This window comes from Nicotiana attenuata, chromosome 9, assembly GCF_001879085.1.
Source record: "Nicotiana attenuata strain UT chromosome 9, NIATTr2, whole genome shotgun sequence".
NCBI lineage: Eukaryota > Viridiplantae > Streptophyta > Magnoliopsida > Solanales > Solanaceae > Nicotiana > Nicotiana attenuata.
In genome coordinates this window covers 13462749-13534837 of record NC_031997.1, presented here as the reverse complement: position 1 = coordinate 13534837, position 72089 = coordinate 13462749, and the positions used below count along the sequence as shown (strand labels likewise).

Sequence of the window (72089 nt, the reverse complement as noted above, 5' to 3'; positions counted from 1 at the left end):
CGAGACAAACATTGTTCATGAATACAACTCTCAGGATTGTTGCACTTACCAGTATTTGCTATCCACGCACGCCGGTGATATTCCCTATATCACAATGTCCCCAGCAGTCACAATATCGCAACCTGCTATCAGCTAAAAAAACTCTATTACTATTTGCCATTTTATTTTATTTCTGCATTGCATAAGGCTACCATTCTGCCTTCCGAGACTAAATATTGTCTCCATCTGCATTTTCTGCATTGCATAAGGCTACCATTCTGCCTTCCAAGACTAAATACTGTCTCCATCTGCATCTGCATGGCTGAAAGAACGTCACCTTATTTACATTCTGCATGGTTGAAAGATCGCCACCTTTATATTTTGCATGGCTGAAAGATCGCCACCTTTACATTTTGCATGGCTGAAAGATCGCCACCTCTACATTTTGCATGGCTGAAAGATCGCCACCTATTTACATTTGCATGGCTGAAAGATCACCACCTATTTACATTTGCATGGCTGAAAGAACGCCACCTTTACATTTTGCATGGCTGAAAGATCGCCACCTTTTTACATTTGCATGGCTGAAAGATCGCCACCTTTACATTTTGCATGGCTGAAATATCGCCACCTATTTACATTTGCATGGCTGAAAGATCGCCACCTATTTACATATGCATGGCTGAAAGATCGCCGCCTTTACATTTTGCATGGCTGAAAGATCGCCACCTATCATTTGTATGGCTGAAAAATCGCCACCTTTACATTTTACATGGCTGAAAGATCGCCACCTATTTACATTTGCGTGGCTGAAAGATCGCCACCTTGTTTACATTCTGCATGGCTGAAAGATCGCCACCTTATTTACATTCTGCATGGCTGAAAGATCGCCACTTTACTTACATTTGCATGGCTGAAAGATCGCCACCTATTGCATCTCATGGGCTGAAAGATCGCCAAACGCTGCATCTCATAGGCTGAAAGATCGCCAAATTATCCGAGGGCGTCATTGTTCAGAGGCACCATTTGCATAGCCCGAGAACACCATGCCATGGCCTGAGGATCCCTTTAATCTTTTGCATATCATTATTCAAAGGCATCATAGTTCGGAGGCATCATTCTTAGAGCCCGAGAGCATCAATTCATGGCCTTCGAATCCTTTATTATTATACGATTCATGGCCCAGGACATCATGGTCTAAGGACGTCATCCTAACCATCCAAAGACAACATTCATGGTTCGACGAGAATTTGCATCACGTTTAAATTCACACACAATATATGATTGTATTGCTTATTTGCAGGTAAACCGGCGAGCAATGACCATCTCGGCAGGAGCGATCCCGCTCCAGTTCCCGCATCCCTATCAGACCTTAACCACTCACCCCGTCCTGAATATCGCGTCCGTTCTTGAGAAGTCTCCGTCGGCATATTCCGCCGACGGATCCTGAACTACATATGGCCTGATTCCTGTAAGACCAGGGATATGTAGGCAGCTCAGAAGCCAGAGCACGGCCAAACCTCTTCAAACCGTTTTGCCAGGTCAAAATTGGCCATCATATCTTTACCCGACAACTCTTTCATCCTTCCCGGGTAAAGAGGGGCAGCTGTTGATACCCAATTTTTCCCTGTATATTTTAATATGCAAAATACCTTCAAGATAGCATGTATATGCATATATAAGTATGTCCCAATGTTTTATTATTTTTTCTTAATTTTTAAAAGAATTTTAAATCAATTTATTGCCCTATTTTATCAAGAAAACCCAATAATTATTCCCAAAAATTATCATTTTGGTAATTCATTTATTGGATTCTCATACCTATACTAAAATATAGCTAACATAATTTTTGCACATTTTTATAAATTTATTTAGTATTTTTAAAGTTAAATTGCATATAATTGCAATATTAGCCTCTTTTAAGGTTTAATTGTGTTTATAATTATAAAATTAACTCCTATATTTTTAATTTAACAATTACGTATTATTAATCATTTTAGTACCTTTAATTTATTTTCAGAGATTATTCTACTATTTTTGTAAACTAAATAAGGGAAAATGGCTATTTAAATGCTAGTCCCATTTATTTCAATTTTAGCCTTATTTGAACCCCCAATTTGAACCCAATTTTTTAAACCTAATTACCCTGACCCAAACCTCGTTCAAGCCAACCCATACCCGTTTCCCACCTACCCTCTCTAATCTCAATCGTTGATCTCCCAGATCAACCGTCCCTATTTCCCTTACCATTTTTAATTCCCAATTACCCCAAAGCCCTAATCATTTTTCATCTTAGCCGCCTTTGAATTCCCCCTTCTCCCAATTCGCTCTCAAGCTCCTCTCAAACCCTAGCCGCCTCCCTCAGCTTCCACCCTAAAATCGTCCAAATCAATGGCTTCCAAAGCCATTGGAGGCCTGTATCTACCTCCCTTGACTTCTATGTGGTCGAGTATTATGGTTTCAAGGCCAGACCTTGAAGAAGCTTGGTCCAGACCTCGGATGCTTTCAGTTCTAGGGCTGTTTCCGGTCATCGTTGACCTTGCTCTGGCCAGCCATGGCTATTCAAGCCTGACTCTTGGCTTCTCCTGCTTAGACCGATGTCTTTCCAAGCCTTTCTCACCATCTGGGTTTCTTCTGAAACCCTAACCTTTGAGGTTCTTCCGATTCTTTTAGATCTGTTTTAGATCTGTGCTCACTCTAAACTCCTAAACGTTTTCTCAAGGTTTCTTTCAAAACTTTACCTTCAGAACCTTTATCTTTTCCGATTTAGGGTTTTGTTAAATTATTTCGAAGCTTTTCTGATTTCTAACATGTTCTACTGTGTTTCTTTATGTTATTCTTCTACTGTGTTTCTTTATGTTATTCTTCTACTGGAATGTGCATGATAAAGGTCTTAGTTCCTTTTGAGATTTTCCGAATTTATTTTTGTTAGTATTCTGTCTGATTTACTTGTTTTCATCTCTATACTCGATTGATGGTGAAAACCCTAAAATTTGGGGTTCATTCGAGTTCTGAGATTATTTGCTATGTGGTTCACTTGTTCGTCATGCTCTGAATTCGATTGGTTTCAAAACCCTAATTTGCTTTGGACCTATTCGAGTTTCTGAAGTTGCTTCATCTGTTGCTCGACGGAATTTCGAAATCTTTTGCTTCTTTATGTGATTTTGACTTCCCACTAAACTCTACTATGAGGTCTTCCCACTTGACTTCTTTGCATGCTATCTGATACTCTCTCTTTTCTCTATTACTAAGTTACTGAAATCGACCTATGTGACTACCATGTTCATTAGCTACTGACTTTGTGTTTGCTATTGCATGATGTTTTCTCTTTGTCATGAGTTCAGCCTCACATACCTAATGTTTATGCACTCTTTTATATGTTAAATTTCCCTCTAAAATGACCTTCAATTTTGGACTGATTTCAAACCTCTTTGTGTAATTCTGATTGCACTCGTGTAATTGATTCTTTCCTTGTTTTATTGATTCCCTGTTTCTTGGATTAATTTGAAAACTTCCCTTTTAGACTTTCGAGTCTCTTGTCTTTAACTTGGTTTATTCGTGGGAACCCATGTTACTCTCTTTAAGTCAGTGATTTTGAAATCCTTGACTACTTGATTTGCTATGTACTGATTTTTGATTCTGCAACTTTACTTTGTTTTCTTACCTTATTTGCTTAACCGAGTATTTCAAAGATTCTTCCCTTTATTAAACCCCTATGTACTTACCCCTAATGGTCTATTCTATACATGGTGTTCTACTTGATTTCTTTCCTTAAATGATTTCTGCCCATTACCGTTTGGATTTAACTCCTTAATTAAAGGAAGTCTTATACTGATTTGATTTTAATTGGTACATAGTTCCAAAATTATTTTCTTGCCTTATTTTCTACCTGTTTTCAAAACTATAAATACCATGCTCTTTCATTAACACAAACAGACACGAACACTCTGAGTTCTAAAATCACTTACACTCAAAATATTCTCTCCTACTTTACTACTTCTGTTGTGGCCTGCCTTCAAAGTCCTATCACCTGCTTTTACTGTATTTTTGCTTCTTTGAACTGGTATGTTCTGATTAAGATTCCAGCATCACAACAATGTGTTTACTTAATGCTTTTACCTTCTTGCCTGCCTACCGCTTGTGTTTAGTTCAGTACTTATTCTAGCATACTATAGTTTCTTTATGCCTGTTCTGAATTTATTATGCATCCTAAACCCCCACCCCAATGTGTTCAATGCTTAGGGTTTGTTTGAGGCATGACAGTATTGCATATTACTTCCCATGACTCAAGCTGGATCCCTGGATCCTAACCTCTATGTTTCTCTGCTATTGTGTGCTCTGGTGAGCTTATAGGCATGCCAGCATCTTCTATTGTTGTGCATGCCCAAAGCTTACCCTTGCCTAAGCATAGGCTCTATGAAATTTCCCAACCCCCCGGAATCCCTTTGTATGAAATTATCAACTTGTTTGTGGTTGTTTCCCTCTCCTTTATTCTCTCAGAACTCTGTTTCTTCACTTGCACTCTCTCTTAGAGTTAAGTTCTGCCCCCCTCTTGTGAGCCTTGACTTGGGGCCCTTTGAGCTCCCTCTGAACTTGGACACTTGAGGGCTGGCACTTCCACACTGCACTTATCCCTATTCTGGTAATACAATTTGGGTGTGAGCACTTCCCGGAGTCCCATTGAGGCTCTTAGGGAACTCTGACACACTCAAGTTGGAGAAAGGCTTTGGATCGGTGGTCTTTGAGTTGGTCTATCTCATAATTCAGACAGGAAGTCAAGAATCAGGCCTTCTATGGTTGTAATTATTTTCTTTGTATTTTCTAATGTATTTGTTACTCTAGTTTGTAATAATTTGTAAAGAATACTTGGGGTTGGCTAGTAAAATAGGGTTGGGGTAACTATGCATGCAAAGGGTACAAATCATGCCTATAGGACTGTTCCAATTCTGCATATTCAACTACACGTAGAAATCATGCCTATAGGACTGTTCTAATTCTGCATATTCAACTACATGTAGAAATCATGCCTATAGGACTGTTCTAATTCTGCATATCCAACTATATATAGAAATCATGCCCATAGGACTGTTATAATTCTGCATATTCAACTTCACCTAGAAATCATGCCTATAGGATTGTTCTAACGTCATTCTGCATAATTCAAACTGCATTTAGATACCATGTTTATAAGGTTTAAAACAAATTTTTGCATACCACGCCTATAAGTGTCTAAAATCAGCAACGTGTAGAAAACATGCCTATAGGAGTTTCTCAATGAATCTGATTCGCTTCATCCAATGCTAGACGTAAAATCAGTAACAATATATACTATCACCCAAAACCTGTAATCAATTTGTTTAATTCTACATCTCTTTTGATAATCTAACTCCCTCGCCTTACAATGTTAACAAGCATGGATTTTATGATTTCAAACAATTCATTTTGAGCTTTACTGTCTCACTACCTTCTGAGTTCAGTAGATACCATGCCTATAGGATCCCGTCTGAGCACTTAGGCAAGCCTTAGAGTAATAATTGAAAACTGAATCTGCTTCTGTTAATTGTTACAACCAGCAGGCAGGCCTGATTCGGGCTTCTTATCTGAATTATGTAATAAACCAATCTGCCCCAATTTTTAAACTCCCTCACATTTAATTCTAATCAGACCTAAGCAGTACGTGCAAGACATGCTATTATGTGCTTTTCTGTTCAAGGAGGTATAAATGAGCCTTATATGTTTATATGTCTCCCAAAATATGCAGTATGTGTTTTTGTCTGTCACCTTAGAATTTTACCTTTGAAACCCCAAATAAGCCTAATATCCCTCCCTTTAGGATTAGTAGTCCTAAGTGCCTCCGGGACTGATAGGAGTGGGACGGGTAATAGCATGCAATAGATAATCGATACCAATCCGCGCTTTAAATACCTTAACGGGGTAGGATGTGTAGATATGGATATGATGACCACGCGATAATGTCACGTGTAGCACCTCATTGAGGAGTGATTACCGGACATTGTGTGGGGTGATCCATATTATTAATAAACCTAGGACCCTCCCCCCCCCCCCCGACCCTTTATTCTTTATTTCTTTTATTTAGCATTTTAACTCTTTATTTAAAAATTAGCTTTTCTAATTGTCCTTTCTAACTCTGTTTACTTTCAAACCGTTATGTGTTGAAATCCCCTCTTATTTGAGCCTTATCTGCCTATATGTTGATTGCACCTCAATTCACAATAATTGTCTGGCGGGGAACCACACTAGTGGATTCTGAGGGGTGTCTAACACCTTCCCTTTAGAATAATTTCAAGCCCTTACCCTATCTCTGGTTATTCAAATCAAACTATTTTGGTGTCCTAATGCACCCTGATCATTAGGTGGCGACTCTTCAATTGCAAACCCAGTTCCCAAAAGGAATGAGTATTCCCTCCAAATGTCATAAACCCGATTTCGCGAGAAAAAGGGGGCGCGACAGGCGTGCAACCCGATCCATTTATATCATTGTCACGGCGTGCAACCCGACCCAAGCATAATATTGTTGCGGCGTGCAACCCGATCCAAATAATATCGTTGCGGCGCGCAAAACGATCCACATATAGTTCTACACCAATCACAACAAGAGTCCCTGCAAGGGACCAATAAAGAAACAACACTATCCCGGCAAGGGAATCGACAGTATAAGTAATTTCGTCCCGGCAAGGGAACTGTCAGCTATAACCAAACTTGTTCCAACATCTAACTACCTCAACTAGAACCAATACTCAATCATATGTAATCTCCACGAAAATAAACATAATCCTTGCTCAACACAGAGAAATTAACAACTTAGGCATTCGTAGTAGTTATTAAGAACACAACAATTTCACTTTAAGACTCACGGTCATGCTTGACACCAACGTATAGATACTCGTCACCATGCCTATACGTCGTACTCAACAAGTAACACGTAGCAAATAGGACACAACTCCTAATCCCTCAAGATAAGGTTAGACCAAACACTTACCTCGAACTTTCGCGGCCAACTCAAGCCTCAAACACTGCTTTTCCTTTTGATTTTGGCTCCAAATCAATTGTATCTAGACATAATCGACTTAATAACATTAATAAACGCTAAACAATTCAATTCCGACTTAATAACATTAATAAACGCTAAACAATTCAATTCCAATGCTTAATTATACATTTCCTATCATTCTTCCCAAAAAGTCAAAAATTGACCCCGGGCCCGCTTGGTCAAAATACGAGGTTCGGACCAAAACCCAATCACCCATACACCCACGAGCCCGAATATGTAATTAGTTTCAAAATCCGACCCCAAAACGAGGTCTAAATCCCAATTATGCAAAAAGCCCTAACTCTACTCAAATCCCTAATTTTCTACTCTTAAGAACATGATTTAAGCCTAGAAATCTAATGGGTGTTAATAGAAATTGAAGAAAATGAGTCTAAGATTACATACCTATGGATTTGTGGTAAAGTTATCTTTCAAAAATCGCCCAATTTGGAGTTTGGAAGAAGAAGTTATGAAATTTTTGTTTAATCCCGAGTGTTCTGTTACTGTTTAAAATTTGCTGGGCAGACCTTCATCGCGTTCGCGATGGGTCTACCGCGTTCGCGAAGAGCAGCCTTCCTCAGGCTTACACGATCGCGAGTCCTCTTACGCGTTCGCGAAGGGTTGGCCCCCCTGACCTTCGTGTTCGCGGGCCTGTGCACGCGTTCGCGTAGAGGAACGATTACTTCCCAGACCAGTCCCCCATTTTCGCTACGCGTTCGCGGGACATGGGTCGCGTTCGCGTAGAGCAACCCCCCAGTGCTCCGCGTTCGCATCACGTACCTCGCGTTCGCATTGAACAAAAACCACCCTTGCCCATTTTCCCTTTCGCGATCACGTGAAGGGTTTCGCGATCGCGAAGCACAGGAGGCCTGTGCATTAGAACAGCAGTTTCTGCAATTTTTCATAAGTTCAAAACCTTCCGAGACCTATCCGAAACTCACCCGAGCCCTCGGGGCTCCAAACCAAACATGCATACTAACTCAAAAACATCATATGAACTTATCCGTGCGATCAAATCGCCAAAATAACCTCTTAAACAACGAATTTAGCATAGAAATCTAAGAAAAATCTCAAAACACTCAAAGTATCAATTTTCACAACTACGGGTTCGAATCACCTCAAACGACTTCCGTTTCTTACCAAATTTCACAGACTCATCTTAAATCACATATAAGACCTGTACCGGGCTCCGAAACCAAAATATGGGCCCGATACCATCTAGTTTTCAACACATTTCATTTCCAAAAACTCATAAATATTCCAAAAAACAATTTTCTTTAAAAATTCATTTCTCAGGCTTGGGACCTCGGAATTCGATTTCGGGCATACGCCCAAGACCCATATTTTTCTACGGACCCTCCGGGATCGTCAAATCACGGGTCCGGGTCCGGGTCCATTTACCCAAAATATTGACCGAAGTCAACTTAAACTCATCTTAAAGTCAAATTTCATCATTTTTCACAGATTTCACATAATAGCTTTCCGGCTACGCGCCCAGACTGCGCACGCAAATCGAGGTGATGTTGAAAGAGTTTTTTAAGGCCTCGGAACACAAAATTTGTTTTTAAAACAAGTGATGACCTTTTGGGTCATCACATTCTCCACCTCTAAAATAACCGCTCGTCCTCAAACGGACAGAAGAAGGAAGTACCTGAGTCGAGGAAAAGATGGGGATAACGGCTTCGCATATCGGACTCAGACTCCCAGGTCGATGCCTCAGCAGGATGACCTCTCCACTGAACACGAACAGAAGGAAAACTCTTTGATCTCAACTGACGAACCTGCCGGTCTAGAATGGCTACCAGCTCCTCCTCATAAGACAAGTCCTTGTCCAACTGGACAGTGTTGAAATCTAACACGTGGGATGGATCGCCGTGATACTTCTGAAGCATGGACACATGAAACACTGGATGCACGGCTAATAAGCTCGGCGGCAACGCAAGTCTGTAAGCCACCTCTCCCACTCGATCAAGAATCTCAAACGGGCCAATGAACCTAGGGCTAAGCTTGCCCTTCTTTCCAAACCTCATCACGCCCTTCATAGGCGACACCCAAAGCAATACCCGCTCACCGACCATGAATGCCAAATCTCGAACCTTACGGTCGGCATAACTCTTTTGCCTAAACTTAGTTGTACGAAGCCTATCCTGAATAATCCTGACCTTGTCCAAGGCATCCTGAACCAGATCTGTACCCAACAATCGAGCCTCCTCCGGCTCAAACCATCCAACCGGTGATCGACACCGCCTACCATACAAAGCCTCATAAGGACATCTGGATACTCTACTGGTAGCTGTTGTTGTAGGCAAACTCTGCTAAAGGCAAAAACTGATCCCACGAGCCTCCAAAGTCAATGACACAAGCTCGGAGCATATCCTCCAAAATCTGAATAGTCCGCTCGAACGGCCCATCCGTCTAAGGACGAAACGATGTGCTCAACTCAACCCGTGTGCCCAACTCTCGCTGAACTGCTCTCCAGAAATGTGAGGTAAACTGTGTACCTCGATCCGAAATGATAGACACAGGCACACCATGAAGACGAACAATCTCCCGGATATAGATCTCAGCTAACATCTCGGAAGAATAGGAGACTGCCATAGGAATGAAATGTGCTGACTTGGTCAGCCTATCAACAATAACCCACACTGCGTCGAACTTCCTCTGAGTCCAAATACGAAGTCCATAGTAATAGGCTCCCACTTCCACTCAGGAATCTCATTCTTCTGGAACAACCCACCGGGCCTCTAATGCTCGTACTTAACTTGCTGACAGTTCAAACACCGAGCCACATGTGTAACAATGTCCTTCTTCATTCTCCGCCACTAATAATGTTGCCGCAAATCCTGATACATCTTAGCGGCGCCCGGATGAATAGAGTATCGGGAACTATGGGCCTCCTCTAAAATCAACTCTCGGAGTCCATCCACATTAGGCACACAAACTCGACCCTGCAATCTCAAAACTCCATCATCACCTAAGGTAACCTGCTTGGCACCTCCGTGTTGCACCGTGTCTCTAAGGATACACAAATGGGGATCATCATACTGTCGATCTCGAATACGCTCCAATTAAGAAGAACGAGCGACTGTGCAAGCTAACACACGGCTGGGCTCAGAGACATCCAACCTCACGAACTGATTGGCCAAAGCCTGAACATCCAAAGCAAGCGGCCTCTCACCGACCGGAATATAAGCAAGACTGCCCATACTGGCTGACTACCTACTCAAAGCATCGACCACCACATTGGCCTTTCCCGGATGATATAAGATGGTGATATCATAGTCTTTCAACAGCTCCAACCACCTTCTCTGCCTCAAATTTAGCTCCTTCTGCTTGAACAAGTACTGTAGACTCTTGTGATCCGTGAACACCTCACATGCCACGCCATACAAATAATGCCTCCAAATCTTCAACGCGTGAACAATGGCTGCTAGCTCCAAATCATGAACCGGATAGTTCTTCTCATGAATCTTCAACTACCGCGAAGCATAGGCAATGACCTTGCCATCCTGCATCAACACCGACCAAGTCCAATACGAGATGCACCACAATAAATGGTATACGTCCCTGAACCTGTGGGCAAAACCAACACCGATGTCGTAGTCAAAGCTGTTTTGAGCTTCTGAAAGCTCGCCTCACACTCGTCCGACCACCTGAACTGGGCACCCTTCTGGGTCAACCTGGTCCTCGGGGCTGCAATAGACAAAAACCCCTCCACAAACCGACGATAATAGCCTGCCAACACCAAGAAACTCCAGATCTCTGTAGTTGATGCTGGTCTAGTCCAGTTCTTGACTGCCTCAATCTTCTTCGGATCAACCTGAATACCCTCTGCCGATACCACATGACCCAAGAATGCAACTGAACTCAACCAGAACTCACACTTCAAAAACTTGGCATACAACTGACTATCCCTCAGAGTCTGAAGAACCACTCTAAGATGCTACTTGTGCTTCTCCCGACTGCGGGAATAGATCAAAATATCATCAATGAAGACTATCACGAACGAATCCAAGTAAGGCCTGAACACTCGGTTCATCAAATCCATAAAACTGCTGGGGCATTTGTCAACCCGAATGACATTACCAAGAACTCATAATGCCCGTACCGAGTGCGGAAAGCTGTCTTAGGGACATCGGATGCCCTAATCCTCAACTGATGGTAGCCAGATCTCAAGTCAATCTTCGAAAATACCTTGCACCCTGAAGCTGATCAAACAAATCATCAATCCTCGACAATTGATACTTATTCTTGATTGTAACCTTGTTCAACTGCCGGTAATCAATACATATCCTCATCGATCCGTCTTTCTTCTTAACAAATAACACCGGCGCACCCCAAGGCGAAACACTAGGTCTGATGAAACCTTTTTCAAGAAAGTCTTGCAACTGCTCCTTCAATTCTTTCAACTCAGGCGGGGCCATACGATACGGCGGGATAGATATGGGCTGAGTGCCCGGAGCCAAGTCAATATCCTTGTCGGGTGGCATACCTGGCAGGTTTGAAAGAAATACCTCAGGGAACTCATGAACAACAGGCACAGAATCAATAGAAGGAACCTCGGCACTCAAATCACGAACATATGCCAAATAGGTCAAACACTCCTTCTCGACCATACGCCGAGCCTTCATATAAGAGATAACACTACGGGTAGAATGACCAAGAGTCCCTCTCCACTCTAAACGAGGTAAATCCGGCAAGGCTAAGGTCACAGTCTTGGCATGAAAGTCCAAGATAGCATGGTAAGGTGATAACCAATCCATCCCCAATATGACATCAAAGTCAACTATGTCCAGAAGTAATAAATCCACACGAGTCTCAAGACCCCCAATCACAACTATACACGAACGATGGACTCGATCTACCACAATAGAATCACCCACCGGTGTAGACACATATACAAGGGCACTCAAAGAATCACTAGGCATGACCATATACGGTGCAAAATAAGATGACACATAGGAGTATGTAGACCCCGGATCAAATAAAACTGAAGAATCTCTGCTACAAACTAGAACAATACCTGTGATAACTGCATCGGAAGCCTCATCCTCAGGCCTGGCTGGTAGAGCATAACATCGGGGCTGGGCCCCACCATCCTGAACTACATCTCTAGGACGGCCTGCTGCTGGCTGGCCTCAACCTCTAGCTGCCTGACCTCCACCTCTAATACCTTTACCTCCACCTCTAGCACATCTACCCCCACCCATAGCTAGCGGAGCAGGCGGTGGAACACCTGGTGCCTGAACCATAGCACGGGAACCCTGCTGCTGCGACTGAGTACCCACCAATCTCGGACAAGCTCTTCGGATATGACCATACTCACCACACTCAAAGCATCCACCTAAGTGTTACGGCTAAGGAAACTGAGACTGACCCTGGCGACCTGAATGACCACCCCGAAAACTCTGGAGCGACGGTGCACTGATAGGAGTTAGTGGTGCACTGTAGGGCTGCTGATTCGAATACTGCATATGAGAACCACGGCCACCTGAAGCGCCGTGAGAAACCTGAAGTGCTGACTGAAAGGGCCTAGGAGGATGGCCTCTACCATACGTATCCCTGCCTCCAGACGAGGTACCACTGAATCGGCCTGAATGACGAGGCCTCTTATCAGACCCCTGACCACCTCCCTGCGATAGAACCATCTCAACTCTCCTGGCCACATTGGCCGCCTCCTGGAAAGAAATCTCACTCCCTGCCTCCTTGGCCATCTGAAGTCGAATAGGCTGGATAAGTCCCTCAGAACCTCCTCACCCTCTCTCTTTCTCGGTGGGAAGTATGATAAGAGCATGACGAGTCAAGTTGATGAATATGATCTCGTACTGAGCAACAGTCATTGAACCCTGCTGGAGACCCTCAAACTTCCTCCGATAGGCCTCTCTCTAAGTGATGGGGAGAAACTTCTCCAAAAATAGCTGAGTAAACTGTTCCCAAGTCAAAGCTGGTGATCCAGCTGGTCTAGCCAAGCAATAATCTCTCCACCAAGTCTCGGCGAATCCCAACAAGCGAAAAGTAGCAAAATCGACCTCGTTGGTCTCCACTATCCCCATCTTCCTGAGAACCTCATGACTACTGTCTAGATAATCCAGGGGATCCTCTGAAGATGCACCGCTGAAAGTAGTAGTGAAAAGCTTGGTGAACATGTCCAATCTCCACAAGGCGTCGGCAGACATAGCTACTCCATCACCGGTCTGAGCTACCACACCCGGCTGAACCGCTCCAACTGGCTGAGCTGCTGGAGTCTGAAACTGGGGAGCCATCTGCTCTGGAGTGCGAGTAGCAGGAGTCTGGGCTCCTCCTCCAGCCTGAGAGACGACTGGTGCTATAGAAAGCAAGCCTGCCCGGGTGACACTCTCCATAAGGCCCACTAGACGGACCAGAGCATTCTGGAGTACTAGGGTAGCAATAAACCCCTCTGGGACCTGAGTTGGGCCTACCGAAACTGTCTGGGCCAGAACCTCATCATCAAAGTCAACCTGAGGCTCCGCCGCTGGTGCTGCTGCTCTGGCTGATCTCTGCCCCTACCTCGGCCTCTAGCACGGCCTCGGCCTCGCCCTCTACCCCCTCGTGGGAGCTGCTGCTGGGGGGCTCGGGCTGCTGATCGATGGATGAGGAAGCACGTGTTCTCGCCATCTACGAAAGAACAGAGTCAAAATTCAATTAACATTGAGAAACCAAACCACACGACAAGAAAGAATAAATGTGAAATTTTTCCTGACTCTGTGGCCTCTGGAGAAAAATACAGACGTCTCTGTACCGATCCCTCAGACTCCAATAGGCTTGTCTGTGAATTGTGAAACCTATGTAACCTAGAGCTCTGATACCAACTTGTCACGACCCTGATTCCCACCCTCGGAAGTCGTGATGGTGCCAACTCGTGAAAGCTAGGCAAGCCGCGTATTATAGAAATATTAACTCTTTTAATTAGCCCTTTTTAACAATTTAAATTAACATGTTATCAACAGTGAAATATTAACGATAAATAAATACATGCAGAAGACGTAATCTGATAACTTAGCCAAAAACCAGTACGACAATGCCAACCCACATCTCTACCTGGAATCCGGTGTCACAATATCACGGACCAACTACGAGTACTACATATAATTATCTGGAAAGAAAGGTACAATCTGTCTCTGAAGTAAATGAAAATAGAACATAACGATAGAAGAGAACATCGGGCCTGCGGAAGCCTGCAGGACTACCTCGGGATCTCTGACTGGACTGAAGGCAGCCACCCAAAGTTATGGTAAAAATGCTATCACTCCGGGATCTGCACACAGTGCAGAGTGTAGTATCAGCACAACCGACCCCGTGTGCTGGTAAGTGCCTAACCTAACCCCGGCGAAGTAGTGATAAGGCTAGAACCGGATTACCAAATAAACATGTGCAGTTATGTAATATGCAGCGGAAAATAAAATAGGAATAAACAAGTAAAGATGGGAGGAGTACATGCTGCGAGGGAATATCAATACCAACAGTAAATTAAGAGAAAGGCATGAGGAAATTTTAGACTTTACAGCAAAACAATAGTAACACTGTTGCGACGTGCAACCCGATCCATATCATTTATCACTGTTGCGGCGTGCAACCCGATCCAATTATATTATTGTTGCGACGTGCAACCCGATCCATTTATATCATTGTTGTTGCGTGCAACCCGATCCAAGCATAATATTGTTGCGACGTGCAACCCGATCCAAATATGATATTGTTGCGGCATGCAAACTGATCCACATATACAGTTAAACATCAATCACAACAAGAGTCCCGGCATGGGACCAATAAAGAAACAACACTATCCCGGCAAGGGAATCGACAGTATAAGTAATTTCGTCCATGCTGTCGACGCCCCCTTTTTCTAAAGCGAAATCGGGTTTACGATATTTTGGAAGACAACTCTATTCCCGTTTGGGAATTGGGTTTTTGGAATTGAAGAGTCGCCACCTGATGATTGAGTGCATTAGGACACTAAGAAGGATTTTTGAGTTGGAAAACCAGAGTTCAGGTAAGGGCTAGAAATTATCTCAAGGGGAAGGTGTTAGGCACCCCTCAAGATCCACTAGTGTGGTTCCCGGCCATGCTATGTTGTGACTTTAATGCAACTAGATACACAAAGGATGTTACACACAAGGGCTGCAAATAAATACGTGACAAGTATGTGGGATCAAGGTCTAAATGATCTACAATTTATTTAAAAGGGGGAACTAAACGCAGAAAATTAATCAATATATTGAATAAACAAAGAAGAAAAATCTGGAAGAAAAGGCATAATGCAGTAAAATTAAGGAGGAGTTTTGAGTAGTGGAAAAGACAGGATTTTATAGATATTAAACAAAGTTGTATAAGAAAAGGGGTCCTAGGTTTATAAATCACATGGATCATCCACACAACACCGGTAGTCAATTGTACGCGTAGTGTTATCGTGTGATCATCATCTCCATGTCTACCCTTCCCACCCCGTTAAGGTATTAAGCGCGAAATAGTCTCGTTTACTTATTGCATGCTATTACCCGTTCCACCTATCAGTCCTGGAGGCTTTTAGGACTACTAATCCTAAAGGGAAGAAGCTTGGCTTTTCAGAGGTTTAAAAAGGTTAAAATACTAAGGCGTCAAACAAAACACATGAAAGCAGTTATGGGAGCACAAAACAATTAAGGCTCAGATAAACCTCCTTTAATCACAGAAAATCATGTAGTTTAGCACGTCTTGCATGTACTGATTAGGTCGAAATTATGCTTAACGTTAGGCAGGCTGGTTCATTACATATTTTCAGGCAAGAAGTTCGCATTAGGCTCGCCTGGCTGCAACTTATCCAAGACCAGTGCAATTAATTAGCTACATACTTGTTTGCCTACGTGATGGCCTATAGGCATGGCATCTACTGGTTTCAGGAATAAAGAAACAAACTGATTAAGAACGTTGCCAGTTTTAACAGAATGATGCGAGTTCTGTAATTAGTGCTAATCTTAAAACGGGTGATTCAGATTTGATTGATAATTCCTATAGGCGTGCTTTCTAGCGTCGTTAATTTAAACACCTTTTATAGGCGTAGCGAAAGCGCAGAAATACTATAAGCATGGTATCTGAGTACTGTTAGTTTTTAACCCCATAAATAGGTTTGCCTAGTGAAAAGTGCATGCGTAGAGTCTGGATTTCTGGTTACTTATAGGAGTGGTATCCATATGGAGATGCAAAACTCCTATAGACATGGTATCTATATGGATGCATAAACCTATAGACATGATATCTATGTGGATGCATAAACCTATAGGCATGGTATCTACGTGGATGCATAAATGTGCAGAGTTGTAGGCAAGATACATGAGTACAGAAATGTGGTAATTCCATATAAAGGGGATTAGGGTTTGGGATTCATATAAGAACAGAAACAATGAAAGTAGAACTTGCAGAAAGTTACAGCATGTAGACAGTAAACCCAACAAGGAATGGACTATAGAATAAACACATAGGGGGAGAGGCAGGAATTAAACATAAGAACATACCAGTTGCAGAAAAGTAAGTAAAGAAAAGCAGGATTCTTTCAAGCAAAGCCACAATCAGAAAGCCCTTTATGCTTGTGAGTTCAGAGAACTCGAGTGTTTGTGAAAATTCTAAGTGTATTTGAGAGTATTCAGTGAAAGTAATCAGAATTGATCGTGTGTTGAAAGTGTAGAAGGGCTTCCCCTTTTATAGTGCATAGAAGCAAGTAGGAAAGGTAAGAAAACCTTTGAAAATCAGACTCAAATATTCTCCCTTCAGTCAAGGGATTTTAATTTCAAACGAGAGAATGTAAATAAGGAAAGGAAATTTGAGTAAAATCTGTCATAGTAGCATAAGAAGGGAGAATACATAAGGTTTATTTAAGGAAAGCATTCAACAGTACTTGATTTGTAAAGAGAAAGGAAAGGAAATCAATCAGACAACTAACAAAATCAAAGTAAACAGGTTTGATTCGAGTGAACCCCGTCAGGAATAAGTAGAGGAGGGCTCGAACAAAGAGAATCGGTAGCAATCAATCGAGACCCCATCAAAGGAGTCCAAAATCAATCAAGTAGTTGTCAAAACCTTTTGAAAGAGGAGTTTCTCATATATAAAGCAAACAAATCAAACAGAAAGTCTAACATTGCAAGGTTTAGGATCATAAAACAAAAGAATACGAGTTCAGTCATAGATTCATAGTGCGTCTGAAGGTCCAGGGTCCCAAAGTGAAACCCTAATCCAAAACCCCCAAATTCTAGGGTTTCAAATCGAATCAAACACAAAAACGAGAAGGCAAGTGAACAGACTCAAGGAGTCTCACGAGAAACAAACAGACCATGATAGCAGGTTTGAAACAATCAGAGAAAGAAAATCGATTTGAGAGCATAAAAGGACACGTTTTGGAAACTCGGAACTTAGACAAGTCCAGAATAGACGAAACATGCTTAACAAGAACACAAACAGAGTTCAGAAAAGCAAAAGTCAAGAAACTCAGTAGTAAACACACATGGTAGAAGAGTGAGGAAAATTCTTAACACAGATTAATCATGTGAGCACACATATAAAAGAAAAGAAGGACAATACATGCGTAATAGAGAAGGAAAACATACGAGCATAATACAAACAAACATCTAAAAGAAAAGAACAGCAAGAATCAAAAGACTTTCAGAAACCCTAATTTGAAATCAAACGATTTTTGAAAAGGAAATTTGGGGAAAACACTCAAAACGTCAAGAAGAACATAGACATAGCACAGATCTAAACAAATAACGGTGAAAGAACCTCGAATGGCTTAGGGTTTCAGAGAAACCCTAGAAGTGAGAAAGGCTTGGAGAACAAGATCAGATCTTGAGTCGAAACGGTCAGGAATCAAGCTTCCAGTGTTTGAACAAGCCGGAACGTGGTCGGAGAACCATAGATCTACAGATCTGAGACAGATCTGACAGAGGACCATCAAGGTCAAGCTTCCAAACTTCGAGTAGCTCAGGCTCAGGGGTGATAGAGGGTGAGCACAGGCCATCCATGGCTGGAGACGCCATGGATTCCGGTGGGAATGAGGTGAGATAAGGCGGAAGGTGATTAGGGTTTAGGAGTGGTTAGAGAGCGTTTGAGGGTGACGAAGGGAGTTAGAGGCGGCGTCTCTATGCAGATGAGGTAGGGTTAGAGGGGTTAGGCGATTAAAAAAGGAAAGAAAGGATATTGGCCGTTGATCAAAATGATCAACGGCTCAGATTTAAAAGAAAGTCGAGCGGGTTTGAGAACGGGTCGTGGGTTGGGTATTTTAGGAATTGGGTCGTTTAATTTGGGGGCGGAATTGGGCCAGATTAAGGCTACAATTGAATGGGGGAAGGGCTGTTATTGAAATAGAAATAGGCTAAGTGTTAAATAGTCAATTTTCCCCTTTTTTATTTTATAAAAATAATAATAATGATTTCAAAAGCAAATTTAAAATACTGGGCCAACAAATACTATATAAATATAAAAAAATACTGGAAATAATTTTTGTAGCTATAAAATGCTATTAACCGTAAAATAGGCTATAATTGCAATTACACGCAATTTAGCTTTAAAAATATCAAATAAATTTATAAAAATGTACAAAAATCACCTTAATTATATTTTGGTGTAAATATGAGAATGAAATAAGTTATTCACCAAAAAATGATAATTTGGGGAATAATTATTGGATTTTGTGATATTAAAATAGGCAATAAATTGGTTTAAAAATTATTTAAATTTTGGAAAAAATACCAAAACTTGGGTATGCTCATATATGCGTATATATGTTATTATGAAAAAATATCTAGGGAAAAATTGGGTATCAACAACCATCAGCTATAACCAAACTTGTTCCAGCATCTAACTACCTCAACTAGCACCAATACTCAATCATAAGTAATCTCCACAAAAATAAACATAATCCTTGCTCAACACAGAGAATCAACAACTTAGGAATTCGTAGCAGTTATTAAGAACACAACAATTTCACTTTAAGACTCACGGTCATGCTTGACACCAACGTATAGATACTCGTCACCATGCCTATACGTCGTACTCAACAAGTAACACGTAGCAAATAGGACACAACTTCTAATCCCTCAAGATAAGGTTAGACCAAACTCTCACCTCGAACTTCCACGGCCAACACAAGCCTCAAACACCGCTTTTCCTTTTGAATTTGGCTCCAAATCAATTGTATCTAGACATAATCGACTTAATAACATCAATAAATGCTAAACAATTCAATTCCAATGCTTAATTATAGATTTCCTATCATTCTTCGCTGTTGATACCCAATTTTTTCCTATATATTTTCAGTATGCAAAATAACTTCAAAAGGGCATATATATGCATATGTAAGCATATTCGAGTGTTATTATTTTTCCATAATTTTTAAGGTTTCAAATCAATTTATTTTCATCTTTTATCCATAAAAACCACAATGATTATTTCCAAAATTATTATTTTTGGTAATTCATTTGTCGGACCTTTATATTTATGCTAAGATATAGCTAAGGTAATTTTTGCATATTTTTACAAATTTTATTTAGTAATTTTAAGCTAAATTGCATATAATTGCAATCTTAGCCCCTTTAGATTTAATTGTGTTTTATATTCTTAAAATTAGGTCCTGTATTTTTTAAATTGTTAATTATATGTTATAAATCATATTAGTACTTTTAATTTATTTACAGAAATTAATTTATCACTTTTTATAAATTAAATAGGGAAAAATGGCTATTTAAAATTTAGCCCAATTGCATTTCAATTATGGCCTAAATCCTACCCCAATTAAACCCAATTCCCCTGGCCCAATCCCAATTAAACCACGACCCAATCTCAAATTGAACCGACCCAAACCCAAACCCTTACCTACCCTCTTTAATCCAGGCCGTTGATCATTCAGATCAACGGCCACCATTTGCCCTTCCATGATTATACCCAAAAGACCCCTAAACCTAATTCATTTCCCACCTACCGCCGCCCTTGAATCCCTCTCCTCTCTCTGAAACTCTCCTAAACCCTAGCCGCCACCATCTAACCATACCTGGTTAATCCATGGCTTCTCATGGCCATTTGAGATATGTACCGTCCTCCTATGGCTCCTACGTGTTTGGTTCTGTGGTTTCATGGCTAGACCTCGAGGGAACCTGGACCAGTCATTGCTCGACTGTTGTTCATGGCCTTTCTCCGGCCATCCACGACCTTTCTCCGGCCACTCATGGCCTTTCAAGGCTGATCCTTGACTTCCTGGTTAGATCGGTATCTTTCAAGGCCTTTCTCATTTCTTTTGGGTTTATGAAACCCTAATCTCTAGGACCTTCCGATTTCTTTCAGATCTATCTTAGATCTGTGCTTCCTATGAACTTTCTAAGTGCCTCCCGAAGGTTCTTTGACTTTTCTTTCAAAATGACTCTTCACTTTCAACGATTAGGGTTTTTCCTTTAAGTTTTCTTCTCTGATCTTAATGTGGTTTGATGATTTTACTATTTGCTCATGTCGTTATTCTATCTATTTAAGCATGTTTTAAAACCCTAGTTCTTTTTAGTTTTATCCTAGTTCCGGAAATTGTTTGTTTAAATATGAACTTGTTTTTGTTTCTGACCCCATTTCCCTTGTTTGACTCGTTGATTTTTGAGTTTTTACTATCTTTTTAAATCGACTTTTGTTGAAACCCTAACTTCTCAAAGGCTTCCTCACTTGCTACTGTGAGACCTTTACATGCCTCTGATTTCTTTTACCTGATGCTATGTTTTCTTCATTGTTGATTCTATGTGACTTGACCTACTTGACTACTATGCTTCGAATGTTCGCTTTACTACTGAATACTAGCTTATTTCTACCACTACTGCATGTTTGTGATTATCTCTTTTGCCAATGTGTTTGGCCTCGCATGTCTGATTTTCCTGTTCACTCTATTTATATGCTGAAGCCTCTTCCTTGATTGATCTTGGTCTTGTGAATGATTACAAAGCTTTTCTTTTATGAACCCTAATTTCACTCGCTTGTTTAAAATTAATTGATTCTTTTCCTTTGCTGTGATATTCTACCTTACTGAATATTTTCCAAAAATAAGCATATTTTTGTACTTAGACTTGATGGTTCACCTCATGCTTTTACTACCCTTTATATGGCAATAATTAATCTGTCTTCAAACTAATTTTCCTTCCTTAATTGAAGTCTGCTACTGCCGTTAAACAGTGATTCCTTAATTAAAGGAAATCACTTGTGTTAATTGATTTTAATTTGTGATTGTTTCCATTTTATGTTAAGACTTTACTTATTACCTTACTTACCACCTATTTTCCAAACTATAAATACCCCCCCCCTCTTTTCTTTAACAGAGGGATCCGAGTTCAGAACACGCACTTCACTCAAACTCTCTCTTTTCTCTGTTACTACTTGCTACTGCTTTGTCTAGCCGGCTGAAAGCCAAAGCTAGACTGTGGAATCTTGCCTACTTTTCCTTACTGCACTTTGCTTCTTTACTGGTATGTCCTAGTTAATTTTCAAGCATCAACAACAACATGTTTCTGTAATTGTTCCAATTTCTCTCATGTTTGTCCGCTTCTGCTTATGCTCCTGCAATCAAGTTACATTACTAGCATGTTGAAATGTGTCCCCTTCCCTTTTTAGATCAATGCTCTCCTATGGTATGAATCCAAAACCCCACATCCCCTCTTTGTGTTTGTGTTCTCTGGCTAGTTTGAGGGCATGCCAGCATCATCTATTGATGTGCATGTGCAAACTTGACCCCCTCCTAGGGTCATATGCTTCACGCAATATATTCCCAAAATTCCTGACCCATTTGTGCAACTACTGATTCTGTGTAGTTTAAGTGTTACCACTACTGTTTTCAAATCACCCTTATCACTTACTATTTCCCAGTCCTGTTTTTAAATAAATCTCTATGTTCTGCACTTCCCATTATTCCTAGAATCTAAGTTTTGCCCCTCTTGTGTGAGCCTTGCCTTTGGGACCCTTGAGCTCCCTCTGAACTTGGACACATAAGGGCTAGCCCTTCCACACTGCACTCATCTCTATCTGGTTATGCAAGCCTGGGTGTAAGCACTGCCCGGGGTCCTTGAGACCCTTTAGGGAACATTGACACACCCAGGTCTGAGAAAGGCTTTGAAACAAGTGGCATTTGAGGTGTTTTGTTCCATAACTCAGAGAGGAAGTCTGAATTAGGCTTCTTTTGGTTGTAATTTCTTATTTTGTACTTCTCTTGTAATTCACCATTTGGTCTGTAATAACTTGTAAACAAATATTGGGGTTGGCTAGTGGAAAGGGATGGGTAATTATGTGTGTTTAGCTGTTAGAAGGGTAGATAACATGCCTATAGGGTCTGCTGTTTTAAATTCTGCATGTTTTTAATTCTACACCTAGATAACATGCCTATAGGATCTATTTAATAAAGTCCTGCATGTGTTAATTCTACACTTAGATAACATGTTTATAGGATCTATCTAATAAATTTCTGCATTGTTTCACTTCCGCAATTAGATATCCTGCCTATAGGATATAATGGCTATAACAAGACGTCATATTTACAAGGTTAAAATCAAATTCAAAATTAGATGTCATGCCCATAAGGTTAATATCAATATTCTATAGAAATCATGTCTATAGGAATTTCGCTGTGATCAAGTACCTACTCCACTTCATTAGATACCATGCCTATAGGACCAAATCAGCCTTTAATATTAGATACCATGTCTGTAGGGATTAAAATCAACAACAATAGAGATTATGTCCATAAAATCTGAAACCAGTTTTGTTAAAAATCAGTTTGACTCGTACTGTGTTGAATTAATTTAAACGACTTTCTCCTTTCATTAATGCGGTCTAGAAAGCATGCCCATAGGATCCAATTTACTCGTTTAAAACTATCACCGCTTTGCCATTTTTGAATCAGTAATAGATATCATGCTCATAGGGAATCATCAATACACACTTAGGCAAGCCTTAGGTAATAACGATAAAATTGAATCCGCCTTTGTTTAATTAGCAACTGCTACAACCAGCAGGCAGGCCTGATTTGGACTTCTCATCTGAGTCATATAATAAATGGGTCTGCTTCAACACCTGAAATTCCCCTGTCTTAGTACTTTGTATTCTGACCCTAAATGTGTTTTAAGTCATGTTATTTATGTGCTTTACTTGAGGAGGTATATATGAGCCTTTTAGTTGTGTACATGTTTCCCCTAATATGCAGTCCTATGTGTTTTGAATGTCGCCTTAGTCATTTTACCTTTAAAACCCAAGAGTCAGCCTAAAATCCTCCCGCTTATAGGAATAGTAGTCCTAAATTCCTCCGGGGCTGGTAGGAATGGGACGGGTAATAGCATGCAATAGAGGTCGAGATCAATCCGCGCTTTAATGCCTGAACGGGGCGGGAAGGGTAGATATGGATATGATGAACGGTGCGCTAATACCACGTGTAGCCCCTCTTTTGAGGAGTGATTACCGGGTATTGCATTGATGTGATCCATATTACAAATAAACCTAGGACCCCTTCTATATTCGTCAGCATGCTTAGTTATAACTCTTTCAAAACTTTGCTTTATTTTATCATTTCGAAATACTTGTATATTTAAATCCCCTCTTATTTGAGCCTTGTTTGTTTACGTGTTAATTGCACAAATTCACAAAGAACTATCTGGCCGGGAACTACACTAGTGGATCCTGAGAGGTGCCTAACACCTTCCCCTTGGGATAATTTCAAGCCCTTACCCTATCTCTGGTTATAAAATGTAGTTATAGTTGAACCCCATAGGTGCCCTAACGCACCTTAAAATCGTTAGGTGGAGACTCTTCAAAATTGCAAACCCCTTTCCCAAAAGGAAAGAGTTGTCCCAACCGAATGTCACAGACCCGATTTCGAAGGAAAAAGGGGGTGCGACATTCCCAAAAGTCGAAAATTGACCCCGGACCCGCTTGGTCAAAACACGAGGTTCGGACCAAAACCCGATCACCCATTCACCCGCGAGCCCGACTATGTAATTAGTTTCAAAATCCGACCCCAAAACGAGGTCTAAATCCCAATTATGCAAAAAGTCCTAACTCTACCCAAATCCCTAATTTTCTACCCTTAAGAACATGATTTAAGCCTAGAAATCTAATGGGTGTTAATAGAAATTGAAGAAAATGAGTCTAAGATTACATACCTATGAATTTGTGGTGAAGTTCTCTTTCAAAAATCACCCAATTTGGAGTTTGGAAGAAGAAGTTATGAAATTTTGGATTAATCCCGAGTGTTCTGTTACTGTTTAAAATTCGCTGGGCAGACCTTCATCGCGTTCGCGATGGGTCTGCCGCGTTCGCGAAGAGCAGCCTTCCTCAGGCTTACGCAATTGCGAGTCCTCTTACGCGTTCGCGAAGGGTTGGCCCCCCTGACCTTCGCGTTCGCGGGCCTGTGCACGCGTTCGCGTAGAGGAACGATTACTTCCCAGACCAGCCCCCCATTTACGCTATGCGTTCGCGGGACATGGGTCGCGTTCGCGTAGAGCAACCCCCCAGTGCTCCGCGTTCGCGTCCCGTACCTCGCGTTCGCATTGAACAAAAACCACCCCTGCCCATTTTCTCTTTCGCGATCGCGTGAAGGGCTTCACGATCGCGAAGCACAAGAGGCCTGTGCATCATAACAGCAGTTTCTGCAATTTTTCATAAGTTCAAAACCTTCTGAGACCTATCCGAAACCCACCCAAGCCCTCGGGGCTCCAAACCAAACATGCATACTAACTCAAAAGCATCATATGAACTTATCCGTGCGATAAAATCGCCAAAATAACCTCTTAAACAACGAATTTAGCATAGAAATCTAAGAAAAATCTCAAAACTTTCAAAGTATCAATTTTCACAACTACGGGTCCGAATCACCTCAAACGACTTCCGTTTCTTACCAAATTTCACAAACTCATCTTAAATCACATATAAGACCTGCACCAAGTTCCGGAACAAAAATACGAGCCGGATACCATCGAGTTTTAAACATATTTCATTTCCAAAAACTCATAAATATTCCAGAAAATAATTTTCTTTAAAAATTCATTTCTCGGGCTTGTACCTTAGAATTTGATTCCGGGCATACGCCCAAGTCCCATATTTTTCCACAGACCCTCTGGGACTGTCAAATCACGGGTCCGGGTCTGTTTAGCTAAAATGCTGAGTGAAGTCAACTTAAACTCATCTTAAAGTCAAATTTCATCATTTTTAATAGAATTTCAAATAATAGCTTTCCGGCTATGTGTCCGAACTGCGCACGCAAATCGAGGTGATGCTGAAAGAGGTTTTTAAGGCCTCGGAACACAGAATTTATTTTTAAAACAAAAGGTCATCACAGTTCGCCGATGATGGCTCTGCTTGTTTTGAGCTCCATTGTGTGTCATGGTGGAATCCCAAGTGACATCACAAATAGATCGTAGTGTATATGTAAAGAAATATCAATGAAATGAGGCACTCTTTAAAATTCATATTAAACTTTGTCAGCAGACTTAAATTAATTAAGGCGTAGACAATAAATTTGCGTCGAGAAAATAAAATCGAGACAGAAAAATATCGCAACAATCGTAATTTGATTTCGAATATTTAAGTGTACAGTCTCTATGAATCCTCTGATTCTTCTTTCCAATAGTAAATAAATTCAAGGGCCTTTGAACTTGATCTTGAATCTATATTTGTTTTCACGAACGATGATATTGAATTCAATTAGCACGAACTTTGATTCGAACTCGTACTCCATGAATCTTGACTTGTTCTTCGTTCTTGAAGTTGAACTTGATTTCTTGAGCTTAAGTTGTTCGTTCTTGAGCTTGAACTTGATTGGCCCATAATATTAAGCCTGATGATTAGCCCATAATATTTATTTGGCCTAATATATCTTGCATTTAAATATTGTCCAAATTATTTAATAAATTTAATTTTAATAAAATTTATATGCCTACAAATGCCCTTGCTTCAAGACTTGTCTAGATATTTAAACTTTTGAAGACTAGACTTGAAGTAATAGTAAAGAAAAACATTTCTTCCCCTTTTTTTTTTGGAACTTAAATTTATTCCCCATGGTCATGAAAATGTTTGTCATTGGCTTATTAAATAATGAGCTTCATAGATTTGTGTGTTGGATGCCAACTGTGATTCACTTGAAATAGTGATGATATGCCTTTTTGCCTTATTACTACACGCTGGATTGCAAGATAACTTCTAGCACTTTAAAATAAGGAGAATCTCATTAGAGTTGTTATTAAAGTCAAAACACTCAATTACTTCATCACGTAGGAATGAGAGACTTTCTCTTGAATTTGTTGTTCTTTATTAAATTGGACTGCGTATTTTGTATGAACTTGGAGCTGATTTTCTTATTTGAATTCCTTTTGACGTGTGATAGCTATCCAAGTCCATGTTGGAGACAGATTATTACCGCCGCCTTTTCAACTGATCCCACATCGAGACTACATGTTCTACAACGCCTTGCAAACTCTATAATTACAGTATACTTTATTCTATTAGCATCACTTTCAGCATTTGCAAACCACTTTGAGTCTACTTTTGACAATTTAGAAGCATTGACGCGAAGGTAATTTCTTCTTATTTTCTTATGCTTTTCTTCCTTTACTGGTTTTTTTGGTTGGTCAACAAGGAGAATATGTTCTTGCTTAACAAGATGATCCATGCATGAGAAGACAATCACGGGGTGTAAGGGATGGGTACTCATCCTTGCCCGAATATCGGAGAGATTACTTTCATGGTCTAATTATCAGAGAGATTACTCTAAATGTGGCTCGACTGTCGGAGAGATTACTCTCAATGTGGCCCGACTACCGCAGAGATTACTCTCAATGTGGCTCGACTATCGGAGAAATTACTCTCAAAATAACCCGACTATGGGAGAGATTACTCTCATAGAGGCCCGACTACCGAAGATATTACTATGTGGCCCGACTATCGGAGGCCATTTCATCCATTTAGACCTTTGTGCCCATTCCAATATTCTTGATTTGGAATTTGATGACCTTTTTGTTTTTGCAGCCTGAAGAGATGGCAAATTTCAGAGACTATACCTCACATTCCTCCAAACTTAGATATCTCATAATCGAGACTGAAGATGGCATAGAACAAACCAAGCTTTTGGTTCACACCTCACAAGTTAGCCGGTATGTAGCCTCATGGCCTTATTTGAGGAACTCCCTTCATGCAGAAAACTAGACGTTGGAGCACAAATCAACTTCTAATCCATTGTCCAAGATATGGTTTCTCCAAGCGCCAATCCATCGCCATGTAAACATTACTAGCACCCTTCCAAACTTAGGACGTCGCATAATTCAAGGCGAAGTACGTTAGGGAAACACAACAACAATCGAGGGCGAGTATCGTCATATTCCAGGAAAAGAAGTCCACGCGCCTAAAGTCGACACATAATCCTAACAGAGTTATTCCCGAGATAACTAGGTGGTCGAGTGATTAAGAAGCTATATTCTACAAGCTTAGGGTGAGGTCTGACAAGTAAGATAAAACATATATAGCAGCATTCTTATCGATTTGGCTATGTGCCTTTGTGTTTCCCAAGGCAGAAAACTTAATTCGTCCCGAGACTTTTAAGAAGGCCAGCATGATGGCAAGTGGGCAAAAGATTAGCCTTGCGGTCCCAGTTTTGGCGAGTATTTATCATGGTTTGAATAAGATTTCGTGTTCCTTCCAACTTGATCAAGTCAAAGTTTGTTTTCCCATCCATTAGGTTTATGGCTGGCTTGCACATTACTTCAAAACCCATTATCCACTGGCTAAGGGTCCGTATGTCCATTTGATGGTGGCATACTCAGGAGAGGGAGCTGCGAAGTACTTTGACGAGAAGGATGCAAGAAAACGCATCCACAATGGGGAGGATATAGTTTGAACACCAACAATGTTAACCAATTCTCGTCCTTATTATTGTGTGGATAACGATGCCCCTCAAGAGTTGGAGTCAAATTACTTCATGAGCTTACATTTTAATTACCTCCTTTTGCGGTATGGTAACTCATTCATCATTGAGTCACATAGCCCACATCGGTTTGGTCGTCAATTTAGGTTTTACCGGAACGTCCCCGATTTTTTAGAGAACGATATCCGTAGCGCCTCTCAAGATGAAGGACTCAGATTTTGGAGGATTTGCACACTTTATCGGTCTGTGTCACGTGCGGCTTTTCCCCCAACGGGAGATCCTGTGGAGAAGCCTTTCTCCACCAATTATTTGTCTTGGTGGGAGAAAGCGCATGGGAAGTTTCTCGAGAATAATTTACAAGCTTTGGTAGACAATGTTGGGCTAATATCTACTACTCCTTTAGGAGGTGAAGATCAAGGTGTTGGAAAGACGCTCTTAAAAGTCAAAGAACCACCTACTCTGATCCCAAAAGTAAGGAAGCTTAAATCCTCAAAGGCAGCTTTGAAAGATGTGGTGTGCACTTTAACAGATATAGAGAAACACCCTCCAGTTCTTCCATTTAGCAAGCAAGTTCCTCAAGATTCAAGCCAGAGTACCAATGAAGATCAAAATTGGAAAAGGAAACAGCCTATCCCGGTAGAGATCGTAGAGTTTTCAAGTGTCGATGGTCCCTCAAGAACGCATACAGTTTGTAACAAGGAGGTAAAAATACCATCACCTTGCCCTTTCTTTTTATTTTTAATCAAACGAATAGCTTCACTAAAAAATTATTCACTTTCTTTGCCTTTTCCTTATGCAGTTAAATGCCATTGGGCATCCGGCGGTATCCCCACATGATAAGCCTTAAGTGAGTAATGAATCTATTGGAGGTCCTACATCTAGAGTGAAGTCGTCTTCAAAGGCATCATCTCTTCCGCATGACGAAGCCCTAAAATGACAAACTCCACCAATGACAAATACAGCAGTATCTACTTTTGAAGGAAAGAGCATTGTCTTTAATCGCAAAAAGGAATTCATCTTGGGACTTTGGGAGGATATTTGCAACAAACTCTCTAAAACTCATGCAGAATCGCTCTCATCTTATAGGGAGCAAGTCATTGAGATTTTCGAGGATATGAAAAAAGCAAATATTTTAACTCTTTCTCCATTAGAGTGTTTACTGGAATCTCTTTTCGAGCTTGTTGCTTCATATGACCAAGAGCGATCCAATTTGGCTGATAAGACGAGTCAAGATGAGAAGCTGGAGCAGATTTCCAAAGCTAAGGAGCGTCTTGAATCGTTCAAACTTGAAACAAGTGAGAAAGTCAAGAAAGTTTCCTCTAGTGACAAGAAGCTGAAGAGAGTTGTGAAGAAGTTGCACACATTACAACAAGAGAGGGAGAACCTCGAAGGTGTTATAGAAGTGACTCAAAAGGAGGTTGAAGAGATTTAGGCAAAAGTTTCAACTGCCGAGACTGAGGTCTCTTCATATGACAACGTAAATTTGCTGACTGATGAATATTCGGCCAATTTAGAGGAGAAGAAGAAGAACCTGGAGACTAACTTTCAAGAGTTGATCAACTACAAGTTTTGTTTAGATTAGGCTAATCTCCCCTTTTATCTTTATGTTAGATTGACCTAGTGGATATATTTCATATTAAATAAGATTGCTTCTCTTTTGCTTTACATTGCCCAATATTTATCTTAGTCGCATCATTTTCGGCTTTACGCGCTTGTAACGAAAGATTCATATCTTGTCTTGGGAGAGTCCAGATAACGAACCGTTTCATTTTTTGGTAACTTCACTTACAGATCTATAACATATCCAAAATGCAAAATTTAATGCCTTAAAGGATAGTTTTCGATAATAATTCGAAATCAATACTAAATTCTGACACGGCGACGATTTAAAAATTGCGCAACTTCACCAAAACTTTTGTATCTTGGTGTAGGAATTTCGAAATCATGAACCGTTTGATCTATTGGACACTAAACTTCAAACTAAAACATATTCAAAATATAAAATTTAAAACCTTAAGGATAGTTTCATATGATAGTTCGAAGTCAATACTAAATTCTGACACGGCGACGATTTCAGATTTGCGCGACTTCATCAAAACTTTTGTATCTTGATGTAGGAATGTCGAAATCACGAACTGTTTGATCTATTAGATACTAAGCTTCAAAATCTAAAACATATCCAAAATATAAAATTTAATACATTAAGGATAGTTTCAGATGATAGTTCGAAGTCAATACTAAATTCTGACACGGCGACAATTTCAGATTTGCACGACTTCATCAAAACTTTTGTATCTTGATGTAGGAATGTCGAAATCACGAACCGTTTGATCTATTGGAAACTAAGCTTCAAAATCTAAAACATATCCAAAATATAAAATTTAATACCTTAAGGATAGTTTCAGATGATAGTTCGAAGTCAATACTAAATCCCAAGACCTTTGTAATTGCCAGAAGTTTAAATTCAAGAGCTTCATTCTCAACAAATGTCTTGGGTTCAAGTCTCACTGAATTTAAAACGTCATAAAGGCTTGCCAAAAAAAAACTTGAAGGTTTGGATAACATGAAGGCATAACGAATTCCCGAACTTTAATGCAAATGTTTGGCAGCCTCCTAAAAGATATTAATCATTTTATTGAAGGTACCAATTTACCATAGTGGATGCCCCCTTTAAATCAAATGGGATCCAAAGTTTAATAGAAGAATGGTATCTCAGCTTGATTTTCAAGTGTTGATTGAATGAATTACACGCCATCGTACTTCATTCGAACAGCGATTAGGGAATTATGTATCTTTTGAACTTATGCGACTGAACTCAGAATGAAACTCTAAGCTGCTTACGTACCTCGGTAAAGAGGATCAAGTCATACCGTAGTCCAGAATTGGTAGAATTTTTTTTAAAAAATTTTTTTATGTCCTAACTTTTGCCTAGGCCGCCTCTTTCGAGGTTTTCAGCATAGCAGACTCTATTTTTTGGGTCATGCACAGTTTATACTCTTGCGGGCCAAGAGTGTAGGAACGTACAGTTTAGGCTCATGCATCAAGGAACGTCCGAACATGCAGTTTAGGCTCATGCGTCAAGGAGCGTTGCAACTTCAAGGATAATACTTCTTTAGAATCTTGCCATTGATCGGATCGATTCTCATGCCATTTGCATCAACCAGCTTGTAAGCACCACTTGAGTAAGCTTCTTGTACGACATATGGCCCATCCCATTTTCAAGTGAACTTCACTACAGGTTCATGGGAAGTAATAATGGGTCTTCGTATGGAAAGGACTTGATCTCCTACTTGAAAGGATCTCGGGCGAACTCTTTTATTGAAAGCGCGAGACAATCGAGCTTGATAACATTCAAGACTCTGTTGAGCTTCCAACCTCTTCTCATCAAGAGCCTCCAACTCTACTAATCGAAGTCGAGCATTTTATTCATCAGTGATCTCTTCTTGAATAGCCAGTCGTAATGAAGGTATTTGACGCTCAAGTGGCAAAACGGCTTTGACTCCATAACTCTTGTGTTGGCGTGCGGTGAGTCATCCTATATGCCCATAGAGCTTCTTCCATACGGTCATTCCAATCTCGTGTGGATTTGGAGACGACTTTCTTTAGCAAGTTGCATAGAGTTTTGTTGAATGCCTCCGCTAGACCATTGGCGGCAAAGTCACGTTGCTTGAAGCCAAAGAGATCACAAATCTTGTTCATCAACCTATTATTGAATGGCTTTCCATTATCCGTTATTGTGTAACGAGGAATGCCAAAGCGATAGATTATGTTTACTTGGGTGGAACTTGCAACGTTTTTCTTCTTTACCTCCTTAAGAGCAACAGCTTCAGCCCATTTTGAGAAGTAGTCAGTTGCAGCCAAGATGTATAGGTGCCCACCAGAGGACTTTGGTAGTGGTCCAAACGACATCCAATCCCCAAGCATCAAACGGACAGGATGCAACAGTCGGGTGCAACACTTCAGGAGGTTGATGAATAAAATTCGCATGGAATTGACAAGCCTTGCATCTTCGAGCGTAGTCCAAGCAATCTTTTACCATCGTTGCGCAATAATGTCATCCTTTTTATATGGAAGTGGAGCTTTGGTCCAGACTGGTGTGACTCACATACCCCAGAATGTGCCTCTTGCAAAGCTTGGAATGCTTCATCTTCCCCTAAGCATCGCATGAGTACTCCCTCGAATGACCTTCTGTATAGAGTATCTTTGTAGTAAAGGAAGCTAGGCGCACGACGACGGATTTCAGTCCTTCTCCTCGGATTTTCTGAAAGTATCCCATAGCATAAGCAGTCGATAACGGGTTGTCTCTATTCTTCTTTCTCAACTTCAGAAACAACGACAAGATGCTTGAGTTTATTTTCTTCACCTTCAACCTCATTTGGCAGCGGTACTACCCACAGACAGTAACTTGCACTTGATCAGGCAGGGTTAATGATGAAGCTAGGGTAGCTAAAGCATCAGCCTTCTTATTTTCTTTCCTTGGCACATGCTGAATAGTCACATCACCGAGCCATCCCATTAATTTTTTAGTGTAATCATGGTATGGGTGTAGTTCAGGCTTCTTGACCTCATAACTACCTAGAAGCTAATTGACCACTAACTAAGGTCACCAAAGACTTGCAGTTGCAACCGCTTCATTTCGACAGCCATTTCAGGCCCAAGTATTAGTGCTTGATACTCAGCAACGTTGTTAGAGCAGAGTTGTGTCAACGTAAAAGAGTAGGGCAGAACTTCACCTTGAGAAGTGACAAATACTACACCAGCACCAGCAACCAGCACCAGCCCCTCCGCGATGTGCAGCACCATCAAAGTACTTCTTCCATGGAGGCTGAACTTCAATGGTCATTGCGTCCTCATCAGGTAGTTCGTCAGTTAGCTTCCAATCATCAGGTATAGGGTAGTCTGCCAAAAAGTCCGCTAACACTTGTCCTTTTATAACCTTTTGAGGGATGTATATGATTTCAAATTGTTGAAACTGGAGGTACCACCTTGCTAGTCGATCACTAAGGACAGGTTTTGACATCATGAACTTGATGGGATTTTCTCTAGAAACAAGACGAAGAACATGAGCTTAAAACTAGTGCTTCAACTTTTGAATTGAGAAGACTAGCACCAAACACAACTTTTCAATTGGCGAATAATTCAACTCATTTGGTGTCATCATCCTGCTCAAGTAGTAAAGAAAGTTTTCTTTCCCCTCACTATTTTCTTGGGCCAGCAGCGCTCCAACTGACCTTTCTTGTGCCGAAATATATAGTATCAACGGCTTTCCAAGTATAGGGGCTGCTGAAATCGGAGGCTTCATCAAGTAGGATTTAATGCTCTCGAAGGCATTGCTACACGCTTGGTCCCATTTGAAAGGTACACCTTTTTTCATAAGGCGACTGAATGGTTGGCACCTCCCAGCTAGGTTTGAGATGAATCTCCTACGGTCCGCCAACTTTCCTTGCAGACTTTTCAATTCGTGAATATCCCGAGGCTCAGGCATTTTCAAGATTGCATCTACTTTGGCTTGATCAATTTCAATCCCTCGATGTCGGACAACGAAACCAAGGAACTTCCCGGATGTAACTCCAAAGGCACATTTCAATGGATTCATCCTAAGTTGGTACCTCCGGAGCAACTCAAACACCATCCTCAAGTCTTTCAAGTGGTCGCCCCTCTTTCTCGATTTTACCACCAAGTCGTCCACATAGCATCCGGCATTTTTGTGGAGAAGATCTCAAAAATATTCTGCATAGCCCTTTGATAAGTAGCACCAGCGTTCTTCAAGCCAAAAGGCATTACCCTATAGCAATAAATACCCTTGAGGGTGCAGAATGCAGTAAGCTATTCATCTTTCGGTGCCATACGAATTTGGTTATAGCCTGATGAACCGTCCATAAATGACATTGCCTCGTACCCAGTAGTAGCATTGATCATCAACTCCGGAATAGGAAGTGGGAATTCATCTTTTGGGCACGCATTGTTGAGATCTCTGAAGTCAACGCATACTCGAATCTGGCAATTTTTCTTGCTTGAAACCCGTGTCGGGTATTTAACTTCACGAATAAAGCCAGCTTCAATGAGTTTGTTAACTTCGGTTTCAATCAAGGAAACCAAGTCCGACCTAAATCACCTTTGGGCTTGTTTGACAGGGCAAGCACCATTTTTGATTGCAAGGTGATGGACTGCTACTTTCGGGTCCAAGCCAAGCATCTCTTTGTAACTCCAAGCAAAGACATCCCTGAACTCCTTGAGTAACTCAATATAAGGGCTTTCTTCATCAACTTCTAGTAAAGCACTTAGGTAGGTGGGTCTTGGTTCTTCATCGGTGCCAATGTTAACTTCTTTTAAGGCATCAACTGTCGTCTTCACTCCTTCTTCAAGTTCAGGTGGAGCATCTTTTGCACCTTCATCTTCTTGAGGGTCCCCATCGTTGAAGGACATGTGATAACACAGTGAAACATCCTCCAATTCTGCATTATCCTCCATTGAAGATGGAACACCATTCTCGCCTTGTACAGTAACATGATACGAAGAACCCACACTTTCTTCATCTTCGTCACATTCCTTAGTGTAGACCACAGTATACGGTTTACCTTCAGTACCTCTTTACATGAAACCACAAGTTTTGTTTGTCGCCTCATTCTAGAAGGAACCAACCTTTGGAAATCCTTAGAGATCTTCTGGATTTTAGGTGAAGCGAATGTTTTTATGCTTTGAAAATTTCTCTGGAACTTGTTCCCCTTCTTTAATGGACCCAATCTCTCAAACACGGAAGTCCTCACAGTTGATTTTCCAAGTCGATCAAAGACAGAAGGCTTGTTAAAAGCGGCAGATTCATCTTCTACAGTGATATAATTGTTGCTCGCCTTTCGTATGGAGATGCGTACGGGTAAGGGTTGCTTGTATCCCAAACCTTCACGTGATTGCCTCGTCGCAGCTTCTGATGGGAGCTTCCCTAACTTTGACAGCTCATTGGGATTGTATCCAGGTTTTGCAAATAGCTTGTAAGCATTAGGGTCAAAACCTTCATCTGTTCGCTTTGTAGGGAGTGCCACATTCTGCAAACGATTTTGGGCTACAGACCCTGCAAGCGGCTTCGAGGACAACTTTACTGCCTCAATTCGTTTTGCCGGAAGAGTTAACTCCTTTAGCGTGTTAATTTGGAGATGAGATGATTCGCCCTCATCTTTCTTCCTTTTAGGGACATATTGGAGCGCGAGACTTACTATCTTTCCATAAGACGCAATATCCCCTCTATGAGATTTATTCGCGTTGGCATGTACCTCCTCAGTAACAGCTTTGGCTTTACCAATAGTCACATTAACTCTTTTAGTTATGGGCTCGTCATTCTTGCTTTTCATGCCATCATCAACTTTTAGCTCCTTCACAATGCGATTCTTCAAGTAGAACTTTGCATCGGCGAAGTGTGACTCTGCCTCGGTGAATGGCTCACCATCAGCAACTATCTTCTTCTCGACTTCACCCCCGTAGTATTTTAAACATTGATGGTAGGTAGATGTAACTACTTTATTCTCATATATCCAAGGCCTTCCAAGCAAGACATTGTATGAAGTCTTCGCATCGATCACATGCAGCCATGCACTTGATTGCATATCTTCAATAGTGATTCCCAGCCTGATCGCGCCTATGGCTCTTTGCCCCTCTTGGTTGAATCCTTGGATCATCACACGACTTTCTGAGAGTTCGTTCATGGGAATACCAAGTTCCTTCACAGTGCGAATTAGCAAAATTTTCACTGAGGATCCTCCATCAACCAAAGTTCGATTTACCCTTTCATCACGCATATAGCCAACCAGGTACAATGGGCGGTTATGAGGAGTGTCACCTAGCAGAAGATCGTCATTTGTGAACGTGACTTTTTCCTTACAAGCATTAACTTCTTGAGGAGTGGACTCGATAAACTTTTCCGAAGATGGTGCCAACGGTAGATCATCACTCTTTTCTTTCCCTTCGTCAGTATGGCAACAAGAGGCATCAATACCCCTATGGGAAATCTTCATGCGGAAGCAACTTGGTAAAAATTCCTCCAAGGTCACTGGATGTCGTGGCTTTTAAGGGTGGTGCACCTCCACTTTTGCTTTCTTTACATGCTTAACTGGATTCCATCTCCTAGGTCTTTTCACCATTATTTTCCTTGTTGGTTGTTCCATTGATCCTTTTCGTGGGCTCCTTTTGGGGCGCCTACGACGAGTCACCAACGTCTAACCTTCATCATCCTCAGGTTGACCATCTTCAACTTTGTTATTCTCCAATAAGTCTTCATCTTGACTTTCTTTAAAACTACATAATTCGTCTGGACTGAATGAGCCAAATGTGATAGAGACTTGGTTTGCGCTTGTTTTCTCATCTTCAAGCACGATCTTCTTTTCGCGAGCCAAGTCCATAACTTTGTCCTTGAAGACAAAGCACTTCTCCATGGGATAGCTCACAAATCGATGGTATTTGTAGTAATTTAGGTCATTTGTTTTCCTAACTTTATTTGGTCTCTTCATCTCCGGAAGCTCAATGAGATTTAACTCGAGGAGTTCTTCAAAAATAGTTGGCATATCAGAATCCAAGAATAAGTACTCCTTCTCTTGCATTTCTTTTAGAGTCAACTTTCCACTTGGCTTATCTTGAAAAGAAATGGATTTCGTACTCTGCTTCTTGCTCACCTTTGTTGTGAACTTCACAGGTAATGTGTTGACATTCACAGCTTCTTTGTTTTCAGATTTGGGTACAAACTTGCTTCATTTACTGACTTCTTGCTTGTCGTTCCCTTTGCGAGGCTCATAGATAGGCAACCTTTCATTTCCAGCGGAGGCCATGCTCAACTCCATGTCATGGGCACGAGTCGCAAGTTCTTCAAATGTGCCAGGCTTGATACCTTCCAAGATGTAGCGTAGTCCCCAATGCATGCCTTTGATGCAAATCTCTATGCCCGAAGCTTCACTAAGTTTGTATTTGCAGTTGACGCTTGCATTCCTCCAACAATTGATAAAGTCGATAACTGGTTCACCCTTTCGTTGACGAGTATTTGCAAGTTCTATCATACTTACAGTACGTCTCGTGCTATAAAAGCGATTGAGGAATTCTTGCTCTAGTTTATCCCAGCTATCAAAAGATCCAGCTTCAAGGTCCGTGCACTAATCAAAAGCATTTACTTTTACTAAGCGGACAAACTACTTGACGAGGTAATCTCCATAAGTCCCAGCATTGTTGCATGTCTCAACGAAATGCGCTACATGTTGCTTTGGATTGCCTTTGCCGTCAAACCGTTGAAATTTAGGAGGTTGATAACCAGTAGGCATCTTCATCATATTGATCCTTGAAGTGTACGGCTTTGCGTATGTAAATGAGGACTTGGAAGCGACTTCATACTTTTTTTTATAATCCCTTCAATAAACTCTTTTAGTTGATTGATTGGAATCATCCCTTCCGAAGAGACTGGAATTTCCTTAGTGGATGCAACTTGTCGTAAGGGAGGATCAATCTCTTGAACTTCTGGGAGTTTGCCAGGTGCATGGGTGGAATCTTCTTCCATCAAGATCCCCACCCTATCTGTTATTTTGTTAATTCTAGCATCTTGATTTTGCATGCATTTGGTCAAGCCAGCGATTACTTCCGTCAAGTTTGCCAATTGCTCCTCCACAGATGAAGTGTTTGTCACCATGGCTTGCATGATTGTTCTGGACGATGGAGAGTAGCATGGATTGTCACACAGGTTGATTCTTGATTGGCTCATGCTATGTGGTGTAAGTGGGGAGGATCCATCACTTGAAGCATCATCATCTTCCTTCACAGCAGAGTGCTTGGATCCGGAGAGGTCAAGTAGAGCAAGAGTTTTCTTAATCTTTTCAGCAACATCACTTCCTCCTTCACGTGCGTTCGTGGAAGATCTTGCTCTTTTTGAGGATAAAGATCCGAAAACAGGGGTTGATGCGGACAGCACTTGGGGTGCTTGTTGTCCTAACGATCTTGCTTTGCTCATCGTAACTGGTCCAAAGCTTCCAAAGGTAACATCGAGGATGCTTTCCGCATCAACATAGAACTTGGAATTAGCAGCCTTGGTGGAAGTTAAACTGGAGTTGATTTTTTCTTTGAAGCCATTTCAATGTTCTTAAACTATGGTGATTGAAAAGTTAAGATGAGAGGTAGATATTGTCCCACCGGGAACAATCGTAGTATTAGATTACGAATATTTGAGTGTACAATCTCTATGAATCCTATGATTCTTCTTTCCAATAGTTAATAAATTCAAGGGCCTTTGAGCTTGATCTTGAATCTATATTTGTTTCCACGAACGATGATCTTGAATTCAATTAGCACAAACTTTGATTCGAACTCGTACTCCTTGAATCTTGACTTGCTCTTCGTTCTTGAGGTTGAACTTGATTTCTTGAGCTTAAGTTGTTCGTTCTTGAGCTTGAACTTGATTGCTTGAAGCTGGAAACTTGTAGAGAAATTTGTTGCGTTTGATCCACGAGCTCTCTCTTGCTTCTTGTTATAACTTCTGGTGTCTTCTCTGGGTTATGAAAACCCTTACTTATAGTTGTGGGAGGAAGAGTTGTGATGAGAACAAACTCACTATAGTTGTGAGGAATTTTACAAGTATACCACGAGATTCCATCTCACTACCTTGTCAGCTCTACCATGTAGTCCCAGGATCGATTGATCATATGCTGCCACAGCCTGATGATGACAATCAGATAATGGAGTACATACAGATTGAATCAAAAGAAGAACCGGAGGATCAGGAAGAGGAGCTGGAGTATCGTCATGAGGATGTAGATCCTGAAGAAGACCAAGAGAAGGAGAGACTGGGAGGAGATTCCAAGGATGTTTATTGAGTTGTTGGTTGATTTCCATTTTGTACCCTTTAAATTCCCTAAGGGCAATCCTAGGAGCCCATGAAATCTTTATAAGCCCCGAAATCTCCTCCCGACCTCACCTGTTGGTGCTAGTTCCTCTGTTGCAAATCTGTTATCCTTATTTTTGCCCCAAAGAACATTGTAAAGGCCTAACACAATCACAGTAGCACCAAGTATCCTGCAAAAAAAGTGTACATTTGTTTAGTTTTTGTTGCAACTCTTATATGAGTTTTAAGGTTAAAATATTACCTTCCGAGGTTCATTTGAGCATGGAGAAGTAATGTACTGGTTACAGGTACCATAACCATGTTTAAGGGATTGAACGTTGTCAGGAATACAAGACCCCTGTATTTCATTATGAATCCTTGTATGTAATAAGTTAGTCCTGAACAACATATCTCCTAGATTATGACATGGAAAGTAAGGAATTTTTAATATATTTAACATGTAGAGGCAAAGTTTTTCTTGATAGAAATACTAGGAAACATTGATCTTTTAACCTACTTATATTGTACACGATCGCAAGCAACTTTGCATCCCAATGAATGCTCCACACTGCAGTCTTTCTTCTTTCCATCACCGCTGCTACTATACCTCCCTCAATTGTCCCAAGAAAGCATATCCATGTCGTGAGGGAGATTCCGACAGGATAGGTCTAGGATGTGATCGCTTAGGCAAAGAAAAAAAACTAGAGTCAGATTTTTTGCTTTTTCCTAATAACTTATCTGTAACTAAGTTCTATCTTTACCAGCAAAACTATGAAACCTGCCGAACTCAAGCACCTACTAATTAGCAGAAAATAACCTTTAATAAAATGATTTGAATTTGGGTTTATCCCACCACTTTGAGATGCATTATTAGGCTTTCCTTTTGTCCAAAGTTCAAACACAAGGCCCTGTACCAGAATCATTATCAGTATACCACCAAATGTGGCAATGGTACCAATTAGCTTGGCCAGGCTGCGGGGACTTTTAAGATTCATCATCTCAAGCCTGAATAAACAATATATGTGCAAAAAGAATTTAAATTACAATAAATACCCCTTAATACACAATGTATTAAAAAGATTAGACTAGCCCATGTAATGCAACAACACTATAGAGATCTTTAATTTCATATTCTAGACCTCAAATAACCTTGACTGTAGGTTGTAGCTGAGTGGCGAAAATAAAAAAATATTAACTGATACTAACTAAGAGTGTAAATCACTAGTATGTAATATTTTATTATAATAGGTTTTTAAGTATTTGATTTATAGATACAATGTGTGTATCTGAATGAGACAAGGGTATAATTTACTTGTACATCCAGGCCATTATTAAAGTAATGGCAGGAATAACATTGCACATTGCAGATTCAAATGTTTCTATTGTATCTTTCAAGCCTAGAGAGGAGAAAATCGGGTCGATGATTGACCTGTTGGTCAAGAGAAAGATGTGTAATTAAATATTCATTACATGGGTAAAATAATAATTTTTTATGTTTGAGAGTTACTCCAGTATGCTAAGAGCTACAATCTTAGCATACAATCTTAGCAAATATTGCATGAGTTATCTTTGGTCTTGTATTCATATGAAAAGATATTCAACTTGTCTGTTAGTTTTTATATTTTTCTTTCTACTACTCATAACTAGGCTAGAATAAAAGTTCAAACATGTTAACTGAACAACAAACATAAGAAGGGAGGGAGGGGGGGGGGAGAGAGAGAGAGGAGGAGAGAGAGAGAGAGAGAGAGAGAGAGAGAGAGACTATTACTTAGTTAACGTAACTAACAACTAAGAGGAGNTGAGAGAGAGAGAGAGAGAGAGAGAGAGAGAGAGAGAGAAGCATACTTATTTAGAAATACCACAAAATGAGCAATGACCAGAGTAGCCACCGCCTGTCGATAGAAGGCAAACACATAGGCGTTTAATCCTTTATTCAGAGCAACTTTCGACAAGATATCAAAACATGCTAGCACACATGCCGAAAGGCTGCAACAATGAAAGGTCTAGCTCTGTTGAATAAATTCTAATTTGGATGATTTCAGTTCTGCAAAGGTTTTTAGTGTTGGAAGCGGGAAGAGGAGATGGCGGATTTCATTCAGTTTAGAAAATATATCTGCTTTCACGTGAACCCAAGAAGACAAGAAATCTGTAGATTCATGTTGAGTTTGATAGAGAGAACGCAAGAGATCTACCTGGACACCCCAGTTATCAAGCCTATCTGTAGTAAGTAATTTGCCATGCAATATTAACCACATTATGAACTTTGCCTTGGGCCTTCCCTTGTTCTTGAACATTAGACTTTCCTAGTAGACTCTAGGAGCATCTCCCGACAGCTGCAAATAGATTTTTCTATTATAGCTCTTACCTTCTTTAAATATGATGCTAATCCTGTCTAATGTACTCCTTGCTTCAAAAATCTTCCTGACCATCCAACTAATTTGTTGTGGTACAGGTATATCTTCTAGCTGATGTCTTTTTATATAATAGGTATGTATCCACTTGATCCAAAGCTTATCTTGCTTATGGGCTAGATCCTAACAACTTTTTGGAATAGCAGCTTTATTCAAAAATGCAACTTAACGAGGTTGAGTCCTCATGTAGATTTATGAGTGCAAGCTTTGTCCCATGCCACCAAATAGGGTTGAATTTTGATACCAAGGAAAAGATTAATTTAATGTGAAGATAGCCTTATAATTTGATGATGATTGAGACTAAAGATAAATAATGTGTCTTCTTGGGTTCACGTGAAATCATATCTGTTTTCTAAGCTGAATGAAATCTGCCATCTTTTCTTCTTAATTCCAACACTGATAACCTTCGCAGAATAGAAATCATCCAAATGAGGAATTTATTCAACAGAGCTAGACCTTTCATTGTTGAAGTCTTTCTGCACTATGTACTAGCATGTTTCGATATCCTGCCGAAAGTTGCTCTGAATGAAGGGTTAAGCGCCTATGTGTTTGCCTTCTATCGACAGGTAGTGGCTACTCTGATCATTGCTCTTTTTGCGGTATTTCTAGACAAGTATGTTTTTTTTTTCTCTCTCCCCCCTCCCTTCTTATGTTCACTGTTCAGTTAATATGCTTGAACTTTGATTCTATTCTAGTTATGAGTAGTAGAAAAAACTATACAAAAACTAACAGACAAGTTGAATATCTTTTCACATGAATACAAGACCAAAGATGACTCGTGCAATATTTCCTAGGAATGTAGCTCTTAGTATACTGGAATAAGTCTCAAACATAAAAAAACTATTTTTTTCTCGTGCAATTAGTATTTAATTAAACATCTTTCTCTTGACCAACAGGCCAATCATCGGCCAAATTTTCTTCTCTCTAGGCTTGAAAGATATGACAACAATTTTTGCATCTGCAATGTGCAATGTCATTCCTGCCATTACTTTAATAATGACCTGGATATGCAGGTAAATTATACCCTTGTCTCATTCAGATACAAATCTTATATCATTAAATCAAACATTTAAAAACCTATTACAATGAAATATTACATACGTAGTGATTTACACTCTGAGATAGTATCAAATAATATTTCTTATTTTCGCCACTCATCTACAATCTACACTTAAGGCTATTTGAGATCTAGAATATGGAATTAGAAGTCTCTATAGTGTTTTTGCATTACATGGGCTAGTTTAATCTTTTTAATATATAGTGTATTAAGGGGTAGTTATTGTAATTTAAATTCTTTCTGCACAAGTTTTGTTTATTCAGGCTTGAGACGATGAACCTTAAAAGTCCATGTAGCCTGACCAAGCTAATTGGCATCATTATCACATATGGTGGTATACTGATAACGATTCTGGTACAAGGCCATGTGTTTGAACTTTGGACAAAAGAAAAGTCTAATCATGCATCTCAAAGTGGTGGGATAAACCCAAATTCAAATCATTTTATTAAAGGTTCCCTCCTGCTAATAATTAGGTGCTTGAGTTCGACAGGCTTCATACTTTTACTGGTAAAGATAGAACTTAGTTACAGATAAGTTACTAGGAAAAGCAAAAAATCTAACTCTAGTATTGTTATATGCCTAGGCGATCACATCGCGGACCTATCCTGTCGGGCTCTCCCTCACGGCATGAATATGGTTTCTTGGAATAATTGAGGAAGGTATAGTAGCAGCGGTGATGGAAAGAACAAAGACTTCAGTATGGAGCATCCATTGGGATGCAAAGCTGCTTTTAGTCGTGTATAGTGTAAGTAGGTTAAAAGATCAATATTTCCTAACATCTCTATCAAGAAAAACTTTGCCTCTACATATTATGTCTATTAAAAGTTCCTTACTTTCCATATCACAATCCAGGGGATATATTGTTCAAGACTAACGTATTACATACAAGGATCATAATGAAATACAGGGTCCTGTTTTCTTGACAGCGTTCAATCCCTTAAACACGATTTATGGTAGCTGTAACCAATACATTATTTCTCCATGAACAAATGAATCTCGAAAGGTAATATTTTAACCCTAAAACTCATATAAGAGTTGCAACCAAAACTATACATACACTATTTTACAGGATACTTGGTGCTACTGTGATTATATTAGGCTTTTACACTGTTCCTTGGGGCAAAAGTAAGGATAACAGATCAACGGCAACACTGTTTTAAAGGCCCAGTGTCTCATGCTCTCTTCATGATTGCGGATCATACTGTTGGTGCCGACGAAGTAATCGATGGTCGGCTCTCTTTGAAAGATATGCAAGATTGACCCTTAAAGAAGTCATATCCCCTCGAACATATTGATAGTGCCCTAAATATCTCTGCCAATGCCAACAGCATCGGGACAAGAGTGACCCCTAAATTCCCCCGAAATGTGGCCAAGACGAGAGGTAGCACATTGACATTGGTCTGCCCCTTCCGCTGTGAAAAAATCAGAATTCCCAACAATGCCAAAGAGAACATCAAAGGGCGGAGGTTCTCCCACGTTTCCCTATCACACTGAAATTCTTCATGGTGCAGATCATAGCTTTCTAGATGTCCAAACTATCGAACAACTGGTCTAGGCTTATCCACCCGTCTTTGTCCTTGGGTTCCTGTTGCTCTTCAATCTCAATACATAGAGAAACCTATGATCCAGCATGATGATCGACAGTATGGCAACTCAGTAAAGCTGGTAACTTGCTCGAGCGTTGGTGTTAGCTCACAATCGACAAACTTGAAAACCGCTTTGGCTGGATTCCATAATTCTATCAACAACCTGGTAAGCACTCTATCACCTCGGATGTTCACCAACACGTCACCACTCCAAGATGTGTCCTAATCCCATCTCCATGTGCTCGCCGGATGTTTTTCCACTATTGTTTCAGCTTGTTGGGCGCGCCTATAACCATGCTAATTTCAGGGATGTGGTTGATTTCCATCTAAAGAGAAGGCTAGGTGTTTTGCTCCGAATCCTTGGTGTCTTAATCTGGATTAATTTGTTATTTCAGAGAAGGCATGTCATTAGGTGCATGACCCGTCGACATTAGGGAAACCTTCCTACTTGTGTGTCAATACCAAGGATTGACTCACCTAGGGTGTATGCAGCATGACCTATATGAAAGAGATATACAATACATGAAGTAAAACCAAACCTGCCTTCAAAATTTCAAATTTGTGCCAATATTTCAATTAGGAAATAGGGAAATAAAGCGAGCCTAATTTGAATGGTCGGTATCGACTCTTCCTAATGGCATATCTCTAGCAAAGCTTCCAATGTGTAAAGACTTCTCACAAAAATCGTAGTAAATAGGAGAGAAAATCGAATTAAGATTTTGGTGGCAAAATTTAGTGTAAAGTATTAAATAAATAAATTAATTAATAATACATAAATTTAAAGTTAAGGGTTAGAATAATGTAGGATCAAGTACAGGCGAGGCAAAATAGCCCAATGTGATGTTACTTCCCTCTATTTTATTTTGGCAAAATAGCCTCGTAGCTACTTAAACTTATATCGGTTTGCCATCTCGGTAAATGAACTTAGGAAAATACCATTTTTAACACATCACCTCAATAGAATGAGTATTAATAAATACCTTGACAATTGACTAAGCTTATGTATGGTATAATTGATGTGGCAAAAGTGTGTGCCTATCACCATAAAAAAATATGTGTAAGTGAAGTTATGATTTAAAAAATACTTACTAAATAAAACAAAAAATTTAAGTTTTTAATTAAAAAAAAAAAAGAAGCTTTAATTCCATTTTTTCAAGTTCCCCTCCACTCTTTCTTCTTTCATTCCCAGATTTCCCTCCACTCCACTCTTTCTCCCCCCCCCCCCCACCCCCCTCCCCGCGCATCTTCTCCTCCTCCCCCTTTTCATTCACAACATTTCCAGCACAACTTTTAGCGATTGCAGAGTTTTTATCTTTTTTTTTCTTACTGAATGCTAAGGTAAAGTTTATATGGTGGCAGAATGTGGAGTGGTTAGAGGTTGTGTTATTGAGATTGATGAATTTTTTCTTAATTGAATGCAGGGTCTTTCAGAGAAGGTTTGAAAATAAAATAATGGATACCTATAGTTGCACCAATGGGTTTAACACCATTAATGAGACTAATAAGAAAAAATCAGTTGTAACTGCTTTGCTCATTCTTCTACTATTGATTCTCTTGTCTCTAATTTCATAGGAACTAATTCAATAACCTTGCAAAACTCATTTTGGTTCCCTCTTAAGAGAGGTTTAGTGTGATAAACCATTTTAGTTCGTTGTGTTTGTTGGACTTCGGGCAGAAGTTGTGGGCTTTTTGAAAGGTGTTTAAAGAAAATCTTAATATTATTTAGGCAAAAGAAAAATAGTTATGGAGAGCCTCATTTCTATCCAGAAATTCACAAACGATAGAAGTTGAAATAATAGAGTAGGAGCTTCTTCAATTTGTAGCAGCAATGGCAAATTCACGGAGAGCATCGGACAGGGCGATGGAAGGTCGTTGGGTTTTGGGGGGTTGGGGGGTATTTGGATTTGGAGTTCTTTTATATATAAAATAAAAATAAATGACATTTAGCTGATGTGGACGCTGATGTGTCATACATATCAGCGCAATTGAGCAACACACATTGATAAAGTATTTATTAATACTTATTTTGTTGAGTTGTAGTGTTAAAATGAGACTTTCCTAAGTTCATTCACCGGGATTTCAAATCGGTGTTAGTTTAAATGGCTACGAGGTCCTTTTGCCTTTTATTTTGTATGGTCGAATCTCTTAAACATCTTAAAACAAGACGAAAAGAGTTCTAGGAAAAATATGTAAGAGAGCATTAAGTAAAATGTTTGTGTGAAGCTTAAAAAATATTTTGATGCTTGAATTGTATGAATTGTATAAGCATGCCGAAATCATAACGTAATAATAAAAGTTGTCAAGTCTTTGGAACATTTAAAAGGGTGACATATAAAGTTAGAGAATAAAGGAAGTAACGAGTTGCTTTTTATAAAGCTGTGTGTGTTGCTTCTTCATAAAAGAAGTCAACTATAGCATGTCGTTGCCATCATGTCTCTTAACGTACCTGACCAACTTGGGGTGACGACTCCGCTTGATTGTATGTTGTACTTGATCACTTGCCATGGTCGAACCGATTAAGTTCTGCGGTGTCTAGCCACGTCCGCTGATGATGGCTCTACTTGTTTTGAGCTCCATTGTGTGTCATGGTGGAATCCCAAGTGACATCAAGATAGATCGTAGTGTACATGCAAAGAAAGATTAAGGAAATGAGGCACTCTTTAAGATTCATATTAAATTTGGTCAGTAGACTTAAATTAATTAAGGCTTTTATAAAGGTTAAAGGGAAATGGTTAACTAAATTAAATTGGAGAAATAGCATGTTATGTTTCAAATTAGCTATGGCAGTAATGCTTTAAAGTTAAAACGTCAAATTCAGATGTAGAAGAAAGACGACTTACTTAAACCAATTTTAAATGTTATAAGAGCTATAGTAGAAGAAGTTTGAAAGTAATCCACGATTTTCCACTTCTTTGTATCAAAAGGGTTGAAGCTTACTAGACAAAAGAATACCAAATTTCATTTGAAGTTTAACGACTTTGTCCTTTTAAAAGAGATCGTTTTTCATTTAAATTACAGACCAAAAGCTAAAGCTCAAAATCATTTAGTCCAAGCTCAAGTAAGTCAAAACTTTCAGATAAATTTTTTAGTGAAGAAACAGAGAAAAATTTAGTTTTTTGACTTAGTAATGACCTACCAATTTCATCCAAACGTCACCCCAAAAGTTGAGTACCTAAGGTTGATTACTATTATAGATGATCAAACTATCTCAACCGTTATTTTTCAAACAAATCTCATAAAGAAATGTTAAATATAAATAAGAAAACTAAATCAAAATCCATAGCATACTTTAATAGAAATCAACCAACCGAACTTACACGTACTCGTTAATCCATTAAAACCAATATATATCCCAAATAATACGAAACCAGTAACACAATTAATACGAAAGAGATGTATTTTTAATAGAGCAAATGAAATCCATCACAAGCAAATAGAAAACACTTAAAAAAAAATCAAAACAAGTGTATACTTAAAATGTAAGCAAAGTACCGAGAAAAAATGGATTCGAATGGACCTTTATATTTATGAGCAAAGCTGAAAATTTTACAACTCAATCCGACCGAACAGAGCAACGATCGGTGGACTGAAACGCCAAAGCTACGAACCAGAGCCTCGACATAGAAGCCTCGCCGGATCTCCGACGGAGTTTGCTGCTCTTTAGGACTGTTTCACGGGAGATTTTGGGACTATTTTGGGGTTAAACATCAGCTCTTTATGAAGAAGAAAACTGTAGAAAAAAGGTTGATGAGGACCCCCCCCCCCCAGGAAATTCCCAGGAAATTTCTTGTCCTAATTTGTCCCAGTGCGGAGTAAAGCAAGAAGTTGCACGAAAAGGACATGGTAAAAATAGGCCATGGCAGACAGACTGGAACTTTCGCAAAAATGGAGAGGGAGAAGAGGAGAGAGCGCGAATAGTTTTCTCTCCAAAATCTGACAAGTGACAAGGAAAATTTGATATCATATCCACCGTTGGATCCCAATCGATGGCTCAGATTGCACCTTCTAGAGACTTCTTTGAAGTTGGGCTATTTATTTGGACTGGCCAGATTTGGGCCAAAATATTGGTCTGAAATTTGGGGGAAGAAACATAATGAGCGCATCCTATAACAACACATAATATAAAGGGATTTTTTCTTTCCTATACCATATATGAAACTTTATTACTAAATATGTGCATATTTTGTAACTTACCCAACCTGTGCACTATTTTTCTACATTTTTTATACCATTCATTAATTAGTAATTAATAGTAACTGAATCTTCCTAATATGGCGCGCTAAAAATCAGGAAAAAAATATCCTAATTGATTTAGCGACCTTCAGTTCAAATTTGAACGCAAATCCTTTATCTGATCTCTCCCGAATTTTTTTCGTAATTCAAAAAAAAAAAGACGAAAAGCTTCAACAAACTGAAATCAATTTGTAGAAATCAGTTCGTCGAGTTTCTTCCTCGATCCAGACATCAAAAAGGCGACCAGTTATTCAACAAAATCAAGTCAAATTGTAAAAGCCAATACTGCCGGTACTCTGTTCTTCATCTTTTTTTTCTCAATCCACAAATCAAAAAAAATAATAAAATATAGAACAATACCTCAGCAACAACACTCAATCATGTCCAAAATTCCAATCATGCTACAATTGAATGGGAAAAATCTGATTATAAAAAATGGGTCTCATCTCTGTATTTTTTGAGAAGAAGAAGGAATGGAGAAGAGGAACAAAGGGGAGGGGGGAAACGGCGCTGGTCTTAGGAATTAGGGGGGGCTGATTAAAATTGTTATGTTACAAATTCTATGAAAGTCTGATTTTATGTTAATATCTACAAAATTCCTACATTTATCTACAAATAAACTACAAATCAGTTTAAGTATGTATAAATCAGTATAGTTTTTAAGGGTATCTATAAAATTACTACATTTATACTACAATTAAACTACGATCTATGTTGAAAAAAAATGTTGACTACAAAATTTTCTCTTCATCTACAAAATTTCTACAAAAAACTACAAATCAGTTTTAGTATTGTATAAAGTTGTACTGTTTTTAAGGGTATCTACAAAATTACTATATTTAAACTACAATTAAACTACAATCTATGTTGAAAAAAAAATGTTGACTACAAAATTTTCTCTTCATCTACAAAATTTCTTCAAAAAAACTACAAATGAACTACAAATCAGTTTAAGTATTGTATAAAACTGTATTGTTTTTAAGGGTATCTACAAAATTACTATATTTATACTACAATTTATGTTGAAAAAAAGTGTTGACTACAAAATTTTCTCTTCACCTACAAAATTTCTACAAAAAAAACTACAAATCAATTTAAGGTTTCAGGGTGAAGCTTAGTCTTTAAAAGTTGAATCTTTGAATCAAAGTCAGAAGAAGGGGTAGGGGATTAATTGGTTTCAGGGGTGATTTGAAGGTAAATATTGTATAGAATTTTGAGATGGACATCAACATTTGACACGCCTGAGGCTGGGCTTATGCTTCTCTTCTCCAACGGAAAAATTGAGAGCCCTAGATTGCTTTTGCTTACATACCAAAAAGGCAGTAGCTCTATGTCGTAAAAGCATAAGAATATGATTTTGAATCCGAAAAGAAATAGGAAAGCGTGGGCCCTACTATTTCGTACGTAACAAAATTGCAATTTCCATCTCTGTATTTTTTGAGAAGTAGAAGGAATGGAGAAGAGGAAGAAAGGGGAAGGGAAAAACGGCGCGGGTCTTAGGAATTAGGGGGATAGAGAAACGTGGGATATATGGGCACCTTTAATTAAGGAGTAAAAACTGCCCATTAATTAGACCCTTAATTAAGTATGGTATAGGATTGGTAATTTGGTATACTAAGTGTAATTAAATCAAACCTTAAACATTGAGGGTAATAAGGTTTCCTATGTGGCATAGGAATGTAAAAATTCCTAACAGAAATTGACAATTTTTTAGCTTTATATTAGGTTTGCCAAAGATAGCCCCAAATAATTGGCATAATATAGCCAAATCTTAAAAAAAAATTACTCTCTTTTATATTCTCTCTAAAAAAAACTACACGCTTAGTTTGGCTTCCCTCCCCCTTTCTCTCATTGTATTTCTTCTTCTATCTCTTATCTTTTGCTCTCATAGTTTAGCAAAAATTCTCGCAAATTATGAAAAAATCAGTGGGATGAAAAGGTAAGGCTGATCTCACATCAGAGAAAATCATAAGCAAAAACTAAGAGAGAAAAAAAATATTTCAACTTAGTTTTTCTTCTCTCTTCTTTTTTTTCTTTTTGGTTGGATTGAATGAGTGGGTGTGATTGAAATTGGTTGAAAATACCTAAACGAGGCTATATACAAAATTTGAGCAAGATTAGCAAAAAGTAAGAGAGAAAAAATATATTTAAACTTTGTTTTTCTTCTCTCTTCCTTTTTTTGGTTGGATTGAATGAGTGGGTGTGATTGAAATTGGTTGAAAATACCTAAACTAGGCTATATGCAATATTTGAGCATGAATAGAAGTGATTTAGACTGGTTTCAGGCAAAAAATCAGACCTAAAAATCCAACTGCGACATGTGTATATCACGTTGTATATCGTGTACATCAGCATATACCATACACAAGTTTTTAAGGACGTCTGTGTATATCACTTTGTATATCGGTAAACAACACAATTTTCTTATGGATGCCCGTGTATATCACATTGTATATCGTATATATAATCCAAATTTTCATGGATATAAACATATACACATAATATACATGAGATATCACTGATGTACATAGAGATATACACGGGTTACAATAGGGGATACACGTGGAGTCGTCTTGAACTTGAGTTTTCAATCTTAAATGTGTTTTACAAAGAAGGAAAATAAAGTTTTAATAATTTTTTCGATATACACATTATTATTATGTTATACACTGTGATATACAAATAATCTAATTATTAATTATTGATCAAAAAAAGGAAAATAAATTTTTGATATAGAATATTTAAGCAAGCTCTAAAACATAAAAATAATAAATATAATTGTGGGATTAAATAATATTTTAGTATACAAAGAAAATTAATTTTTGATATACACAAAGAAGAAAAATAAACTTATGATATCTTTTTGGTATACGTATATCTGATGTGCTATACACTGTGATGTACAAATAATACAGTTGATATATATTGATATAAAGGCAGCAATAACTATAAATATAATTTTATATTATTGATATACAAAGAATAATATTATTTATATACAAAGAATGAAAATAAAATTTTAATATACATGTTGATATAGACAAAAAAGGAAAAAAAGTTGTGATATACATATTGTTATTGTAATATACGTTTATTGGCTATTTGATGCCAATATCTATAACTCGGGCTATTTTCTATGAATTATTAGGTAATTAACATAACATGGCCACTAAATAATTTTATTCCTTAATAAAAACCTATAAATCAGGACCAAGAATCACGTTCAAGGAAATCCAAATAGATTCAATTCCTAAAAAATTCAAGGTGAGAAGATTCTCGGAACAACAATCCTAAACGTTTGCTTCCTATTTCTTTGCTAGGTAATATTTTTAAGAGAATAGTTATGCATCATTTTATACATAAAAAATTAAATGTTAATCAACTATCGAAAAATTACTTGCACTTATTGCTCACATTCATAATCTCTTTGTTCCCATTTACAAAAAAAATGAAACTAATTAATTTTGAATTTTACATGTACAATAACATACATAAGGAATCCTGAAAATATAACTACATAATTACATTAATATATGTTATATAAACCATGTATAAATTATAATAAATTATGTACAAATTATAATAGATAATTATACACCATGTAAATCATGTATAATTACACCAAATAATATATCAAGTAAAAAACATGAACATTTTCATGTTATATCTTATCATAAATTTTTCATATGTACATATTGATTGTATATTAATGTTAATAATAGTGGATAATAAATATATACGTGGAATACATATATCCACAATAATACAATAGTATATAATTATGTATAATGTATATATACACAGTATAACGATAATATTTAATACTACTAGTTTTAGTATACGTGCATTGCACGTGTGTTTTGCGTCAATCAATATTATATATGTCACACAAGAAGATTAAATTATTCGAATAAATAATTAATATTATAATAAATACAATATTTGTTTAAATAATGAGAACAAATATTATTTCATGGCAAATACATAGTTTCCATGGAACTTAGGACCAATTCCCTGTGACGCACCTTCTAACCACGGATAATTTTCTACACACCCAATTTTTCTAAAGTTGTCTAAGATACACCACTTTTTTCTTGACCATTTTTTTATTTGGAGATTGCATTCACGTGCCAATCAAAATACAACACGTGTCATAACTCAACTATAAATAAATATATGTTTAAAATAAACTTTAATTGATTTATTTTTTTTCTTAAAAAAAGAAAATACTATATCTCCTCTATTTTCTTGTCACTCTTCCTGCCGAAACTCATTTCTCTTCCTAAACAAAATTTATCGGATGTTAACGAAAACCCAGATGGCAAAATATGATCAAAATCAAAACTTTATCTCTATTGGATTCTTGAAAGAGATTTTTACATTCCTATGCCACATAGGAAAACTTATTACCCTCAATGTGTAAGGTTTGACTTAATTACACTTAGTATACCAAATTACTAATTCTATACCATAATTAATTAAGGGTATAATTAATTATACATTTTTTACTCCTTAATTAAAGGAATTTGCACGTTTCTCTCTCCTAACCCCTCAATCCCACCCACGTTTTACCCATACCCACGTTCTTTTTACCATTTTCCATCTTCTGAAACCAAATTCTCCCTCTAAATTCACAGAAAATTGAAGAAACCCTTCAACAAAGTTGGTTCCCCATTTTACTCCAGTTGAAGTTCATCAATGAAGAACAACAAAGTTCATCAAAATTGAAGTCAAATCTTCAAAGTTCATGCACACATTTACCTTCAGCTTCAAATTTTCTCAATGAAGAAGAACAAACCTTCAAAGAGACAAGAGAGCAGCAATTCCACCATTGACAGCCATTAAAAATCTTTGAAGCTTTGAATTCAAATTTGAGTTTTCAAAAATCATTATTTATTTTGATTGGGTGTTGTTGAAAATAATTGGGAATATGTTTTGGAGTTTATATCTCAATTTTGAGGGGTTTTGGTGAAGATTAGACTTGGTTTTGGCTGAAATTCAGATTGAAACTCGAAGAAGAAGAAGAAGAAGAAGAAGAAGAAGAAGAAGAAGAAGAAGAAGACAGAAGAAGAGATATAATAGAAATTATAGATAAATTGTAGACTGTTTTTTGCAGAAGATTTTGTAGAAGTTTTAGTCGTTTTGGATTTGTGAAAACAGAAAATAATGCATCTACAATCAGAATACAAATAATCTACAATTTATCTACAAACTGGATACATTGAATTTTAATATCCCAATTCTCATTTCAATTGTAGCATAATTGGCATTTTCGACATAATTGCGTGTTTTGCAGAAGATTTGTAGAAGTTTTAGTCGTTTTTGATTTGTGAAAACATAAAACAAAGCACCTACAATTAGAATACAAATAATCTACAATTTATCTACAAAATATCTACAAACTAGGTACATTGAATTTTTATATCCCAATTCCCATCCAATTGTAGCATAATTGTGATTTTTGACATAATTACGTTTTTTCAGAAGATTTGTAGAAGTTTTAGCCGTTTTTTATTTGTGAAAACAGAAAATAAAGCATCTACAATCAGAATACAAATAATCTACAATTTATCTACATTTTATCTATAATTTTTGCAATATGTCTTCTTCTTCTTCTTCGAGTTTCAATCAGAATTTCAGTCAAAACCAAGTCTAATCTTCACCAAAACCACTCAAAATTGAGATATAAACTCCAAACCATATTCCCGATTATTTTCAACAACACCCAATCCAAACAAATAATGATTTTTGAAAACCCAAATTTGAATTCAAAGCTTTCAAGCTTTTTAGTGGTTGTCAATGGTGGAAAATATCTGGAAGAATATTTACTTCCATAATTGTAGCGCGCATAAATAGGAATATCTGGAAGAATATGATTTGATCTGATTTAAGCCAAATCTTTTTAGAATATTCAGTTCCTCAATTTTGGCTCGACAAATTAGGAAGATTCAGCTACTATTAATTAGTATTTAATGATTGGTATAATAACTGTAGAAACAATGTGGACAGGGCGGGTAAATTAGAAACTATGCACATTTTTGGTAATAAGGTTTCATATATGGTATAGGAAAGAAAAAATCTCTTCTTGAAATTCTTCAAAAATGTCACGACCCAAAATTCACTAAGGGTCGCGATAGCACCGGACACTGCTGTTAGGCAAGCCAACCAAATTACTTGATGAAGTTTTCATTTTTAACAATCTTGAAAACTAAGATTTTCCTTCAATTTTTCATAAATAAAAAGATAACTGCTTCTATTCAAATTAAATAATAAGAAATTAATACAAAATATTTCAAAATCATCCCAGAACCCGGTGTCACAAGTGCATGAGCATTTACTAAGAAGGAAATAAAAATACAAAAACTGTCCGGAATACAATATTGGACAGAAAATAATTACAAAAAACTGAAGGAGACTCTGTAGGCTGCGGGTCGCCTCGAGAAGTGCAACTCACCTAAGTCTCCGTATCAACCATGCTGTTACGCCAGTAGGCCTCTAGAGATGCATGTGCCTGTGCAACAAAAATGCACAGAAGTGTAGTATGAGTACGAAAACAACGTGTACTCAATGAGTATCCCGCCTAATCTCGAAGAAGTAGAGAAGAGATGGTCGACTTTAACACTTACTAGAGGTCCAATAATAATATATTATTAATGCGAATAATCATGGAATTACAGTTCTTTCCAACGTATTATCATGGATATTCACCAATATTTCAAGCAGATATGAAACTCAGTCCTCAGAGCAATTGCTAAGCAAAACAAGCGCAAGTAACACCGTGGGACGTACGGCCCGATCCAACATAAAAGTAAATCGTGCACTGCCGAGGGTCGAACACCTTGAACCATAGATGCGTCTATTACCCCGCTCGCGCATCATGTCTGCGACGTGGTCAACATAAATAAACCAATACCCTGCTCGCAAATCATACATGCGACGCAGGTACACATAGAAATACATGCTCAAACAGCCAATTAAGAATTTATCGGGAAATGTTTATTCCAATAAAAGCCAATTTCCTTTAATGATTTAAGAAAAATGAAGTTTAGTCCTTCTTGGAATTCATTTACTGATTCAATGGGATTTAAGCAATTCAAGCTGTCAATAAGTTTACAGATAATCTACGTACATCATGCTTTTTGGTCCTAGACTACCCGGACAATAGCATAATAGTAGCTACGCACGGACTTTCGTCACCTCGTGCGTACGTAGCCCCCACAAATAGGAGCACATAACCAATTAACTCACCTATGGGGACAATTCCCTCTTACAAGGTTAGAAAGGAGACTCACCTCGCTCCGAAGTTCCATAACCAGCATTCCACGCCCTTTCGAAGACTCAATCGATGCAAAAATACTCCAAAACTAGCCAATAATTATATAAACCCATTAATATATGTTCAATTACTCATTATAGTCCAATTTATAACAATTCCTAACCCCGAACAAAAAGTTGACAAAATTGCCCTCGGACCCACGTGCCCGGATTCCAAAATTTTCCGAAGATAAAGTTTACCCATGACCTTACGAACTCAAATATATAATTTATTCTCAATTCCATGCCCAAAATCGGGGTCAAATCCAAAAATCTCAATTTCTAGGTTTTTCTTTAAAACCCCAAATTTTCCTTTAGATTCTCATGAATTTTGATGCTAAATCTAAGATATAATCACAAAATATAATTGAAAATTAGTTAGAGGAACTTACCCAATAATTTGATACGAAAATCCACTCTCAAAATGGCCCACTCTCGGACCTAGGGTTAAAAATATGACAAAATGAAGCAAAAACTCGAGTTACACAACTAAAATCAAGCTGCAGATGTCGCATTTGCGATCCAGGGTTCGCAATTGCGAACCCTCGCAGAAGCGAAGAAAGCCTTCGCAATTGCGAACAAAGAAGGGCTGGAAAAGGTCGCATTTGCGATAAAAAGTTTGCAATTGCGAACTGGGCATCGCAATTGCGATGGATATGTTCGCAATTGCGACCATACTAGAAGCATCAGTTTTTTCCGATACAAAAATGAGCATAACTTTCTCATACGATGTCCAAATTCGATGATTCTTTTTGCTATGGCTCCGTAATTACGATACGGATCTGATGGTTCAATACAAACTGAATTTGGATCTCATTTGCTTAATGTGGTACCCCTTTATTCCCAAAGAAAACGACGTTGAAACATCAAATAAGAGCGCAATACAACCCGAAACACACCCGAGGCCCCCGGGACCCCATCCAATCACACACCTCAGTCCCATAACATAACACGGACCTGCTTGAAGCCTCAAATCACGTCAAACAACGCTAAAACCATGAATCGCTCCCCGATTCAAGCTTAATGAACTTTAAAATTTCAAACTTCTATTTTCGATGTTTAAACCTATCAAATCACATCCGATTGACCTCAAATTTTGCACACAAGTCATATTCGTCGTTACGGACCTACTCCAACTTCCGGAACGGAATCCGACCCCGATATCAAAAATTCACCTCTCGGTCAAACTTCCCAAAAACCTTCAAATTTCTATCTTTAGCCAAATGACTCCAAAATGACCAACGGACCTCCGAATTCACTTCCGATCGCGCTCCCAACACCATAATCGCCATACGGAGCTATTCACAAACTCGGAATCCCAAACTGACATCGATAACACTGAAATGCACTTCAACCCAAACTTATGAAATTCTTCCAAAAATACTAACTTCCACAATAGGTGCTGAAACGTTCCAGGGTCTTCCAAAACCCGATCCGGGCATACGCCCAAGTCCGAAATCATGATACGAATCTGCTGGGACCTTTAGATCTCGATTCCGAGGTCGTTTACTCAAAAATCCAAATCTTGGTTAATTCCTTCATCTTTAAGCTTGCGAAATGAGAATTCTCTCTCCAAATCAACTCTGAACTTCCCGAAATTCAATTCCGACCACACGTACAAGTCATAATACCTGAAATGAAGCTGCTCATGGCCTCTAACTGCTGAACGACGCGCTAGGGCCCAAAACGACCGGTCCGGTCGTTACATTCTCTCCCACTTAAACATATGTTCGTCCTCAAACGTGCTGAGAACTACACTGACGTAGTCTGAAATCACTGTTTAACACCTCATGCACCTTCCCGTGCTACCATAACTCAGTTGAGCACATTAGCTCGATCAATTCTGAAGATATTTCCTTTTATTCAAGCAAATAAGCCTTAAAGTCCAATTCCAACATCCGGAATTCAATGCTAGGCCTATTTCCAACATACGCTCACCATATCAACATCTACACGCAACACCAAAACACGACTGCATACCTTAGCTGAATTTACCCCTCGCACCATTTTTTCATAGGACCACAATAACATTCTCTGATCAATTTAGTCGAAATTCCATGACTCTGATGCTTACAACGCACCTCATGATATGCGTAGCTCTTACTCTAACTCTTACAATACCGCCACAATGGAAGATAGGCGTAGAATTTCATAACCAATTGCTGAATCAACAAATCATTGGGTCTATACTCCCGACAAGAACCCTCACTTCATTCTGAACCGAATAATGGTCTTGGTTCCTTAATATACTTCATATACTCAGATTACACTGATCTCGAATTCAATGATCTCGTCTCACCCAGTACGAACTGCTCAGGCAATAAGCCACCCCGACATGACCAAAAGTCCCATATGATGCTACAATGTGCCAATAGGCTACCATATCGAACACGATATAAAGGAAAGCAAACTTTGAGAAGGAAATTCAACTACACCGCTCGCGAATCATACATGCGACATGGTCGACTTAATTAAACAAACACCCCGCTTGCGAATCATACATGCGACGCGGGCACACATCTAATATAAGCTTTCCTCATAAAATAGGAAACAAAACACATAAAAACAGATACGGGGAACTGTACTCAGCTTCACACTGTTGCGGCGCGCAACCCGATCCGAACAACATAACCATGACGGCGTGCCACCCGATCCACCCATAAAACTCGCATAAAGAGATACACACCAAGCTAGATTGTTCATTCAATAATATACCGAATATTGGTCACAAGCACACTAAGTGCATAATTCCATCCCTGGGGAGACATATAGCGCCAGAAGCCACAAAACTCAAGCACAACTGAGGTGCGATATACGATTTGAAATCTCAAAAGCCATCCTGCTCATATAGCATCATCTCTACGCGGAGCCTCAACACAAGGAATTCACCAAGCCGTCTCACAACTCGCAAGCGCAATACGTCATTACATGAAATAGCTGATGACAAAATAACACCCCGACTACTCCTCCATTAAGGAGCACTGTGTTGAAATGAACACATCTGGCCTGATATAGAGCCCATATTTACATTTAAATCCATCCACCGACCTCAAGTCGACCCTGATCGTACCAAACTAGGCCAATGACCCTTCAAAGGTCCATACTAACTTCCCTTTTCTCATAACACACAAGAACAACCATCACAACAGGAGTAATCCTCCGCAGTTCACAACCCAATAAACCGAGTGCCCTCCAGGCATATATTCTCAAATCAACAATATCATCACAACCTTCATACTTGGTTTAAGTCTTTAATCAATCCAGTGACTACCTGCCACACTTATACAATCTTCCTGTGGGACACACTCCCACAACCTACCATAACAAATAACTGGGTCGTACCTCCAAACCACTGGCCGCACTAACGCTGAAAAGCGATCAAGAATCATTAACCAGGATGCAAAGCCCTTTTTACAAAACACCGATCTCAGGTGACGCTAAAGACAATACCAACTTACCTTAAACATCGAAACTTCTTTCCTGCTCATCCGAGCTCGTGACATCCTTGTCGACACCGAACTGCTACCTTGATCTTCACTTCAAATTCCATACCACTCACTGTACCCAACATGCCAATATACGATAGAACTCGTTTTTCATCATAGCTTCGGAACCACTATTAGATGAACACTTCATCATATAAAACTTTCCACTTAACTCACTTCAGGAGGACCATAGCAACACACAGGTGAATTCTCATGACCGTAGAATATGCAAATCTCTAAGTAGTGGTCTAAACCACCATAGCCCTTCCGTGATCCACCTCCACATAACAGGCCATAACGGTAGAATACTTTCTGAATAACACTAACTACGGCGGCCGACAAGCCTTGCACGCACCGTCACAATTCACTTGCATAACTTGATCACGCTGAAAGAACTGATCATTACCAGCAACATGCCAATTCGACTATGGCTAACCAATCCATCGTCTTCCAATTTGTCCTTGATTGCCATAGAAACAATGATAACCCCATTCAACACTTAACACACTCCATCCGCACTCTTCCCGAGTGACCCTGAATCACGAGACCATGCTGTCCCAAATCCCACGAACCATTTCGTACCTCCCAATTGCTACATCACAAGTCAAAACATCATAGAACATTCCGTACCTCTTCTCATAGGCTGCTATCAAGCTTGATTCTTAACCATACCCATAGGCTCGAAATCATTAGGCATCACACTTTATCTTTTGAATTCACTAGGACCGTTGTTGAGAGCCACCCGCTCTGACTTGGCCCCGAATATAATTAATTACATAAATCTTCTAGCGCATGAATGCCCCATTGGTGAAGCACCTGGCAGAATCACTTCCCTTGGAACCCGCATCTTTACAAAGCACAATCCTGAATCCTTCCCAAGTCTGAACATGGGCCAATAAGGCTAACGATAGCCCACCTTTAATAATTCCTTTGCTCAAATTACCACTTATGGTCTTTTCCCGTAGCTGAAATAGCCCATCGATGTGCTAATAACCAGAAACCTCGCAAGTAATTAACCATGAAACCCCATCATAGGCGGTGGGACTCTCCCACTTAGCTCGAAGCCACTATTACACAACTCTGGAATTTCCCAGGATTCTTAATCTCCTATTGACATAACCTTGCGCAAGCAACCGCCAAAATTCTCGATATCTTACTGTAGAAACCCCCTTTTTATACTCTGAATCATCAACAACATTCGCACGACCGATCCCTTCGCTGTATAACCAATAGAATTCTTCGCAGAAGCCTCGCCAACCACGCGACCGCTAAACTGCTCACAGGAATAACCCACCTGTGGAAATCACTCCCGGACATCTCCCAACGCTGCTGCACGGGGTACAATCACTACGACATCAATAACCCATCCTGAGTCTGAGCTCTCTCTCTAGCTGCACGAGTCCATTCAACCCTCGTGGACATCAATTAAACGTGCGGCAACATTCTTCCAATTCAAAGTTATGTTGTATCCTTCTTTATTCAAGCAGCTCCTTCCCGTTATATCAAATCTCCCGCCGCATAATAGCCCATACTTCAAATTAATCCGTAGGCCCAAACCACCAATCACTAAAATTCCCAAATCACTCCAAACTCTCACACTTTGGCGAAACTCACCCATTTAGTCTTAGTCGACTACTCGACCTTGGCCTCTTATACTCGGCCTTCTAGAAATTTTAGCCACCGCCTGACACTTCCCACATATCTTTCTCATCCTTTGCTGCTCAGTTGTTGCCTTAATAAATCTATCTTCGTAGCACTTGTACCCACCATCGCTACTAACTTTAAACCTTTCTGAAGATCATCTTTCTCGAGCCGTCGACATTAGAAACACTGATTCAAGCCTGAACTATCGCACCCTGCGATAACTGATAACCGCATTTTCAATACTATTTAACAATAGCTTGCCCCATAGGCGAATTGTAGAAGGTCATAACACCGGCGAGCTTAGTACGTTCAATAAGTACAATGACACCCCATCATAGAAGAAAAACTCCACCACACTCACAAATACCAAGTCCCGTTACCCCATCAACCCAAACCTGAACACTCTCAGCCCGATTGCCTTTTCCCCGCCTGGAATAAAATACCGAATCTCTAAATCATGCACTGAGTAAACTTCCCATCAAGTCATTCAACGCCCCGACAAGTAGGCAAATGTCCTACCATCATATAAATACTGCGGAACAATAGTTCATAAGCATCATGGCAACTTGTGCCTAGCCTCAAAGAGCCCTCATATGATATCCGCTACTGGGCTGAAAACAATAAAATATTCTTCCATAAGACGATAATAATCTGATCATACCGGGAGAAACATCCCGTATCACATCTGTAGTACTATTACGGTTCTTCAATTTTCGATTTATAACAAGTGGTTCGCGTCGCGTAAGATTGAGTAGGAATGAATTAAAGCCATACGCCTCCAAGGATCAAATCGCACGATAAGGAATCAAGAATGGAAGTACTCCTAACAGTCCTACAGCCTCCCGAGGATAAGTACAAACGTCTCTGTACCGATCCGTGAGACTCTACTAGACTTGCTCATGACTCGTGAGACCCTAGGAACCTAGTGCTCTGATACACTGTGTCACGATACCAAAACTCACTAAGGTCGTGATGGCGCCGAACACTGCTGTCAGGCAAGCCTAACCAAATACTTGATGAAGTTCTCATTTTTAACAACTTGAAAACTAAGATTTTCCTTCAATTTTTCATGAATAAAAAGATAACTGCTTCTATTCAAATTAAATAATAAGGAATTAATACAAAATATTTCAAAACCATTCCAGAACCCGGTGTCACAAGTACATGAGCATTTACTAAGAAGGAAATAAAAATACAACAACTGTCCGGAATATAATATTGGACAGAAAATAATTACAGAAAACTGAAGGAGACTCTGTTGGTTGCGGGTCTCCTCGAGAAGTGCAACTCACCTAAGTCTCCGTATCAACCATGCTGCTACGCCCAGTAGAACTCTAGAGATGCATGTGCCTGTGCAACAAAATGCACAGAAGTGTAGTATGAGTACGAAAACAACGTGTACTCAATGAGTATCCCGTCTAATCTTGAAGAAGTAGAGACGAGATGGTCGACTTTAACACTTACTAGAGGTCCAATAATAATATATTATTAATGCGAATAATCATGGAATAACAGTTCTTTCCAACGTATTATCATGGATATTCACCAATATTTCAAGCAGATATGAAACTCAGTCCTCAGAGCAATTGCTAAGCAAAACATGCGCAAGTAACACTGTGGGACGTACGGCCCGATCCAACATAAAAGTAAATCGTGCACTGCCGAGGGTCGAACGGCTCGAACCATAGATGCATCTATTACCTCGCTCGCGCATCATGCCTGCGACGCGGTCAGCATAAACAAACCAATACCCTGCTCGCGAATCATACATGCGACGCAGGTACACATAGAAATACATGCTCAAACAGCCAATTAAGAATTTATCGGGAAATGTTTATTCCAATAAAAGCCAATTTCCTTTAATGATTTAAGAAAAATGAAGTTTAGTCCTTCTTGGAATTCATTTACTGATTCAATGGGATTTAAGCAATTCAAGCTGTCAATAAGTTTACAGATAATCTACGTACAGCATGCTTTTTGGTCCTAGACTACCCGGACAATAGCATAATAGTAGCTACGCACGGAGTCTCATCACCTTGTGCGTACGTAGCCCCCACAAATAGGAGAACATAACCAATTAACTCACCTACGGGGACAATTCCCTCTTACAAGGTTAGAAAGGAGACTCACCTCGCTCCGAAGTTCCATAACCGGCATTCCACGCCCTTTCGAAGACTCAAATCGATGCAAAAATGCTCCAAAACTAGCCAATAATTATATAAACCCATTAATATATGTTCAATTACTCATTATAGTCCAATTTATAACAACTCCTAACCCCGAACGAAAAGTTGACAAAATTGCCCTCGGACCCACGTGTCCGGATTCCAAAATTTTCCGAAGATAAAGTTTACCCATGACCTTACGAACTCAAATATATAATTTATTCTCAATTCCATGCCCAAAATCGTGGTCAAAATCCAAAAATCTCAATTTCTAGGTTTTTCTTTAAAACCCCAAATTTTCCTTTAGATTCTCATGAATTTTGATGTTAAATCTAAGATATAATCACAAAATATAATTGAAAATTAGTTAGAGGAACTTACCCAATGATTTGATACGAAAATCCACTCTCAAAATCGCCCACTCTCGGACCTAGGGTTCAAAATATGATAAAATGAAGCAAAAACTCGAGTTACACAGCTAAAATCAAGCTGCAGATGTCGCATTTGCGATCCAGGGTTCGCAATTGCGAACCCTCGCAGAAGCGAAGAAAGCCTTCGCAATTGCGAACAAAGAAGGGCTGGAAAAGGTCGCATTTGCGACAAAAAGTTCATCGCAATTGCGATGGATATGTTCGCAATTGCGACCATACCAGAAGCAACAGTTTTTTCCGACACAAAAATGAGCATAACTTCCTCATACGATGTCCAAATTCGATGATTCTTTTTTGCTATGGCTCCGTAATTACGATACAGATCTAATGGTTCAATACAAACTGAATTTGGATCTCATTTGCTTAATGTGGTACCCCTTTATTCCCAAAGAAAATAACGTTGAAACATCAAATAAGAGCGCAATACAACCTGAAATACACCCGAGGCCCCCGGGACCCCATCCAATCACACACCTCAGTCCTATAACATAACACGGACCTGCTTGAGGCCTCAAATCACGTCAAACAACGCTAAAACCATGAATCGCACTCCGATTCAAGCTTAATGAACTTTAAAATTTCAAACTTCTATTTTTGATGTTTAAACCTATCAAATCACGTCCGATTGACCTCAAATTTTGCACACAAGTCATATTCGTCATTACGGACCTACTCCAACTTCCTGAACGGAATCCGACCCCGATATCAAAAATTCACCTCTCGGTCAAACTTCCCAAAAACCTTCAAATTTCTATCTTTAGCCAAATGACTCCAAAATGACCAACGGACCTCCGAATTCACTTCCGATCGCGTTCCCAACACCATAATCGCCATACGGAGCTATTCACAGACTCGGAATCTCAAACTGACATTGATACAACTGAAATGCACTTCAACCCAAACTTATGAAATTCTTCCAAAAATACTAACTTCCACAATAGGTGCTGAAACGTTCCCGGGTCTTCCAAAACCCGATCCGGGCATACGCCCAAGTCCGAAATCATCATATGAACCTGCTGGGACCTTTAGATCTCAATCCCGAGGTCGTTTACTCAAAAATCCAAATCTTGGTTAATTCCTTCATCTTTAAGCTTCCGAAATGAGAATTCTCTCTCCAAATCAATTCTGAACTTCCCGAAATTCAATTCCGACCACACGTACAAGTCATAATACCTGAAATGAAGCTGGTCATGGCCTCTGACTGCTGAACGACGCACTAGGGCCCAAACGACCGGTCGGGTCATTACAATAAAGGAATCTTTGTCTCCACCAGTAAAATGTTTGGTGTTCACTGAAGCAGGAGTCGCAAAACTCGGTAAGAGAATAAAGAGCGTGAGTGTGGGCTGTAGTGGTGAAAGACCTATGAATCTTTATCATATCCGAGTATTCATCTTTGTTTCTCCGTTGAACACCTAGCAAGAAAATGATGAAAGAGGCAGTAGATTGGTTAAGGAAAGTGGAGAAAAATTACGTAAATATTATAAAAAATATTACATTTGATGAGTTATAAATAAAAATTAAAATATGTGATTTTTCAAACTTTTTTTCTCTCTCGACTCTCCTAAGACACGACAGATGTAAAAAAAAAAATATAATTATATTAAGCATCCTTTACTTGTATGTCATTCTAGCAATAGGTTTATATTTGTGATTAATTGCCAATTAAATAAAATCAATAATTGAGTTTAGTTTTTATAGATGTCAAGTCATCAGAGTGTACATGTCAAAAAGACGGTCCTTCTAAAGTGATCTTAGTTTCTATTAGCAACCGGAAAAAAAATACCATATAAGAAACTAAATATTGTTATAAGCAAGTTCATGTGCATAATATCGCCTCACCTTAGTTCGAAGTTACTGCACAACAAATCATACCAAATTTACCGCTCATCAACAAATATATAATCCTATAATACTTCACAGACATTCAAAAGTTGAGAATTTGTGCTATTCAAGTACAGGGATATAATTGAGCTTCTAAATAGTAGTTTATCTATAGATAAAAATTAAAATCAAAGAGTACAACCCAAAACATTTGTTAAAGAAAAAACACACTCTAAAAGGGATGAATGTAAACAGTTCCTAGGAGATACAGATTGATATTTATAGATACAAATTTTAATTAACTTAACTAATGGAAACAATAGTCTAAGCAAACCTCATAACTTGGCACTTGGCAAAAATATTATTTTTTTCGTTAATTAGAGATTTTATAAAAATAACATATATTATAATGTCTAGAATTACTGAAAATAAAAATAACTTAGTGGATCATACCTGTAGGTAAACCTGTTAAACGGGTGGGGTCAGCCCACTGACAGCCCGGTTCGACCCGGCTCAGCCCGAGTCAACTCGGTCTGCTGGGGGTGGGACGAGTTGGGGAGGGTTAGGGTGGAGCCGAACGGGGGCAGGCTTTTTTTGGTAACCGGTGTCCCGAAACCCGGTTAGCCCGGTTACCCACTACCGTGGTTTTTATTGGGCTACAACCCGGTCCAGCCCGGTTACCGTTAGACAAATTTATTTTTTTAATTTTTTCACCGTTGCTAACGGTCAAATTCAAAAATGATCATTGGGCAGCAGCCATTTTTTGTATTTTTTGGCCATTTCGGCCTACCCCCTTAAGAAAATAGCTCCCACACCCCTAATAATTGATAAATTACAATTTTAACCTTCTAAAAACTATAAATAGCCCCCCTTCTTTTTTATTTTTCCCTCATAATTTGCTCTCTTACTACTTTAATTCTCTCTTGATAATATTGGTTATTGCTCTCAAGTTCTCAATTACTCATTATTTCAAGTTTCATAAGATATTTACTTTAGTCACTACAAAGTTATAATTATCAAATATCAAGTATTCAAGTGAAGCGTGGTATCAATATCATCAAATATCAATTGGAGTGTGATATCAAATTTAGTACGGCATACGGAATCCGGTACACTTGTTCCATCTCTTTCTCTTCTTTGGTGTATATTTTTATTTTATTATTTAGAATTATTAATTTAGTTTTTAATTTAATTTACATAATGGATATATTTAGAGCGGCCAAGAAAGCATGTATTAGTACGGGCGGTAGTAGTAAGAGTAAAAATCCTAAAAGATCAAGAGGTGGTACTGGTTCTTCTAGTAGCTTTACACATATTTCTGAAAGTTCTCCTAAAAGTTTGAATGTGGATTATGAGCAACTTCAAGAAGATTATGGTATAGATGAAGATTTAGATGATATTCAATCACTTGATAATCTTGAAACACCACCACTTGCACCTGGTACTGCTAGTCAAAATACTAGGGGTGGAGGTCGTGGTAATACTGGTAGGCCTCCCCTCCCTATTAAGAAGAATCGAAGATTAAGAAGTAAGTGTTGGAAATTTTTTTAAAGACTAGAAGAAGATAAAGATTATGTAAGATGTCAAATTTGTAAGGAAGTTTATAAACATGAGACTGGAGGTAAGCAAGGGGGAACGGCTCAACTTCGTAGGCATATGGAAGATAACCACTTTATTGCATGGGGTGCTGATGAGGAAAGTGGGCAACAAAAGCTTAACCCGGGTACTGGCGGTTTAATGGGTAAATACGATATAGTGAAAGATCCGGAAGAATTAGCTAAAATGATTATTTTAGGTTGTTTACCTTTTAGTTTTGCTGCTTCACCATATCTTGTTACTTATATTCAAAGAATTTATAACCATTTGTTTAAAGGTATTCCAAAAAGTACTTGTAGAGCTGATATCTTTAGGCTTTTTGGACAATATCAAATATATATCTGTTATTTGTTCGCTAGTCTTTCTTGTAGAGTTTCTCTTACTTCTAATATTGGTCGTGTTGTTAATGAAAATGATTATTTGAATATTACATGCCATTGATAGATGATATTTTTGTATGCAAAAACGTATTATTGCTTTTAAATATGATGAAGATCAAAGTCATACTGGTGCATTTATAAGTAATACTATCCATGAAGTTGCTATATTTTACAATCTTTCAGAAAAAGTTTTGTGTATGTCATTTGATAATGCTTCTAACAACAATTATGCTATTACACTATTAAAATTGCATCTACACCCACCACTTCCTGAAATATTTCATGTGAGGTGTGCATGTCATATTTATAATTTAATTGTTAAGAGTGCCTTGAATTATTTAGAAATGTGATCACTTTAGTTAGAAGAACTGTTGGTGTAACTCAAGGAAATAATAGAAGTGCTAGATTAAATGCATTTAAGGATAAATATGTATAATACGGACTAAAACCAAGACTCATGCCTGAAAAAATAGTTACTAGGTAGAATTATACTTATTTATTCTTAAGATGTTGTTAAAAATATAAAATGCCTATAACTGAAGTACTAATTCTCATTGTACTGATCCTAATCGTTTGTTAACATCTTTAACTTGGGATGTCAATGAAGATGTTTTATGTACCTACTGACGAGCGCAAAACTGGTGTATAAAACTTAGGCTCGCTGGTCAAAGATAATATAGTATTAAATCGTCTCCACAGGGATTAGTTTAAATAATATTCTAATAAATCTTCAGCTCAACACTATCCAAGACAATAAACCTTTGATTTATGTTATTATCGACTACTAATAGAACTAAAATTATTGATCGTAAGAAATTAATGGCAATTTAATTGCTATTTTGGCAATTTAATGACTAAATAGCAATGATTGAATATCAAGGTGAGAAATAAGGGTTGTGACAAGATATGTGGCGAACCAAAAGAGGTTACTCAGACTTCACCCTCACACTTGGTCATAAAATTACACCCTCAATCTCATTGTGGCATTTACACAAACACTTAGCATACACAACAGGTCCTAACATCCCACAAAGCAATTTTAGCCCTAATTACACTAAGGATACACCAATGTCACTCCTAGCAACTATATGGTCAGTCTCCATGGTGAAACTCAACTTCCACCCCACAAGAAAAGGAGCATAAAAAGAAAGAAAACAAAAATAAACATATGCTACAAACACACACAAAAAATCAAAACGAAGTAGAGATAATACAAAAAGAAAAAGAAGCTCACATACCTAAGTGGTCTCTGGGAAGAGAGATCGTAAAGAGGGGTGAAGGGAGAAGAGTAGGGGAGTGTTTTGGTGTTGTTTTGATAGAGAGGATATGAGAGAGGGGGGTGTGGGCTTTGTAGGGTTCTTTTTGTGTAGGAGGAGAGGAAAAAGGGGAAAATTTAGAAGGGGGGGTTTGAGAGGGGGTCCGAAATTAAAAAGTAGAAACACTTACCTGTGCACGGTCGGGTCACCTCATGCGCGACCGCGCACCTTTGGCAGTACACTGGTGAATGTGCGCAGTCAACCTTCTAGGTGCGCGGTTGTGCACATACCACATCGGCTAACGTTGTCTTTTGCGCTACCATATGCGCGAGGAGCTCCACCAGGTGCGCGGTAGCGCATGAATACATTCAAAAAGGGTCGTTTAGACACCTCAGTTCCGACAGTCCGCAACTTGTACCTTCCTGCACCTACAAAGTCAACATATGTACTAGTTTCTATCTATTCTACACTATAAATAAAAGTGAAAAATCTAGCTTGTAGAGGAGTTAGAGGTAGTTCTGAGTTATAGTCGTCGGCTTGACTCAACCGGGAATCCTCAACTAATTTTGTTCCTCGAGGATTGCTGAGAAAATCCTCCAGCAAGATACGGTTTTAGCCAGAGCCCATTTACTTTGAAACTTTCCATTCCGTCCATGTTCTGAATCTCAATTTTGCCCCATATGGTGATACATGTTTCCCCACATACTGTCCCGCCCATCTAATCTTAAATTTTCTGGGGAACAATCTAGTCTTCTATTGTATAGTAAGGCAAGGGCATCATAGTGAGGAAAAACCAAACCGTGGGTATCCGACTTATCGAAGATGATACTTTCTTCGAGTTTGTTATACCGTTCATGAGTGATCGACCGTTTGAGTTTGTGGGTGGTGGTGAACTTCACGCTGTTGATTGACGTGTCGTTGGCCCCCTCCGATGATCATTTGAATGGTTCGAGACGGGGAGGGTAGTTTGGGTGGTCCCTGGTGCTGTTCACGTCCACGGGCGAAGTTGGCCCTCCCTCGGTCGCTTATCAGCTCTTTCAAGTGCCCTTGGTGAAGCATGTTCACGACCTCTTGTCTTAAGGCGATACAGTCCTCGATTTTGTGACCTCGCTCTTGGTGGAATTCGCAGAGGGCATTTGCTTTCTTGTGTTCGGGTTGGATCTCATCTTCTGCGGCCATTTCACTTTTGGGCCGAGCTTCTCCAGTGCATAGACTATTTCGGATGGGGAGACACAGAAATTGTGAGCGGATAATAAGGGGGCATACCTCTCTCACTTCGGTGAGATCCTGTTCATGGCCTTCGTCATGGCGATGGGGCGGCATGAGGGTGCCTCTAACGTAGGGCCGATGTCTCTCCCGATTAGGCCATGGTCCTGCTAGATCTCTCCTGTTGTCATTTCTCCGGTCCTTTCTGGACTCATCTTGTACCGAAGTTAGCCGTTGGGTTGGCCCATTCAGATCATCTTCGTCGGCTCTCACTTCCGGCGCAGTAGGCATTGTGTTTTTCATCCCAAATGGTTGGGGGATACTTCATGAGGTGTCTTAGCAGCTTTCTTCTCGCCCTCAAACTGCTTCTGTTCAGCCCGTTTTGAAAGGCTGCCACGGCCATTCCTTCCGAAACGTTTGGTAGGGTCATCCTTACTCGGTTAAATCGGGCAAGAAAGTCCCTTAGTCCCTCTCGAAGTGATTGTTTGATGGCGAATATGTCATTTACCCTTGCCTCCATTTTTTTGCTCCGGCATGGGATGTTACGAACTTGTCGGCCATTTCTTCGAATGTTTCAATTGAGCGTGCGGGCAGCTGTGAATACCAAGTTAACGCGCCCCCAGTGAGGGTTTCGCTGAACTTCTTCAACAAGATGGATGATACTTGCTCTTTGGCGAGGTCGTTACCTTTTACTGCGGTGACGTAATGAGTAACATGATCTTCGGGGTCCGTTGTGCTGTCGTATATTTTCAGGTACGGCAACATTTTGAAGGTTTTGGGTATTGCGTGTGGTGCAACTTCGTCGTTGTATGGCTGCTCAACGAACCGACCGACATCCTTTTTGGTAGGAGTTTTGGGGCGCCCGATATTTTGTCTACCCTTTCTTGATGCTCCTTCATTTGGTTGCGGAGTATTTTGTTCTCGTTCTCCATTTCCTCTATTTTCCTCAGAGTGGCTATGAGGGTGACGTTACCTGCATCACTAACATTATGAGTAATACATGTTATGGAAGGGGGGAGGGGGCGTGTTGCTCGTCTGCCGCTGACGCAACACCAATTCTTGCATCTTCTTGGTTTGGCCTTTGAGCGGGCTTGTCGAGAATGCTGGTCAACGTGTTTGTCAACCACGCCTCGAGCAACATTTTTATTACCGGTGGTGCTCTTCCGTTGTGGACGTAGAGGCCCCTTTACCGTGTGAGGCTGTGATGTTGCCGCGAGGAGGGGGCGAGCTATTTCGCCTGGGAGAGGTATCTGGTGTTATGTCTTCACCCTCCATTTCATTGACTTCGTTGATGGTATGAAGGAGGTTGGTGAGGTCGGCTATTGCTTTCCTCTTTTCTTCTCCGTTGCCTGCCATATTAGATTTGTGTACACAAGTGTGGAGTTTTTTGCATTTTTTTTAGATCTAGAAGAAACTAAAATTTTACTAGAAAATTCCCACAGACGACGCCAAATTGTTTGACCAAATAATATGTGACCTTTTGTTAAACTAATTAAATAAGAAGATAAAGGGTAAATCCTAGTTAAACATAATAATTTCTAGATCTGAAAAGTGTTTGTACGAATAATGTAGGATTGCATTAAAATCGATTTAATACATTGTATATTAAATGATGCTGTTATTAATGAGTGGGGAATAATGATAACCAATAAATGTGTTAATTGACAATGAATGTAAATAGAGAGAATGATTCACCCAATATTGAATGAGGTGGATGATTCCTGTTTCTGGCAATGATGTAAGACAAGAATATGAGAGAATATTACACACTTTCTCGGATCTGGTGGAAATGACAATAAATTGAGTATCAGGATCGAATCTCCCTCAGAAAGTTATTCTTTGTATTTATCTAGAGAGCTTGCCTTTCAAAAGTATTCTTATCAAAATAGAATATCTCATCTTTACCTTATCTCTCCTACTATTTATACGAGATATTTCCGAAAATATCCTAAAAGGCACAATAGAAGGAATATTCAAATAGAATATTCCATTTGTTAGTTCCAAAGTTATAAGCCGTTAATTATGTCAATTGCTGCTCGACCTCGACTCTGATAAGCCCTTCAATGGCTCGTTTTGTTCTCTATCGATCGACCTCGGCCGAACTGCTTATGAGTTACACTTTTCACGACAATCACCTCCCCGTGCTGAATCTCCTCGGTCGGATTTTGACCCATACAACAATGCTTTGGAACTTCTAGTGTGCTTCAGAGATTGGATAAGATCAGAATGGCGAAATCAAGGGCGTGAAGAGGTAGATGAAACGGAGGACCAAGAAATTGGAGATATAATGGTTTATGGTTCCGATTCAAGCAACGCCGGAAACCAAGAACCTCATGTTGACGTGGATGAACATACAAAAATGATGCAAAGCATGTGATATACTCTTTCTTATTTTTTATAATTGTTGTAAACTTTTAATTTGCAAGTTAAAAAATAAAATAAAAATCAAAATAGAACTTGTAAATTAATTTGAAGTATTATTTATTATTCAATAAAAATATAAAACGAAAGCCTTCGGAGTTTGATCCTTACATATTGGTCTTATTAAATAATTTTTTGTAGCCACTTACTTTCAGTTTTAAAATTTTAAAATTCAAAATTTCAAAATTAAAACTTTAAACTTTAAAGTTGTAAAGTTTAATTCTAAGCCTTAAAATACTTATTTTCTTAATTAAAAGTTTGCAAACACTTAAGTATCAATAACAGTGAATAAGAAAAACATA

At 39.1% G+C, this 72089-nt stretch overlaps 1 protein-coding gene and 1 pseudogene across 1 annotated transcript; one reads left to right on the top strand and one right to left on the bottom strand.

Moving 5' to 3' along the window:
• On the bottom strand, positions 38079-40224 carry LOC109232534 (WAT1-related protein At2g37460-like; the record flags this gene model as incomplete). Its single annotated transcript, XM_019398300.1, has 5 exons — positions 38079-38972; positions 39044-39195; positions 39303-39449; positions 39519-39786; positions 40094-40224. Coding segments are annotated over 5 exons (828 nt in total), but the record flags the coding sequence as incomplete, so codon positions are not given.
• LOC109232073 lies at positions 42325-44120 on the top strand (annotated as a pseudogene).